The sequence below is a fragment of the Callithrix jacchus genome, chromosome 4, assembly GCF_049354715.1.
Source record: "Callithrix jacchus isolate 240 chromosome 4, calJac240_pri, whole genome shotgun sequence".
NCBI lineage: Eukaryota > Metazoa > Chordata > Mammalia > Primates > Cebidae > Callithrix > Callithrix jacchus.
The window spans coordinates 166,713,016-166,765,206 of NC_133505.1; the positions used below are offsets into that span (position 1 = coordinate 166,713,016).

Below are 52,191 nucleotides of genomic sequence, written 5' to 3' on the forward strand. Positions count from 1 at the left end.
CATTTCTCCAGGTCATCTTTCTCTTTAGCCCTGGCTGGCCTTTGTGGTTCGAGGTGGTCCACTGCCTTGCGTTATCATCAGTTCACATCCCGCTCTGGATTGGCGTGAAGATTTTCACTCGAGTGTGTCACCGAATGATGCCATTGGAAGCTTCTGCTGATAAGCGTGGGACCATCTGCTTGGCACTTCTCAAATATTTTCAGCAGTGGGAGAGCAGCTCTGATTCCTTCCGAGATGAGAGGCTGCAGCCATGCAGCCTTCGAGATGTTGGAACTGGAGACCCTGCAGGCTGGCTGGGCATTGATGCCCCAGACGCAAAGGGAAAGCCAGCCTGTGGCCACTTCTGACCCTTCCTGAGCAAATGACACCAGCGAGTCCGCGTCCCAGTTTTTCATTGTTCAGCTGTCCTTGACAACCAGAGTAAGATTTCCCCTCTTTAAAAAGCTATTTCCTGGGTAACTGTTTTCTGTGCTGGTTTTCTTTTTTGTTTGTTTGGTGTGTTAGATGTTTGCTGTTGGAATGTGTTGGCAAAATTTCTGTCTCCTCCTGCTTTTGTTTCAGAAAATTTACTTCTTTGCTGAGTTAACTGTTCCTAGGCATCGTTGTTCAACTTCAGGGTTGAAACTTGTGAGTAGCGTTTTCTTTTTTAAGTTGTTGCAGGGGAAAGAATCTTAGGATCAATTCACAGTTCGAATGGTGGACTTGGAGGTTTTCAAGGTTCTTAATGAAAACTGATGAATGATAAAGAAGTTGAGCTTTGAAAGAGTTGCTCCTGAATTCGATTCCTCTGGAGAAATTACTTGGCTCACAGCTGTTGGGCATCACTGGGGCAAGCTGCATTGATTTTTCTTCGTTTTTCCATAGTGGGCACTGGCATCAGTGTTAGCTTCTGTTGCTTATGAAGGTCACATGCAGCACTTTGGTGACAAGGTATCTATTAAAAGAAATCTGGGGCTCAGTCTTGATCTTTGGTACGAGAATTTTAGCAACACTTCCCCATCAGGATACTTAGAGGGAATTTGATGAGAGAATGTATAGGGTATTGTTAGATGGCTGTGGGTGCAGCAATAAAAAGGTGATCACGAGCTGGCCTCTGGCAGAGTGCTGTGGACTGGGCACCACTGGCTTCCTGGGCTGGGTAAGTCTTTGCCGCGTGGGCTGTCCTGTGTACTGTGGGATGTTTAGCAGCAGCTCTGGCCTCTACCTGCGAGATACCAGTAGCACACTCCTCTCCACTGTGACAACCAAAAATATCTCCAGTCGTGCCAAACATCCCTTAGGGGACAAAATCACCTTCTCCCCTTGTATACCAGGGCTCTAAATTGATCCTGTAGTATGTTTAGAAAGGGAGTAAGAAGTCTCTGCCTCTCCATGCAGATGGCCCTAGTGTTGGGAAGGTGGGAATGGTGCATTTAGTACCAGGACAGATGTTCCTGCCCTGTACATTCCCCTCAGAGCCCTTGCCTGCCATGGAAATTCCATCTCACAAATGGGTTTCTGTTTGTCCGGGTGACTGCACACATACACAGGGAAGAATTTGCCCTTTTCTCTGGATCTGCACACCTAGAAAGTCCAGCCTACAGTCAGGCTCTCTTTTAAGTTGCCTGGGAACAACAGGAAGTTTCAGATGGCCCACTCCTCAAACCTGAATTTTGTTGACTTTTTCTCTTTCCTTTATTCTCCCTGCCTTCCTCCCCAGCCCCCTCTTTCTTTCTTCTAAGAGTGATGTGCTAGGCTGGGAATCTGGGGCCATGGGAGGACTGTACTCAACTGAATGGGAATGTGGAAGGGGTTGTTTGCTTCTGAGGTCTCTAGAGAACACTTGAGCAAGCATAAATGTATGGCATTTAGAACTCTCTGCCGACTCTGAGTCTCCTTGTTTTTTCTGTCAGCTCCCCCATCCATCTGTTCCTCTCACTATCATTGAGAGGTAAATGCAGCCGGCAATCTCAGGTAGACCTGCCGGGACACGGGCTCTGCAAAGCCACATCCTTACACATCTATGGAAACCACCATGGTTGTTTTCCCTGCTTATTGATTCATTCTCTCAGTTTGGCATTTCCATGAGACTCATGGTGGCACTTGTATTTCATATACCCCAGCCTTTCACAAATACATTAAAATGCCAGTTCTGTGAAGCAGTTGAGGCCCAGTGGAGCTAAGCACTTTGACATAGGACTTGCCTGTAGTGGTCAGTTGGACTGAAAGTGCAGCTCCCAGGCTGAGCAGCCGTAGGCACAGGCAGAACAGACAGTGGCCTCTGTGTTGTTCTTTGATCAGTGTCAAACCTCTCTTCTCAAAAGTCTCTTCTGCATTCAGATGCGATACTGCCTACAATTCTTTGAGTTTTGCAGGTGGGTGGTGGGAATTAAGTCCTACTTTCTACCATGGTTAGCCTGGATTGTGGTGGCTTGTTTGAGGTGCTGGAGCCTGAACAGACATGGATCATCCCCATGGGGGCAGCCACGCTGGGGTGAGGGCAGTGGCAGTGGTGGCATGGAAGGGGATATCAGTGCTGGGCAGGGCAGGAGGATATCTGCATGGCGGGTGCAGGGAACTGGTACTGGGTGCTGGAGCTCCTGCTGGGTGAGATCTGTGTCTCAGGGTGGGGGGCAGGGGCAGCATCAGCCCAACAGGAAGTAAAAGGACTTTACAAATTGAGGAGGCTGTCTGTGCAGAGGCAGGGGAAGAGCAGTGGCAGACATAGGCAACTGTTCTTAGATGGGTTGATCAAATGAGTAAATGCAGAGACGACCATGGAAGCCAGGTTACTCAGAGAAGGGAGTTACAAATATGGAGAGGGAGAAAACGCGAATGAATTCATTGGTAGTGGGTCAAAACTTGAGATATTGGTGTCAATTCATGATTATATATATATATTTTATAAAGATATAAAAAGATACAGGAATGCAGCTGTAGGTGTGTGTATGTACAACTATACATAAATGTATCTATATACATATATTCCTTGGCCCTTCCCCTGAGAGGGCCTGGAAGCAGTGACAGCCTCCTAGCAATGAGCACATTTTGCACCCAGATCTTGGTTTCTAAATGTGATTATTAACTAAAAGGAACCAGGGCTCCTTGGAGAAATGGCTGATTCTAGGCACTGGTGCAGGTGGCATACAAGATTATGGTAAAATGTCCAGTTTTTTTTTGACTTGGAAGGCCAGGCATATTGGAAGAAGTGTGGCCCATCGGGGAAGGTTGGATTTCTGTTTTGGCTCACTGAGGCTGCTGCCACCATGAGAGGCCCAGTTGGGCCTCTCATACCTGGGGCTGTTGGTTATATGGCTCTGATATGCTGGGGAGATATGTGAGCTAAAGCTGTGCATTTGGATTTCATCAGCAAGTGGTGATGTTTTGAAATGGTGGGATTGGACAAGACCACCCAAAAAGAGTCTGTGGAGTAGGAAGGGAAGAGGGTCGACAATGGAGTCTGCTGCCTGGCCAACATGGCAGAACCCCATCTCTACTAAAAATACAAAAAAATTTGCTGGGCATGGTGATGGGCACCTGTAGTCCCAGCTACCTGGGAGGCTGAGGCAGGAGAATTGCTCAAAACCGGGAGGTGGAGGCTGCAGTGAGCAGAGATGGCACCACCGCACTCCAGCATGGGCAACAGAGTGAGACCATGTCTCAGAAAAAAAAAAAAAAGAATGGATCCTGGTGGAACTCTGAGACACAGGGCAGTGTGAGAAGAGATCCAGAGAGGGAGACAGAAGAACTGCAGGAAGGCAGGAGGAGAGCCAGAGGGAAGAAACTGTGAGGCTCTAGCATCATCTCAGAGACAGCAGCGGGGAGACAGGGAGTGAGGTTCCACTGTGAGGCTCTAGCATCATCTCAGAGACAGCAGCGGGGAGACAGGGAGTGAGGTTCCACTGTGAGGCTCTAGCATCATCTCAGAGACAGCAGCGGGGAGACAGGGAGTGAGGTTCCATAGCAACAGTCGTGCGCTGGGGAGGGGCTTGAGCCTGAGATCGTGTCTCACCCCCTTCTGGAGGACTTGGCTGAGAGCGCTGCACTGTTGAATGGACTGGCTCACTTCTCTTCTTTGTTCTGATGAAAGGACACGCCTGAATTTCTTCTCCCTCTGACATCAATGATCTTTACCCATAATGGCAAAGTGTGGTGTTCTTCATCTATAGAAGTGTTTATTGATCATGGTGATGGCCATGAGCCACTCTGTGTCACAGAAGAAAGTGAAAACAGAGACAGTATTTCTGAAAAGAACTCATTCCTGTGTGTTTGTGTTGTTTTGGTTCTGGGTTTGGTATTGGGTGGATGGTGCTTTAATAAATAAACATCCATTATTTGATAAATAAGATCCATCCTTTGATAAATAAAAAGAATCCATCTTTTAAGGTTGTTAATAAAGATAATTAGCGACAGTGCAGTTGATTGTGTGGTTGCTTCTGGCGACATAAAAGCCATTAATAAATGTTCCCAAGGTCCTAACAGCCTCACGAATGGGTGTGTGAACTTCACACATAGATAGACTGTTGACAATGAGCTGGTGCGTGTGTGTGTTGGGTGGGGCAGGGGAGGGCTAGATATAGCGCCAACTTGGACCTGGGCAATCCAGGCCCCGCTGCTGCCTTTGTTACTAAGTATGTAACCTTGGACTAGTCCTGAGTTAATTTCCTCACCTGGAAAAACAAGGGGGTGGTTTGCAGTGTCTGCATGATTTTTTCAAGCTCTAAATCTTAATGATTAGCAGAGGACGGTCGGACTTCATCAATAAGGAAGCGTTTTTAAGAAAATTCCAAGCAGCATCCTTTCATGTTTTTAATAAAATACTCCAGTTTCTGGGGAAAAATAATTTGTAACATATATGACCAAGTGTCATTTTTTTTTTTTTTTTTTTTTTGCCAATCAGTTTGAGCTAATGAGGTTGCTCAGGTTAGCCTTGAACTGATGACCTCGCCTTCGCGAGCGCCATGAGCTCCGGCGTGAGCCACTTTGGACTGTATTTTTTTTTTTTTTTTTTTGAGATGGAGTTTCACTCTTGTTACCCAAACTGGAGTGCAATGGCACAATCTCGGCTCACTGCAACCTCCACCTCCTGTGTTCAGGCAATTCTCCTGCCTCAGCCTCCTGAGTAGCTGGGATTACAGGCACGCGCCACCATGCCCAGCTAATTTTTTTGTATTTTTAGTAGAGACGGGGTTTCACCATGTTCACCAGGATGGTCTGGATCTCTTGACCTCGTGATCCACCCGCCTTGGCCTCCCAAAGTGCTGGGATTACAGGCTTGAGCCACCGCACCCGGCCTCCAAGTGTCATATTTACAATTATTTCTTGCAATTCAATAAAAGAAATAAATAAAGAATATTAAAAAATCCCTTGAAAAATACAAGTAACTGTTAACATGAAAGAATGTTCAACCTTATTAACAATCAAATTAAAACAAGGTGTCTTGTATTACCTATCACACTTGGGAATTTAAGAAACTGAAGATGTGTAAAAAAAGAGGCATATATATGCTGTGAAAAAAAATTATCTACTGTTGATGTTGGTATTAATATAATTGGCATGGTTATTTTGGATGACAGTTTGTTAATACACGTTTAAATCTTGAAGAATGTTTACACCCTTTGGTCTAGCAATTCCACTTTTAGAAATATGTCCTAGGGGAATAATTGGAGATGTGCACAAAATTTGCATCCATACAAATTCATTACTGTGCTTTGTTTTTAAAAATAGAGACAAAAAATCAGAAGCAAATGGTATGTCCAAGGCTGGGGGATTATTAAAAATAAATGAGGAAAGCTGGGCACAGTGGCTCACGCCTGTAATTCCAGCACTGTGGGAAGCCAAGGCAGGAGGATCACTTGAGTCCAAGAGTTCGAGACCATCCTGGGCAACATGACAAAACCCCATCTCTACACAAAATATAAAAAAGTAGCTGACATGGTGGCATGTGCCTCTAGTCCCAGCTATCTGGGAGGCTCACTTAAGCCCAGGAGACTCAGGCTGCAGTGAGCTGTGATCTCGCTGCTGTACTCCAGCCTGAGTGACAGGGTGAGAGACCCTGTCTCAAAGATATCAATCAATCAATCAATCATGATACCACCCCAGACTTTGAGTATATACTCAAAAGTCTGAAATGTGAGAAAAGTGAGAAAATGTTTACAATATGTTATTGCATGGAAAAAGGTAGAAAGTGAGGATACTAGAAGGTTATAAAATGCCATCTCAATTTTAAGAACGAGTGGAGTAAGACATGGAAAAAAAGACTAATGGACTATCCCAAATGTTGAATGGGGTTAATTTTTAGTAGTAGTTGTATGTGTAGATTTTCCGAATTTTCTTCAATGAACACATACTGTTTTAAAATTAGAAGAAAGGCGGTAACATTTAGAAGAAAATACCCCCGTTTTGTGTTAAGATGAAACAGGCTATAAAATGAGCCCTGTTGTGACTGTAACTGCCCAAAGGGTTCTCTTTGCCTGCTGCCCAGGCAGAGCCAATTTATCAAGACAGGGGAATTGCAATGGGGAAGGAGTTTAATTCATGGAGAGCCAGCTAAACGACAGACCAGAGTTTTAGGACTCAAATCAGTCTTCCTGAAAATTCAGAGAATGGGGTTTTATAAGGATAATTTGGGGTGTCGGGGACCAGGGAGTGAGTGGGGAGTGCTGACTGGTCAGGTCGGAGGATGAAGTCACAGGAAGGTGAAGGAGGCTGTTTTGCTTCTTCTGTTTCCGGGTGGGATCACAGAACTGGCTGAGCCAGATTACCTGTCTGGGTGGCACCAGCTGGTGCATCAGAACGCCCAGGGTCCGAAAAATATCTTGAGCACCAGTATTAGATTTTACAATAGTGATTTATCCTTAGGAGCAATTGGGGAGGTACAGAATCTTGTGGTCTCTAGCTGCATGACTCCTAAACCATAATTTTGAATCTTGTGCCTAGCTTGTTAGTCTCACAAAGGCATTCTGGGCCCAGCAAGAAGTGAGTTTGTTTTGGGAAAGGGCTGTTACTGTCTTTGTTCCAAAGTTAAACTATAAACTAAGTTCTCCCAATGTTAGTTCAGCCTATGCCCAGGAATGAACAAGGGGAGCTTAGAGTTTAGAAGCAAGATGGGATCAGTTAGGTGAGATTTCTCACGGTCATAATTTTCTTACTGTTATAATTTTTGCAAAGATGGTTTCAGGGTAACTTTTTGTTAAGGGCAGAGCTCTTGGAACAGGCAGGAGTGGTTTGATCAGTCCCTGTGGACTATTTCACTTGCAGAGAGCACACAGTGACAAAGTCACAATGAGAAATTAAACACGTCTTTTTTTTTTTTTCTTTTCTTTTCTTTTTTGAGACAGAGCCTCACTGTGTTGCCCAGGCCGGAGTGCAGTGGTGCGATCTCAGCTCACTGCATCCTCCTCCTCCCGGAGTGATTCTCCTGCCTCAGCCTCCGACTACTTGGGATTACAGGCACTGCCACCACACCTGGCTTATTTTTGTATTTTTAGTAGAGATGGGGTTTCACCATGTTGGCCAGGCTGGTCATGAACTCCTGAACTCGGGTGATCTGCCTGCCTCAACCTCCCAAAGTGCTGGGATCACAAGCGTGAGCCACCGCACCTAGCCCAAACAAGTCTTGAAAAATATTCCCAGCAATATGGTGATTTTAATTCCTTAAATAGGAAAGGTTAGAGGCAGACTGGATTGGAAAACTTAAGTGTAGAGAGGCTATAAAAAGTGATGTGATGTCTTAAAAATAGGATTAGGCCCCAGAGTGTAGTGGAGAGACCTCTGGGCTAAGATCAGGCGCGCTGGGCTCCAGGGCTTCTCAAACTGCTTGTGAAAGTTGGCCTGCCTCACAGGCTCTCCAGAAACCACTTACTAATCTGTACAGTTGAGGGGTTTGGCAGAACAGTGATTTCCAGACTACTCCTCCTCCCCCTTCTCCCTCTCCCCGCTCTTCCTCTTCTTCCTCCTCTTCCTCCTCCTTCCTCCCCCTTCCCCTCCTCCCTCTTCCTCCTCCTCCTTCCTCCTTCTCCTCCTCCTTCCTCCTCCTTCCTTTTCCTCCTCTTCCCTCTTTCTTCTTCTCCTCCTCCCTCTTCCTCCCTCCTCCTCTCTCTTCTTCTTCCTCCCTCCTCCTCTCCCCTCCTCCCTCTTCTTCCTCCTTCCTTTCTCCTCCTCCCTCTTCCTCCTCCTCCTTCTTCTTTCTCTCTCTTTCTTTGTCTCCCTCTTCCTTCTTCCTCCTCCTCCCTCCTCCCTCCTCCTCCCTCTTCTTCCTTCTCCCTCTTTCTTTGTCTCCCCCTTCCTTCTTCCTTCTCCTCTCTCCTCCTCCTCCTTCCTCCTCCTCCTTCCTCTTCTTCCTCTTTTTCTTCCTGTCTCAGCTTGTGGTCAGAAGTCAGGTGACCTGGATTTCTGCTTGGCCAGCACTGCGAATTAGGATCCACATAAGTTTCTGGGTACTACAGTCCTGCAGGACCCAGGGAGCACTGGACACACTGGAGCAAATGCAGATGGTGGACGCTTTCGGGCTGTGCATCACGGTGGCTCTGAGCCTGGCCTGGTTATTAATCCTTAGGTTTTTCCCTCTAAAAAAAGGGCAATGACATCATCCTTATCAGCCTCTCAAGCTGATTGCAAGGCTCCAAAGCTAGGCTGGAAGGAGAGGTGCTTTGGCCTCAAGCGCCCACACCAGGGTATTCTCAGTCTAACTTATTTCTCTCTCCCTAGACATCTCTTTCATGAGAAGGAAGAGAGGAAGACAGATGCTCTGTGATGCTGCCGGTAATGCTGACCAGTCATGGTGCCGTTACCTCCTTGGCCGTCTTTGCATTCTGTTCCCACTGAGGCTTCCGCTGCCGTGTAACTGAGCGCTCCAGGTACCACCGAGGGCTGTCAGGATGAGCTGTCCTTCCATCCCAGGCTGTCACTGCCAGGTAAACATGCATCCCTGCAAATGGAAGTGCTGTGTAAGAAAAATGATTGCCGGCCAGGTGTGGTGGCTGATGCCTGTAATCCCAGGACTTTAGGAGGCTGAGGCAGGAGGATCACTTGAGCCCAGGAGTTCAAGACCAGCCTGGACAACATGGCGAGACCCCATCTCTGTAAGAAATAAACAATGACAACAAAAATTAGCTGGGCATGGTGGTGAGCACCTGTAGTCCCAGCAACTCAGGAGGTTGAGATGGGAGGATCACTTGAGTCCAGGAAGTTGAGGCTGCAATGATCTATGATTGCACCACTGCACTCCAGTTTGGGCAATACAGCAAGACCCTGTTTCAAAAAAAAAAAAAAAGATAATGAAAAATGTTTGGCATGTCTGGGCAGAGAGCCTCTTGTCCTAGAATTGGGTTGACACAGAGAGAAGCTACCCTCTAATTTACCCTGCTATGCAAGTGCCTACCTCGTCTGCATGGCTTTCTGAGATATCAACTGTGTGGTCTTCTCTCTGCTGCTGGGGAAGGCTCACTGAGCCAACACTAAATTATTCTGAGCTAGACTGTTTTGTCAGCTAGCATCAATTACCCTTCTACTTTCCCTCCACTTCCCAACCTCAAATATCCCAGTCAGTCATCCACCGACAGAGATGAAGAATACACAAAATGACCAAGGAGCCGGGGGAGGAAAGGGTTGGGGTGGTGAGCACGTAGGGCTGGCTGTCATCAAGGCATTTCTTGCCATCTGCTATTTCACTTCAGAGACTGAAACTCAGTCAGTGGGGTAAGACTGGGAATAGGATTTTTAGCAATGTGTTCATTTAAATAGAGCCCCACTATAAAAACAATTTGGAGGATTATGACTCGTTTTTAAATGAGAACTAGTTTTGATGGAATTTTTTGATGAGCATTCCGATCATGACTAAAATCCACATCGTGATCAAAATCTGCCTGAATACTGTATGTGCTTCATGAGTTGCGCTCTAACCATTAGAAAACCACGGGTGTTAAGTGTGATGCCCTGCACTGAAAGTCGTCGTTTTCTCTCACGGAGAAGCAGAGTGTGTTCTTAGAACTGTTATAATGGGGGTTACTTCTTGAAACAGTTCAATAAGTGTTTATTAAATGCCTGCTGTGTACAAGTACTGGAGATCCAGATGCAAATAAGATAAAGTCCTATTTCCAAGGAGTTTGCAGTTTAGTGGGTATATCAGGCTGCTCCGGCTGCCGCAACAAAACACCATGGACTTGGTGACTTATGCAACAGAAATGGCATAAGTGACGGTTCGGCAGGCCAGAGTCCAATGTTGAGGCGCTGGCAGGGCTGGTGTGGTGAGGGCTCTCTTCCCGGTTTGCAGATGGCTGCCTTTTCTTTCTGTCCTTACCTGGCTTTTCCTCTGTGCCCCCACAGAGAGAAATCTCTTATGTCTCTTCCTCTTCTTACAAGGACACCACTTCTGTTGGATTAGGGCCTCACTCTTAGGAACTTATTTAGCCATAATTACCTCCCTAAAGGCCCTGTCACCAAATAGTCACATTGAGGATTAGGACTTCAATATATGCATTTTGGAAGGGAACACAATTCCATCCACAACAATCAAGAAGATATAATTTTAACTCTGAGGCTGGGCACAGTGGCTCTCACCTGTAATCCCAGCACTTTGGGGGGCCAAAGCAGATAGATCGCTTGAGGTCAGGCGTTTGAGATCAGACTGGGCAACACTACAAAAAATTAAAAACAAAATTAGCCAGGTGTGGTGGCACATGCCTGTTGTCTTGGCTACTCAGGAGGCTAAGAGGGGAGGATTGCTTGAGCCCAGGCGTTTGAAGCTGTAGTGAGCTATGGATGCACCATTGCACTCTAGCCTGGCCAACAGAGTGAGACTTTCTCTAAAAAATGTATTTTTTTAAATTAAAAATATTTTAACTCTGCTTTGTTACAAGGAGAGTATAGGGTTAGGGTTAGGGTTTGTTATATCTTGGCTATGAACATAGCGAGGCCCCATCTCTAAAAAAATAAAAAGAAAAGAAAAATTAGCCAGGTACGGTGGCATGTACCTGTAGGCCCAGTGATTGGGAGGCTGAGGCAGGAGTGTTATCTGAGCCCAGGAGTTCAACCTGCAGTGAGTTATGACCACATGACTGTACTCTAGCCTGGGCAACAGAGAAAGACCTCATCTCTAAAAAAATACAAAAAAATTCAAAAGAAGATACTATCTGAAACACCTTTCCCAGCTGACTTTTGTGAATTTACTTGGAAACTTTTGGGGAAAGGAAGAAAAGTTGAATACAGAAGTAGAAACTGGTATTGTAAAAGGAAAATGTAGGACAGGTCACTTGGGAGGATGGGTCAGTGGTGGAAAAGGAGCACGCTTTTAATCTAGGATGAGCGAGTTAGATGATGGAGAAGGGGAGGCGACCTGGGGTAACTGAGAGCTCTCTCCACACAGCACAAAGCTGCAGCTAAAGGATGTGATGAGAAATCCCAGGGCCTGGATAGGAGGCAGAAAGACGTCCTTGTCAATATTCTCAAAAACTCAGATTAGGTCCTGATTTTACATTTCTAGTCTTTGGTTTGGGTTTGTAATTAAAAGATGAAGGCACTTGGCTTCCTTGCATAAGCAACTTCGGTTTTGCCATAGCTGTCAACCCGTGTTGGCCAACACGGGAGCCCGAGTCACATGAGGCTCCTGAGCATAGAAAACTGGGCTCATCGGAAGCAAGGCGCCCTGCAAGAGCGAAATACCCGCTGCATCTGGGGGACTACTAAGTATACACCAGTGTAGAAAAGAATATATTTTTTGTGTTGAGGATCTGTTGAAATAATATTTTAAACACATTAGGCTAAATGAAGTACGTTATTCAAACGGATTTTGCTGGTTTCTTTTTACTTGCTTTAATGTGGCTCCTACTTCGCTTACACAGGTGGCCCACCTGTCATGTTTCTGTTGGACAGCGCGGTCCAGGCCCTTCTTACCCCGACTTTTGTGTACTCTGAGTTACTTTCCTTCCCCCTCTCCACACCAGCAGCAGCAGGAGCAACAGAACACCGGCTCTGAAGCGCGTGCTGGCCGCTGTACCGCTGTCCACCGTCCTTGCTGTGGCCACTTCAGACCCCTGGGCTGCTCTCTCAAATTCCCCGATGATTTGATTACAGCCATTTTTTCCATCGATATTTCTGGTCTCCAACACTATTTCTCAGCGATTTCAGCATCTGGGGATGATTCTTCCGGCCCTGCGTCTCCAGGTTCTGCTCTCAGCTCAAATGATCTTGTCCTCCACCCTCCCTCATCTCTTCTTTTCCACGGTCATGCTGGGCACTTAATACAGGTAACCCTAAAACTACACTGCCGCAAGCCCAGTTTCAAGCATCATGTTCCTCAGCCCCCACGTCCTACATCCCCTTCAGTGCCTTTAGTATGGGGACTTCAATGATTCCCTGACACTACTGGGACCTCTGATATGTCGCTATCTCCTGATCACGTCTGTTATCTCCCTCGTGCCCTCACTTTTCTCCTAATCCCGTTGGGCTCCACATCCCACCATTGTAGCCCTTGGCTTCCACACTTGATCTTAGCCAAAAGGCTGAGAAGCGATTACCCTTGGCTTCCACATGGTTCGCTTCCTTTGCCCCCAGCTCTGCTTCGTACCCGCCTGGTAACCCCCAGCCCTGGTAAAATCCAGCCCTCCCCTTTCTGCTTGCTGGCTCCTGGACAGCTGAACCGAGCTGGAGAGCAGCACAGGCAAGGCTGAATGGTCTCTCCCGGGTTCCCGAGCACCAGCCCAGGCGGGATCCAGGTTAGCCTGGCTGGAGATCCTGCACTTCCCACATGGCCCTAGCCCTTCCTGTCACTCACTTGTTTCACATCTTGCCCTCTTTCCTTAAACCCTTAACATCTCCTCACTCTTTGCTGCTGACTTTGCTCCTTACTTCGCTGATAAAGAGATACTGTGCATTCAGAAGACAACTTCTCACCTTGGGCACTCCCACAGCCACCTCTACCCACCTCACTGTATCTGCAGCCACACATGCTGCCCTCCCCTTCACCAGGTATAAATTATGCTCTGGCGAAGGCCGTGACTCCACCCAGCTCTAGACCCCTACTTCCCGACTCCTCAATTATTTGCTTTTCACTGGATAATTCTTTTGCTGTGCAGAAGCTGTGGAGTTTGATTAGGTCCCATTTGTCTATTTTGGCTTTTGTTGCCAGTGCTTTTGGTGTTTTGGTCATGAAGTCCTTGCCTACTCCTATGTCCTGAATGGTTTTGCCTAGATTTTCTTCTAGGGTTTTTATGTTGCCAGGTCTTATGTTTAAGTCCTTAATCCATCTGGAGTTAATTTTACTGTAAGGTGTCAGGAAGGGGTCCAGTTTCTGCTTTCTGCACATAGCTAGCCAGTTTTCCCAACACCATTTATTAAACAGGGAATCCTTTCCTCATTGCTTGTTTTTGTCAGGTTTGTCAAAGATCAGACAGTTGTAGAAACACTGTGTTGCCTCCAAGGCCTCTGTTCTGTTCCATTGGTCTATATCTCTGTTTTGGTACCAGTACCATGCTGTTTTGATTACTGTGGCCTTGTAGTATAGTTTGAAATCCAGTAGTGTGATACCTCCTGCTGTGTTCTTTTTGCTTAGAATTGACTTGGCTATGCGGGCTCTCTTTTGGTTCCATATAAAGTTTAAGGTGGTTTTTTCCTGTTCTGTGAAGAAGGTCATTGGTAGCTTGATGGGGATAGCATTCAATCTATAAATTACTTTGGGCAGTATGGCCATTTTCACGATATTGATTCTTCCTAACCATGAACATGGAATGTTTCTCCATCTGTTTGTGTCCTCTCTTATTTCGTTGAGCAGTGGTTTGTAGTTCTCCTTGAAGAGGTCCTTTACATTCCCTGTTAGTTGTATTCCTAGGTATTTTATTCTCTTTGTAGCAATTGTGAATGGCAGTTCATTTTTGATTTGGCTCTCTTTAAGTCTGTTATTGGTGTATAGGAATGCTTGTGATTTTTGCACATAGATTTTGTATCCTGAGACTTTGCTGAAGTTGCTTATGAGTTTCAGGAGATTTTGGGCTGAGATGATGGGGTCTTCTAGATATACTATCATGTCGTCTGCAAATAGAGACAATTTGGCTTCCTCCTTTCCTATTTGAATACCCTTTCTTTCTTTTTCTTGCCTGATTGCTCTGGCTAGAACTTCCAGTACTATATTGAATAGGAGTGGTGAAAGAGGGCATCCTTGTCTAGTACCAGATTTCAAAGGGAATGCTTCCAGTTTTTGCCCATTCAGTATGATATTGGCTGTTGGTTTGTCATAAATAGCTTTTATTATTTTGAGATACATTCCATCAATACTGAGTTTATTGAGGGTTTTTAGCATAAAGGGCTGTTGAATTTTGTCAAAGGCCTTCTCTGCATCAGTTGAGATAATCATGTGGTTTTTGTCTTTGGTCCTGTTTATGTGGTGAATTTCATTTATAGACTTGTGTATGTTGAACCAGCCTTGTATCCCTGGGATGAATCCTACTTGATCATGGTGGATAAGCTTTTTGATGTGCTGTTGCAATCGGCTTGCCAGTATTTTATTGAAGATTTTTGCGTCTATGTTCATCATGGATATTGGCCTGAAGTTTTCTTTTCTTGTTGAGTCTCTGCCGGGTTTTGGTATCAGGATGATGTTGGTCACATAAAATGATCTGGGAAGGATTCCCTCTTTTTGGATTATTTGGAAGAGTTTCAGAAGGAATGGTACCAGCTCCTCTTTGTGTGTCTGGTAGAATTCGGCTGTGAACCCATCTGGGCCTGGGCTTTTTTTGTGTGGTAGGCTCTTAATTGCTGCCTCAACTTCAGATCTTTTTATTGGTCTGTTCAGGGTTTCAGCTTCTTCCTGGTTTAGGCTTGGGAGGAGACAAGTATCCAGGAATTTATCCATTTCTTCCAGGTTTACTAGTTTATGTGCATAGCGTTGTTTGTAATAATCTCTGATGATGGTTTGAATTTCTTTGGAATCTGTGGTGATTTCCCCTTTATTGTTTTTTATTGCATCTATTTGGTTATTGTCTCTTTTCTTTTTTATTAATCTGGCTAGTGGTCTGTCTATTTTGTTGATCATTTCGAAAAACCAGCTCCTGGATTTATTTTTTTTTTTAAAAGGGTTTTTTGTGTCTCTATCTCCTTCAGTTCAGCTCTGATCTTAGTTATTTCTTGTCTTCTGCTAGGTTTTGAGTTTTTTGATCTTGCTCCTCTAGCTCTTTCAATTTTGACAATAGGGTGGATAATTCTTAACCATCTATCACCCCTCTCTTAACCCCACAGCCCCCAAGAGGGTTGTCTACACTCACTGTCTCCACCTACTCTCCTCCTATTCTCTCTAAACCGCTTGCATCAGGCATTCATTTTGTCTGGTCTACTGAAACTGCTCTGACCCCGGTCAGCAATGGCTCCACTCCCATGGTCAATATCAAGTTCCAGGTCTCAGCCCACTTGAACTTGTAGTAGAATTTAGCCCAGCTGATTACACTTCCTTCTCCTCAAGCTTGTTCTTACCTGGCCTCCTGGGTGCCCTTTCCCCCAGTCGTCCTCCTGTGTCTCTGTCAGGCCCTCCTCAGTTTTCTCACCTTCTTCTTCATCTCTTCAGCCTCTAATTTTGAAATGCTTGCAGCCCAGTCCTCGAGCCTCTTCTCCTTTTTAATTGCCTGTATTTCACAGACACTCATATCTTGGCTTGACCCATGGCTTCAAATTCTACCTGTTTGCATACAACACCCACATTCATATCCCCAGGCTACAACTGTCCCCGGCTCCTGACGCTCCTCTGGACATGGCCCTGGCCACCTTGCAGGCTTCTCAAACCCCATAGCCCCTGCTAACCTGCTGCACCCACACCTGTCCATTCAGCAAATGGCTAAACAGGTATTCTCTCTTTCTACCACAACACCTGTGTCTTCTGTCAGTGAATCAAATCAAAGACCTCGCACCAGATATGACTGCCTCTGCCACAACCTGGTCCATGCTAACATTCTCCCTGTGTCCAGAACAGTGCCTTTACCTCCCACCTGGCCTCCTCCTTCCTGCCATGGCCCCTAGAGTGTCACCTGAACATGGAGGCCACGCCAAGGCTGTTCACGCCTCAGTCCCCTCAAGTTAACCCCACTCCTCCTCTCAGACCTCTCAGGACCTCCTGTGGTTTACTGTCTCACTGGGAGTAAAAGCAACAGCCTGCAAAGCCCTTTGGCACCTGACCGCCAAAGACCCGTGCCCTCAGCACCTGACTGTTCTCGCCAGGCCGTCCTAGCCTTGCTGGCCTTCCTGCGGTTCTTCACTCCTGGCTGGCTCCTGCTTCTGGAACTTTGAACTTGTTGTTCCTTTTGCCTGGAATACTTTCCCCCCGAGAACCTGCAGGGCTATGTCACCTACTTCCTTCATGTCTTTGCCCAAGTGTGACCTCACTAGTGAGACTTTTCCCATCACTCTATGGACGAGGGAACCTCAGTCTCTGCCACTCCTTGCCTTTTTTTTTTTTTTTTTTTTTGAGACGGAGTTTCGCTCTTGTTACCCAGGCTGCAGTGCAATGGCGCGATCTTGGCTCACCGCAACCTCCGCCTCCTGGGATTAGGCAATTCTCCTGCCTCAGCTTCCCGAGTCGCTGGGATTACAGGCGCGTGCCACCATGCCCAGCTAATTTTTGTATTTTTAGTAGAGACGGTGTTTCACCTTGTTGACCAGGATGGTCTCGATCTCTTGACCTCGTGATCCACCTGCCTCGGCCTCCCAAAGTGCTGGGATTACAGGCCTGAGCCACCGTGCCCAGCCTCTCCTTTGCCTTTAATGCTGCTTTCCTTTCTTCCTTGCACTTTTTATTCTCTGACATCAGCTTGTTTGTTGTTGCTGTTATTGTTTTTGCTGGCTGACGCCTCCCCACCAGAATATAGACTCCACCAGCTCGGCACTTTATTCCTGCCGTGTCCCAGTGCCTAGAGCAGTGCCTGGCGTGGGGGTAAATGTGTGGAGGGAGAATTTGGGGAACATGGTGGTCTTACTTGCAAACGTCTCACAAGGCCTGGTCTCTACAGCAGGTCTTTGGTTAGCCATGACATGGCATGTGAGCTCTCATCCTGTGTGGGGACCCTGTCTTCTAACTATGGAGTAAAAGGAGGCTCTCCTCCAGTGAAGGCAATTTCCTGCATCGTACTAGAACAGCTGAGCGAAGTGTCAGTGGGAGAGGCGTGACTGGGACCATGGAAGCAGGGGCCTCCTGGGTGCCCGGATCACATTGCTGGAAGGAAACACCCATTTTGCCAACCCAAAGGCCACCTGCTGGCCCAAGATCCAGGCCCGGCTGTACTGAGATTAGTCCCAGGGTCCTGCATGTGCTGGGGCTCTGCTGACTCAGTTCTGGAAACATCTAATATCACCAGAGCCATTCACATGCCACAAAATAACACATTTATGTATTATTCTGCTTCAGGTGAGCTCATGAGGAAAAGGCAGATATCTACTCATTAAAAATATTCTTTTGATCGACTTCCTAAGGAAAAAATTCAGAAAGCAAAAAACAATGTTTTATTCATGCCTATGCACATGCACACACACCAACTAGGAAAAACATATTTTTTGAGACAGGGTCTGCTCTGTCACCCAGGCTGGAGTAGAGGCGTGATCATGGCTCACTGCAGCCTCAACTTCCCAGGCTCAAGAGATCCTCCAACCTCAGCCTCTCAGGCAGCTGGGACTACAGGCATACGCCACCATGCCTGGCTGATTTTTATATTTTTTGTGTAGGCGGGGTTTGCCATGTTGCCCAGGCTGGTTCTCAAACTCCTGGGCTCAGGCAATCCCCATGCCTTGGCTTTCCAAAGTGTTGGGACTGCAGGCATAAGCGACGGTGTCCAGCCTAAAAGTCACATTTCAAAACCAAAGGCAGGTTAGATTTGAAACAAGAGAAATGATCTCGTTGACAGCCTCCTTTTCCTTCCCGGTGGTGAGGTGTTTTGTTATAGCAACAGGGCAGAGCTGTGCATATATTGATTTTGTAATTGGTAAAGTGTGGGGGGATGTTTCTGAGAATCTTTACTTCGCTGCCTCAAATGCTGAGCATTTTTCCTGGTTGGGTGAGTGCTTTGCCTGGCATCTGGCAATGGTGTTTCCTGCACCATCTGGCCTGTGATCTGTGGGGATGAACATACATCTTGTTAGGGGTCTCCATCCACTCCACACAGCGTTGGCTTGCCTGGCTTACGTAGTCTGAGCAGGTGCCCAGCTTTGTCGCAGATACCGAAGCTGTGTGAAATAAATGCCTTTTTGTTGTTCACACTTTAAGCAATATTGGTACAGTGTTAAACCCATTGTCCCAGGCACTGCCTCTCCTTACCCACTGCTTATGGCGCTTCATGTATTAAAGAGTGGCAGCACTGCCCAAACGTGCATTTTGTCATCAAGTCTCGATGCAGTAAACCTGCTCCCTCTGGCACATAAATAGAGGCACAGAAGATGATTTTCAAAATGCCATTAGGAGAGCTTGAGCCAGAACTGGAAATGGATTCTCCCCAGGGGATTCCACCACTCTTGCCTGGCCACAAGCAGACAATAACACAGAATGAATGGCTATCACTGGAGATCAAAAAGGGTCATTCAATCAGTTCTCTCTCTTATCAGGTCTGTTATCTTTCTTATCAGGTCCTAAAGGTCTAATCTTATCATTGTGGTAAAGATAATTGTACATTCTGTTAAACTTTTTTATTTATAACATGAAGATGATGACTTATAGCTGAATTTCTCCCTTTTATTCCGATCCAACAATTTTCATGGCTGTTTGTGTTTGTTTTTGTTTTGGACGTATTTATAGAAAATTACCTGAAGAGGTCTAGCCTGAGGCCTCCTCATGGATGGGTCAAACGTGACATCATTTGTTGTTGAGGAACCTACGAACTTCTCCACCAGCGGGAATGCCTCAGCCGGGAATGCATATCGGCAAATCCCCATCGTGCATTGGGTCATCATGAGCATCTCCCCAGTGGGGTTTGTTGAGAATGGAATTCTCCTCTGGTTCCTGTGCTTCCGGATGAGAAGAAATCCCTTCACTGTCTACATCACCCACTTGTCTATTGCAGACATCTCACTGCTCTTCTGTATTTTCATCCTGTCTATTGACTATGCTTTAGATTATGAGCTTTCTTCTGGCCATTACTACACAATTGTCACATTATCGGTGACTTTTCTGTTTGGCTACAACACGGGCCTCTATCTGCTGACGGCCATTAGTGTGGAGAGGTGCCTGTCCGTCCTTTACCCCATCTGGTACCGATGCCATCGCCCCAAGTACCAGTCGGCGTTGGTCTGTGCCCTTCTGTGGGCTCTTTCTTGCTTGGTGACCACCATGGAGTATGTCATGTGCATCGACAGAGAGGAAGAGAGTCACTCTCGAAGTGACTGCCGGGCGGTCATCATCTTTATAGCCGTCCTGAGCTTCCTGGTCTTCACGCCCCTCATGCTGGTGTCCAGCACCATCTTGGTCATGAAGATCCGGAAGAACACCTGGGCTTCCCATTCCTCCAAGCTGTACATCGTCATCATGGTCACCATCATCATATTCCTCATCTTCGCCATGCCCATGAGACTCCTTTACCTGCTGTACTATGAGTATTGGTCCACCTTTGGGAATCTCCACCACATTTCCCTGCTCTTCTCCACCATCAACAGTAGCGCCAACCCTTTCATTTACTTCTTTGTGGGGAGCAGTAAGAAGAAGCGATTCAAGGAGTCCTTAAAAGTTGTTCTGACGAGGGCTTTCAAAGATGAAATGCAACCCAGGCGCCAGGAAGACAACTGTAATACTGTCACAGTCGAGACGATCGTCTAAGAACTGTGAGGGAAGTTGTGGATAAAAATGGTAGAACAGGTCATTTTCAGTTTGTGCTTGGACTGTAACTTAAGTATCTCCTAAATATGATACAGAAGAACATCTCATCCCATAGACATGAGATACTAATTAATGATGAAATTGAACTCTTGTACTGTATCTTCTGGAAATGACCCGTCATTTCTGTTCTTAACAAAGACTCTTTCTATTTCTTTCAGTTCTTTTGGCAGCATTTTACCATGAACCACAAAAATGACTTTAGCAGGAAGATTTACAGATCTGTACGGGAGGAGGTAACAAAACTGTTTGTTGGAACTTGAGGAGGCAGCTCCAAGTAGCAGGAAGTACAAAGGTTGCTTTCTGTGTGACCTCAGGCAAATTGTTAAACCTCTCAGAGCCTCCTTTCCTCACTCATAAAATGGTCACAGCAATAGTCTATACCTCCTAGATCTGCTGTGAGGATGAAATGAGAAGATAACGCTTGCAAAGCACCTGGCACATTGTGGATGTTCATTAAACATCAGTCTCTCCTCACTCCCTTCGATAGTAGACAAAATGTAAATTTTTGTTTTGTGAAGCGCATATGCAAACATACACACAGCTCTATCATGTACAGAAGTTATGTGTTTTTACATGTTGAATGTAAATTTACAGTGATCTTCTTTTTGCTTGTGGCATGAAAGCTTTTCATGATATAACATCTCTATTGAAAAACATCGCAGATGTTATGCTCTAACCAGCCATGTGCTAGAGCATCATTTCAGGTTGTGAAGAAATACATTTGGCCACCAGTTGAGGAGTTTCCCATGGCTTCCCTTCCCTCTGTGGGAATACTAGATGAAATGAAAGTCTGTGTTTTGAAATCCTTTGATTGCATATAAACTTTTACGAATGGAGTTGAATGTATGAGTTCCTGGGGGTGACTGTGGCCCTCCTCCCCCACAAAGCAATGGGTTGTTTATAGCCAGAATTCTCACCTGCAGCCAAGTGCGGGTCCCTGCACCTCTCTGCCTCCTCTCCTCCTGAGGCTTTTTTTTTTTTTGCAACATGCCTGGAAGGAGGCTCAGTGGCAAGGGTTAATGAGAATGTGGTCACATCCTGGAGGACTCTGACATTTTTGCTTATGACAGATCCTTGCACGACTTCCTCAGCATCTTTCCTCAGCACCCCAGGGTGGGCTCTGCCTCTTGCCTGCCATGAGTCGCCCGCCAGACATCGCATGTCCTGGGTTTTAGCTGTGAAGCCCGTCTCAGCCTATGACTGCATAGCTATGTTTATTTCCTTCTGTCCTTTCTAGGAGTTCCACAACAATGACAATGTGTCACGTGATTCTACAGGTTGTAAAATGTTCAAGCCCATAGAAACAAGCCTGTTAGTATTTGTTTTAACTGTTTGCTCTTTAAAAGGTCAGAGAGGCGGTGATGAAATTGAGTTCTCTGTTGCTGCTTGTCCTTCCCCATCCTCAAAAGAAACGACGGGGGCAGCTTTGCTGGGGAAGATGAGTCTCTCCCCTCAAGCCAGGACCCCGCTGCCAGCCAAGCTTGGATGCAGGAGGCTTTTCAGTGGGTGACGACATCTGATTCAGAAACAAGGCAGCTTGCTTTCAGAAGCCCAGATGGGGTGTGGAGCAATGACATTTAGAATGATCTTGTTTTTGGTTGAAAATGGAGTATCTTCCCTGGGAAGAACAGAATATGGAGATCAGAGTGACTCCCCTCTGTTTCCTGTCCTCTCCTGTGTGTGCTGCGTGCTGGGCTCTGGGATAGAGAAAGGGGACAACCCCGTCTCATCTCAAAGGGGATCTTAGTCTCAGAGAGGACCCTAAAGACTATCAGACACAAGGACTTTCTACTAAAGGAAAATATGGTGAACCAATAGGAAGCCCCTAGTGACTGTTTTTCTGCAGATAAAGTGGGGAAATCACATGTGATAATCAATACAAAAATTTTTCTAACTTTTAAAATGATGCTTTACCAAGAGATAGGGTTCAGAGTTTAGCAGGGTTATAAAGACTGATTTCTTTCTCTCTTCCCCTAAACCCATTCCCAAAGTGAACTGTAAAGTTAAAACTAAAACAAGATTTAAGTAAATTTGCAAATGTGTAGAGAATATGAAATAATTTGTACGCTTTAGGCATTCAGACAATTTGCCTAAGTCATTTTAGGTTACTAGGTGCCACTTCTGAGAATTCCCCGGGTCCAGGAGGAGACTGTTTTGATAATGCCTGTCCTAACTGCAGGGCAAGGGTTTGTAGTATTCCTGCTACAAATACTCATGGACAGCCTTCTCTGCAGAACACCCTAATGTGGGCATGGCCAAGACGGGGAAGTGGAAACCCCTGCCGTGTGTCATAGGAGGGAGATACCGCATAACTACAATGCCAGGCTGCACAGTTTGTTAGGCAAGTGTTAGGAAAAAAAATTGTGTGGCAGAGGTCACTGCAGGAGGGGCTCTTCCTGCCACCCCCACACTGCACACACCAGCTTCTGTCCCCTCCCCTGCCCACTGGGGTGGGGATATACTTGCACTCATCGTGCTATATATTGATTTGCTTATTTGCTCATCCTCTGTCTCTTCACACTAGACTATAAGCTCCTTGGGGGCAGGGACATAGCTTTGCTCACTGCTGTAGCCCCAGCTTATTTGCTGTGGTGGTCGAATCCACTGCACCCCCCTCTTGGCTGTTTCCTTTGCACATATAAATAGGCTCAATTGTTTCCGCCTGACCAGAAGCCTTTCTTTGCCCCATAGTCCTTTCCAGCTTTTATCTCCCCTCCCTCCCTTCCTTCCAAACCACCTTCTAGATAGGCTCTTCCACACTCACTGTCCTGCCTCTTGCCACAATTTACCCCTCAACATGCTGCCAGTTGTCTTGCAGCCTGAATGTCATAGAGAAATTGGTACAGCTAGGAAGGTGAGTAACTTCCACGGTGCTAAATCTGATGGGCTGTTTTCTACCTATGCCTTTTGTGACATTTAGTGCCCACAGTCTTCCTGAAACGATCTCTTTTCTTGGATTGTAGTTTGCTACTTTTTCTCTCCAGCTCTCTTTTTGAATCCTGTCTTCCCGATTGGAATCCTCTCACTTCTCTCCTCCCTCTTCTACTGCTCCTCCCATAAATGGCCACATTTTCCATGATTCAGTGGCTGGACCTCAGCTCTCCCCTTCCTGAGAACTCTCCCTGGATCTGGACTGATAACCACCTGCTTATTAATGAACCTCACATTGACATTTGCTGACCAGAATTCTTTGCTGGGCTCCAGTCCTGTGTATCTATTAGATATAGTGAACTCCAAGTTTCTCTTCAAAGAATCAGTATGTCAGTATGTTCAGCTCTCTAATTCAGTTCTCCATTTTAAAGTTTAACTTCCTGGTTCTCTGTGCCCCCTTGCCTCTAGTTTCAGTAAACAACTTTCCTGCTAATCAGTAGTTCACATCTCTTCTCCTGGTCACCTGCTCTGACTTGTTCCTAACTGTTTTTCCCACCAAACTACCCACCCTACCACTCTGGCTTGTACCCCTGCTCTCTTTAAAATAGCCAATCAGAATTAGTTTAGACTGTGTGGTCTAACCCTAGCCAATAGGGGAACGACACAGCAGTAGGGGCTACCTGTGTCAGGAATAAGAACCCCATTCCCCTCCCTTGTCCAGGTGTGCTCTCACCATTGCTCCATCTGTGAGACACACCCTTCTAGAGAAGTAAATTGCCTTGCTGAGAAAATTAATATTTGAGTGCTACTTTTTTTGAGGCCCTGAAAATTTACATATAACATGTCCAATCATCTAATGGACTTTTTGATCCAATGTCTTACAAGTGCTTGTAACCTATTCATTTCCCCACCATGCCCCATTCCTTTTTTTTAGACAGAGTCTTGCTCTGTCACCCAGGCTGGAGTACAGTGGTGTGTTCTCGGCTCATGCCTCCTGGGTTCAAGCAATTCTCCTACCTTAGTCTCCTCTTAGTAGCTGGGATTACATGTATGAGCCACTGTACCCAGCCCACCCCTATTCCTTTTTCAGTGAAGGACACCACTAGTCACCCTGTCCCCCTTGCTATGCTATTCCCTTTGCACAGATTGCTCCACCTTTTTAAAATCTAGCGAACTCCATTTATCCATCTGCATCCAGCTCAAGCATCAGAGACTCAGGAAATCCTCTGGAAGCTGAGTTCCTGGACAACTGTGCCATGCTTTTTCTTTCTCAAACTTTCCATATCTTTCCTGTCCTCACTCTTGGCAAATGATGGCTGGCTCCACTTTGCACAAAGGGAATAGAAGCAACTGGAAGAATGCTTCCAGACATCCCTGCCATCCCCTGCTGATCTAGCTACATCTCCTGCATACTGGCCTCTCTCCTGGGTACTCAGGGGGAACTTGGTATGTCCCTCCCTGGCTAAGGTGACACCCTGGCTAAGATGCTCCAGCCCCCTTTCCCTATTGCCTTCCTGATGGCATTTCTCCGGCAATTCTCCCCCTCTCTCCTGCACCATCAATTTCAGTCCAGGATAAGGGAGGGCAGAATTTTCAGGAAGCAGGATGGAGGAGGGTTGGCAAACAGACCACTGGTCTTGACTAGCCTGCTTCCCACCACACATGCTGCTTATTTTTCTGGAGACAGAATTGTATGAGCTGAGATGAGCAACTGGAGAGCCACCAACAGCCATCCCTCCCTTTGTGCCTCACAACCCCAGTGACTGATGGAGATGGAGATGGAGATGGGATTACTGGTTGCCTTCATGGAGTTGTGTAAGGAGCACTGAGAAGACGCTTTATGGATGTCCCTACAATTTCACCATCAGAAGAGTAACTCCGTTAGGTTGAAATTTGTCTTTTTTTCAACCTCTTATAAAATTACAAATCATCCCTGGAAAGGATAACACTTTAAGCCAGGCATACTTTTTCCTGTGCTGTTTCTCATGGAGAGGAGCAGCGCAAGACAAGACAGCCAGGTGTTCAGGCTGCTGAATGAGGAGGTGAGGAGCGGGTGGTAGGAGTGAAGAAAGGAGGAGGTGGGAGCAATCGCGTACTCGCTTGTTTGATTCCACAAACAGGAACCTTTTTTACTCTTTACCTAAAATTTGACTATTTAACTTTGCAAGGTTATGTGGGAAGCAAAAATCCTCAATATGAAAACATTAGCCAATGTATCACTTATAAAATTGATCCCATCAGGCCTCTCCCTGCTTACACCACAGTCTCTTCCCTGCCTCACCTACATTTTTGTGGGTCAGTCTGGTGATGCCTAAGAGCCAATGTAAACACTATGCAAATTGTCCTCGAGCTTAAACTGATGATCTAGGCGAACATTCAGGATTCTCTAAAGTTGGCAAGGGAGGTATCACAGAACTGCTAAAGTAACACTTCAACTCTTGATAAAAGATGTGAAGCAGAGTCAGACCTGTTACCAGTTGGATCAGAGGAAAATAAACAAGGATGATGGTGAGATGGGAGCTTCTAAAAAGACGGGTTTGAATATCAAATGTTGAAGAGAGGCTCTTGGGAAAACTGCTGAAGCCTTCAGATAGTTTTGCAAATAGTGCCCACTTTCTGATATTCAGTGAAAGTAACCATTAAGTAAAGACAGAAATATTGGCTGGGCATGGTGGCTTATGCCTGTAATCCCAGCACTTTGGGAGGTTGAGGCGGGTGGATCACCTCAGGTCAGGCTTTCGAGACCAGCCTGGTCAACATGGTGAAAACCTTGTCTCTACTAAAAATACAAAAATTAGCTCAGTATGGTGGTTAGTGCCTGTAATCCCAGCTACACAGAAGGCTGAGGCAGGAGAATCACTTGAACCCAGGAGGCAAAGGTTGTGGTGAGCAGAAATCTCACCACTGCACTCCTGCCTAGGCGACAGAGTGAGACCAGTTGCTGCAATCAGTGCTTGACTTTTTGTCCCAAGTTCACCCCCGGTCATTCAGCTATCCTGGCATTCCTGGTGGTTCCTGTGGGACGGGGTCAGAGTGGGTGTTACATGAAGATTACCAGATCAGTGGGGAGATAGAATGTTCCCCTCTAATTCCTCCCTGTCACCGAGTGGCATTATGACAGCAGAGGGTGGTGGCATGGTCTGAAATTACTGTTTCTCTTACCAGTTGTGGCTTCTTTCAATTCTGTGGACCCCGGGGTTTCTCAGCTTCTCCCACAAGTTCTGGTGAATTCAGGGTGGTATTCTTGTCTTTGAATAGTTTGAATATATTTCTGTGGGGGGAATGAGTCCAGAGAATCTTCTATTCTGCCACCTTGTTGAGCTCCCCCAAAATGTCTCCTCCTACATTGGCACACACTTTATTTCACATTGACTGATGAATTTTGAGGAATGTATGTAAAGACACATTGTCCTCACAGGAAACCGGTGGAGTTTGGGGTTGCCTCCAGTTTGCATTTTGGTCATTACACAGGGAGAATATACTTACACGCTATCTGCCCCCCTTCTCCAGCCTTCCCTGCCCCCAAAATCTATAAATCCCACATTTATTTGTGATAAACAATCTTGACAGGTTAGGGATATCCTGCTGGAAATAAGACTGGTTCACGGAGCATAACGTTTCTACAGAGCAGTCTAAGGGCTTCAGCATCTTTGCCAGGTGCCCTGGTCGAGGTGGTTGTTCCTGTAGGTGTTCCTGTGGGAATGAGTGATTTGCAGACTTGATGCTAACGCTCCCTGTATGGTGCCTTTTGGCCAACACCAGCCTTTCAATGGCTGAAGCAGAGACCTCAGGAATGAGATAACAGGACTAGAAGCCTGACTGTCTACTTAGTAGCTGGGCGAAAGTCAACAAGTGAATCTCTGTGACTGGTGACTGAGTAGGAGTTCCACCCAAAGCAGATCCTGAGACAAGGATTTAGTGCAAGTAATTTATGTAGGTGTCATCCCTAAGAGCATGGGAGGAAGTGGAGAATTTGGACAGAGAAAGGAGGAAGTCAACAATGCATGAGTGAAGGTGAACAAGGGCCCAGGACAGTGAGGCCCCACCTCAGAACTATCCTCCTGGAGGGGCAAAGGTGCCGTGGTGCTGACTCCCACCTCCTTCCCCTCGATAGGGAAAGTCACCCCCATGTCAACTCCCAGCTCGTCCTGGCCTGCCCTGTGCTTAGGCTGAGCATGATGCATAGCAGGGAATATGTCCAGGCACAGCAGCGCAGGGAGCCATGGGCAGGTACAGGCTCTACCTGCAAGTGACCACAGGAGTGGCTTCAGGGCTGACCAACAGCATCTGCTATCATGGAATCAAAGTAGCCGACCCCACAAAGGAGCTGTGCCAAGTAAGTGAAATAACGCATAAGGACATTCTGAGATTCTGTGTAAAATTTCAAGCATCAAGCAAATGTTAATTATTTCTTGAGGACCTTATGCAAAGTGAAATAAGCCAGTCCCAGAAGGACAAAGACTGTATGATTCCACACATAGGAGGGACTTAGAGTTGCCAGCTTCATAGAGACGGAAAGTAGAATGGTGGTGGCCAGGGGCTGGAGGGAGGAGAGAGTGGGGAGTTAGTAGTGTTTAATAGGGACTGAATTTCAGTTTGGGAAGATGAAAAAGTTGTGGAGATCGGTTGCACAACAATGGGCATGGAGCTAACCCCACTGTACTGTATTCTTAAAAATGGTTCAGATGGTAAATTTTAGGTTATGTATATTTTACCACAATCAACAAGTTAGTTATTGTACTTTCAAGGCACTCGATGTGTTTCTCAGGATGCTGGGCAGCACGTGGCCCTGAGGCGGGCACCAAGCCAATGCTTGGGTGATGAAGGATGAAGACAAACCTGTTCTTTTTCACTCCAGTGAATGGAACACTGGCATTGTCTCCAGCTGGGGGCAAAGACACGAGGCCAATTAAACAACCCATTACAAACCTGTATTGCCAAGTGAGTGCGGACTCCCCTGATTCCAATGAAGCCGCTGTTGAGGGCCGGACAGCAGCCGCTCTTGGCTTTGTGGACTGTGCAGCCTGTGCTGCGATGACAGCTCCGTGGGTGTGTGAAAGCAGACAGTGCTTAGAGGAACGAGGATGGCTGCACACCAACAAATTCATTACGAACACCAAAAATTGAATTTCATGTAATTTTCATGTCATAAAAATTCTTTTTTTCCCCCTTCAATCATTTAAAAATGTAAAAAGCTATTCTTAGCTTGCAGGTTTTACAAAAACAGGTGGCAGCCGGATTTGGTAGTGGCTGAACTTTGCCACCTCCAGCGAAGAGTGTTTTGGGAATTTCCCCTTCTGAAATTTTCTCCAGTGTGGCTGCAGCACATCTGTTTGACAATCCTGACCTCAGGGGTGACAAATCTTCCTTGTTTCCTGGTGGATTTAACTTTGCAGAAGGATCAGCAGACATCCTGATCCAAACCTGATAGATGAGATTGGTGTTAAGTTGAGAAATTCTGTTTTGGGTCAATCACAAGGTGATTTAAAAAATGAGAGATTTTTCTGTAGTAGGTACATTAGCTGTAATAGAATTCCAATTCTATATCCTCAGGGACCATTTTGTTCACTTGTATCACACTATATTCTCTGGATTCAGAGGGAGTTATTGAAACTTTTTAGAGATCAGGAATAAAATGTTCATGCACAAGAATTTTGTGTTGGGTTTTTAGAAAGATAAGGACCTCACATATGGCTTCTGGGTACAGCATGAATAAAATGTAGTTGCTAACAAATTAAAAACCAGAACATTCCTCATACTGGGTTGATTAGCACTTGTAGGTTCTGTACCATCACTATCTTCAACAAGGAACATAAGCCTTGTCCCAAGTTGCAGGATAAATATTTCAGGAACTCAGCTGCAAGGGTCATGATCACATTGATTTATTGATGTATGCCTTTAATCAAAGTGTACCCTTTAGAATTAGTTGCTCTTAGGCAAATGTCAAAAGCTCAAAACATTCCTTAAAACACTTAAAATAATGACACCATAAAACATCATTAGAAATCCTTCAGGCTCGTTAGCTCTAGTTGAGGATGTTTGAATATTTAGGAGAATTGAACTGAGCCACTGAGCCCTTCCTGTCCTTCTTCTTCCAAGAAGAGAGAAAATAAATGAAAGCGGAGGGGCAGTTTTCCTTTTGCATCTGACTAAGCTAGGAGCTTGCTTGCCCAGTGAGTGAATGACAATGCTGACTGTGTATTTGGAGGGTTGAGCATCCCCAGATCTTTCCTTTCATTTCTACAGACTAAGAAAAATGGTATTTCCCAGTTGAATTTTAGCTGTAGACATATGGAAAAGAATCATCTATATTACCTCTATATGGATAAAGCGTGTCTATCAGCCTGGTGGCCTTAGTCCTCCATGTCCAGCCATTTTCTCCTCCAGGACAGTGGCTTAGCACCCTCTCCCAAAGTGCTTCGAGCACTATCATTCTAGACTATTTCTGCGTGCTTTGACTTCTCCTTGCAGACTTTCTGCCCAACTGGTATGTCCGGAAAGCTTCTGTAGTCCCAGATTCATATGTCGAAATCCTAACCCTTCATGTGATGACATTTGGAGGTAGAGTTCTTGGGAGGTAAATGGGTCCTGAAGGCAGGGCCCTCATGAATGAGATTAGTGCCCTTACAAAAGAGGCCCCATTAGCTCCCTCACCCCTTCCACCATCTGAGGACACCATGAGAACATGTTGTCCATGAACCAGGAAGCAGCCCTCACCAGACACTGAACCTGCCAGTGCCTTGACCTTAGACTTTCCAGCCTCCAAAAGTGTGAGAAACAATTTCTGTTGTTTGTGAGCCACCCAGTTTATGGGATTTTGTTATAGCAGCCTGAACAGACTAAGACACTAACTTCTGATGATTTTCCTTATTTTTCATAAAGTTGGTATACCAAAGTGAGGGAAGACAATGCCAGTAACATCAGAACATTGCTGAGGGCTACAGAAATATGACAGCCCCTGGGCCCTGCCCTTCCCCTCCCTGTGCAGACAACAGCACAGTGAAGAACAGAAGGAAGTTATAATGCTTGGGAAGTGGACTGTGAAGCCTGATGAGCCCATGCCCTCTCTCTCACATGGTAAGAGGTGACCCCAAGTGACCAGAGGGGCTCATCAGAGCTGATCCGAGTTCAGTAAAAGGGCTGATGTGGAAGATGAGGCAGAAAGTGGATCTTAGATCTCAGAAGTATCTGTTGAATGGTGGAGATCTTCACAGGGAAAACGTTCTCAGGAAGCATTCCCAGCAGAGGTCTCAGCCCCTGGCTAATTCACAGCCTGAGATTAGAACAGATTGAGTCAAAGGAGATTCTACCTCTCCACACATTTCCACTGTCCTGAAACTAGTCAGTGTTAGAACCAGAATTCAAACTATGATGGCCTGCGCCCACAGCTTTGCTCTTCTTCTAACTCAGTATTAGATTCATTGCCATACTGACCAAAGATCCGCTTTCACTGTTTATCCTGAAGAGGAAGTTGAGAAATTGACATGTCATATAGATGCCATGAGGAATCACTGGGGAAAGATTAAGACATTCCTTCAAGCTTCAGATCTTTCAGAGAGATAAGTGGTGCGGAGCTGCGCTGTTGAGAAACGAGTCTTGGTGTTCTGGCTCTTCACGTGTTCGCCTGCCTTCCTCCTCCAGCCCAGCTGCTGCAGTGGGGTTGTTACGCTTGCACTTTGTGGAGGAAATGGAACTGGGGCTGCTCCAGTGTTCTGTTTTCAGGTTTTAATGGAAGCTTCTGCATTCAGCTGCATCAACACTGCTTGCAAACAAGAGAAGAACCCAGATAGAGGAGAACTTTGTGTGGGGACTTGAGTACTGATTCCGAGGAGTATCTGGAATTCCCACCTTGCAAGTCCATCTCACCTGGTGGTTGTTCCTGCTAAAAACGGATCCCATGGTCCTGTGCCCTGAGGGCCACAAACAGCATAAATGCTCTGGAGCAGAGCCTGGAAGTGGGAGGGTACAGAGGGAAGGTATAAGCAGATGGGGGTGGAAGCCTGCAGGGCAGTGCTAAAGCGTCTTGGAGAGAATAGAAGATAAATTAGATGACAATGCACAAGGCCAAGAGCATGGCAAAACAAGGAACTAAGAAGAATGAAACTGGTTTGATAAAGAGATTAACAGTACACACAGTTATGAATGAAAGATACATTATGTAATCATTAGCAGGTATCCATGGGTTGGTGCAAAAGTTATTGCAGTTTTTGCCATGGAAAGTAAAGGCAAAAACTGTGATTACTTTTGTACCAACCTAAGACATCTGCTTTCACCAAGGAGCTTAAATGTTTTAAAACAAAATATTTTTATGCACCCTACCTCCCCCCTGCAGTTTGGAGCCTTTCCTTTCCCAGAATGATCCAGCCCAGGTCCCCCCGCCCTTTGTCTTTAGCAACAAGTCTCCGGAGAGGCCTCACCTTTAGCAGTTTTCATGTCTCAATAAAGGTTGAATGAATGGACGAAGAGAGCTTTCAGATATATATACATGTACTATTAACAAATGATTGATTTCCCTTTTGCCTTCCTGTGTATCACACTCAGATTTTGCTTTTGAAAATTCCATCAAGGCAGATATGATGCCCATGTTTAACGTGCTTATGCCTGCATTGACCGCTACCCTAAATTTTTTCTCTGTATCACTCTCTTGCAATTAACATTTTATCGTATCTGTGTGCTACATAATATATAGTTTATTTTGTGTGTTTTTAAAGTCTCTAAAAATCACATCATATTCTATGTGGTTTTCTTTTTTCCACTCAGCATCAATGCAGAGTGATTCAATGTCTTTGTGTGTAGTGTACTTCATTTATTTTGAATGCTAAAATATATTCCAGTGGGTAAATATATAAAATGTTATTTATCCTCTTGTCAGTGGACTATTTCCAGGTTTTTTTTTTGAAATGTGGAAACATTGCTGCTTAAAAACTTTTCTATATATGTCTCCTTGTACACGTCTGCAAGAATTTCTCTTGGGTGTATACCTAGGAGTAAGAGTCCTAGGTCAGGTTTATAAAACAATTCCAAAGTGCTTTCAAGTTCAGCCAGTCAGATCAAGTGAACCAATTTACACTCCCATCCGTGATATATGAATTTACTTGATCCACGTTCTTTTCATACTTCTCGTTGTTTGCCAATCTGCAGGGTGTAAATGGTATAATGTGTGGACTTAATTTACATTTACCAGATCATAAAAGTGGTTTAGCATCTTTTTATGACTCTTAGCCATATGCTCTACTGAGTTGAATAGTGTCCCTGCCTCCCCCCAAATTCATGTCCACCTGGACCTCAAAATGGGACCTGGTTTGTAAATAGGTTATTATAGCTGTAATTATTTAAATTATATTGATGTTATGCTGGGTTAGGGTCGACACTAAAGACAATGACAGATGTCCTTATAAGAGAACCATGTGAAGACAGAAGTGATATGGTTTGGCTGTGTCCCCACCCAAATATCATCTTGAATTGTAACTCCCATAATTTCCACATATCATGGGAGGAACCTGGTGGGAGGTGATTTGATTATGTGGGTGAATCTTTCCTGCACTGTTCTCATGATAGTGAATGAGTCTCACAAGATCTGATGGTTTTAAAAATGAAAGTTTCCCTGCACAAGCTCTCTTCTCTTGTCTGCCGCTGTGCGAGATGTGCCTTCCACCTTCTGCCATGATTGTGTGTCCTCCCCAGCCACTTGGAACTGTAAGTCTAATAAACCTCTTTCTTTAGTAAATTGCTCCGTCTCAGGTATGTCTTTATCAGCAGTGTGAAAACATTAAATTGGTACCAGTAGAATGGGGAAAATTGGTAATGCAGTAAATTGTAGCAGCAGAATGGGGCATTGCTGAAAAGATACCCCAAAATGTGGAAGCAACTTTGGAACTGGGTAACAGGCAGAGACTGGAACAGTTTGGAGGGCTCAGAAGAAGACAGGAGGATGTGGGAAAGTTTGGAACTTCCTAGAGACTTGTTGAATGGTTTTGACCAAAATGCTGATGATAATATGAAGAACAGATGGACTCAGATAAAGATGAGGAACTTGTTGGGAACTGGAGTAAAGTTGACCCTTGTTATGTTTTAGCAAAGAGACTAGCAGCATTTTGCCCCTGCCCTAGAGATTTGTGGAACTTTGAACTTGAGAAAAATGATTTAGGTTATCTGGTGGAAGAAATTTCTAAGCAGCAAAGCATTAAAGAGGTGACTTGGGGGCTGTTAAAGGCATTCAGTTTTAAAAGGGAAATAGAGCATAAAAGCTTGGAAAATTTGTGCAGTCTGACAATGTGGTAGAAAATAAAAGCCTATTTTCTGAGGTGAAATTCAAGTTGGCTGCAGAAATTTGCATAAGTAATGAGGAGCCAAATGTTAATCCCCAAGGCAATAGGGAAAATGTCTCCAGAGCACGTCAGAGGTCTTCATAGCAGCCCCTCCCATCACAGGCCTGGAGGCTTAGGAGGAAAAAGTGGTTTTGTGGGCTGGGCCCAGGGTCCCCATGCTATGTGCAGCCTAGAGACTTTGTGCCCTGTGTCCCAACCGCTCCAGGTGTGGCTTTAAAAAGCCAGTGTAGAGCTCAGGCCATGGTGTCAGAGGGTGCAAGGCCCAAGCCGTGGCCACTTTTATGTGGTGTTGCACCTGCAAGTGCACAGGAGTCAAGAACTGGGGGTTTGGGAACCTCCGCCTAAATTTCAGATGTATGGAAACACCTGGATGCCCAGGCAGAAGTTTGCTGCAGGGGTGGGGCTCTCATGGAGAACCTCTGCTAGGGCAGTGTGGATGGGAAATGTGGGGTCAGAGCCCCCACACAGAGTCCCTACTGGGGCACCGCCTAGCGGAGCTGTGAGAAGAAGGCCACTGTCCTCCAGACCCCAGAATGATAGATCCGCTGACAGCTTGCACTATGTGCCTGGAAAAGGTGCAGACACTAAACACCAGCCTGTGAAAGCAGCCAGGAGGGAGGCTGTACCCTGCAGAACCACAAGGCAGAGCTTCCCAAGACCATGGGAACCCACCTTTTGCATTGGCATGACCCAGATGTGAGACATGTTGTCAAAGAAGATCATTTTGGAGCTTTAAGATTTAACTGCCCTGCTGGATTTGGGACTTGCATGGGGTATGTAGCCCCTTGGTTTTGGCCGATTTTTCCCATTTGGAATAGCTACATGTACCCAATGCTTCTACCCCAATTGTATCTAGGAAGTAACTAGCTTGATTTGTTTTTTTACAGGCTCATAGGCAGAAAGGACTTGCCTTTTCTCAGATGAGATGTTGGACTGTGGACTTCTGAGTTAACAATGAAATAAGTTAAGAATTTGGGGGACTGTTGGGAAGGCATGATTTATTTTGAAATGTGAGGAGATGAGATTTGACAGAGGCCAGGGGTGGTGTGATATGGTTTGGCTGTGTTCCCACCCAAATAACGTCTTGAATTGTAACTTAACACGATTCCCACATGTCATGGAAGGAACCCTGGAGAGGTGATTTAGTTATGGGGCAGGTCTTTCCTGCAGTACTCTCTTGATAGTGCGTGAGTCTCATTAGATCTGATGGTTTTTAAAAGGGGAGTTTCCCTGCACAAGCTCTCTTCTCTTATCTCCCGCCATGTATGATGTGTCTTTCACCTTTGCCATGATTGTGAGGCCTCCCCAGGTTTATTGAAACCATAAGTCCAATAAACTTCTCTTTTGTACCTTGCCTAGTCTTGTGAAAACAGACTAATACAAGAAGGATAAGTTGGAGTGAGGCATCTACAAGCCAAGAAACACCAAAGATTGCCAGCAACCTCCAGGAGCTGGGAATAGGCAAGGAAGTGTTCTTCTCTAGTGCTTTCAGAATGAGCATGGCTCTGCCAGCACTCTGAATTTTCCCCTGGTCAATGCTAAAAAATTTCTCTGGCAAGTCCACAATGCTGTAATTGCCATAGCCTCATATAAGTCTTGATGTCTGGAGGGCAATTCCCTCTGCTGTTCATTTTGTTAGGGATGATAGAGCGACTGCTGCCAGGGCTCTCCCCAGATCCTTTTGGATTCATTTGCATTCTCTGTTGCACTGTTTTTTTCTGGGAGTACTTCCTAATAAATCACTTTCACATGTATCCTTGCAGAACTAACCTATTTTATTTTATTTATTTATTTTTAGACACAATCTTGCTCTTTCGCCAGGCTGGAGAGCAGTGGCACAAACTCGGCTCACTGCAAACTCTGTCTCCCGGATTTGAATGATTCCCCTGCCTCAGCCTCCGAGTAGCTGGGACTACAGGTGCTTGCCCCCCACCCGGCTAATTTGTGTGTGTGTGTATTTTATTAGAGACAGGGTTTCACCATGGCCAGGATGGTCTGGATATCCTGACCTTATGATCTGCCCGCCTCGGCCTCCCAAAGTACTGGGATTACAGGCATGAGCCACCGCGCCCGGCCCAGAACTAACCTATTTTAAATCTTTGACATCTCACATACATTTTGGAATATTTTTTCAGGTTAAATGAAAATCCTGTTGAGATTTTATTTGGAATTGTATAGAATGTATAGATAAGTTTTGGAGGACAATTGTGCCTTTATAATATTAAGAATTTTTTACACATGAATATAAAATATTTTCCATTTATAGTTCTTTTAAAATAAATTTCAAAAGTTTTAATAATTTTCTGAGCAATGGTCTTGCACATATTTTCTTAGATTTATTTCTAGGCACCCTACAATTTTTGCTGCTATTGTAGGTGGCAGGGGGCTGTTATACTTAGGTTTCCTGTTGCTAGTATATAGAAATGAAACTGATTTTTATTCTTGGTTCTATTTTGTCTGTGTGTTCCTGGAAACTTTTGGTTGAATTCTGGACATTGTATATAAGAAATGTGTCTCAGGAATCCTTTTTCAATCTGGAGAAGTTTAAGACCTTCTTGAAGAATATTTTTAAATGCAGAAAATGAAATCTATGCGATTACAAAAAACCAATTATATGAAAGTATAACCAATTATGTGAAAACCGTCCGTTTTCATGCTGCTGGTAAAGACATACCCAAGCCTGAGCAATTTACAAAAGAAAGAGGTTTAACTGGACTTAAAATTCCATGTGGCTGGGGGAGCCTCACAATCGTGGCAGAAGACAAGGAGAAGCGAGTGGCAGCAGGCAAGTGAGCTTGAGCAGAGAAACTCGAATTTCTAAAACCATTGGATCTCATGAGACCCATTCACTATCAAGAGAACAGCATGGGAAAGACCCACCCCCATGATTCAATCATCTCCCACTGGGTCCCTCCCTCAACAAGTGGGAATTATGGGAGCTCAGGATGACATTTGGGTGGGGAAGCAGAGCCAAATCATACCAGGAATGCTAGCCACAGACTCTTTTTGAGTAAATAGACCCCCAGTTAAGAATGCTGCAGTTAAGGATGATATTTTTATTATCTTTTTCCAGAGGTGTGTGCTGCAAACTTTGGTTAGGAAGACAGAGTGAGTTCGATCATCTTAATCTAATTATGAACTGAGCTAACTTGAGGCTGATCTGAAGTTTTGGAAGATGTTGTCTCTCTCTGGTTTGCACTCCCTTGCTGGGGTACATCTCTCCAGGAGTTGAAAATATGTGCTCATTTTAATATTAGATAACTTTTAACCAAGAGAAAATCCCAACCACCCAGTGTTTTAGGGAATAATAATACATTTGGCAGAAGCAAATACATTTCCACAGATAATAGCCTCAGACAGATTGTAGATACCAAGATAGTTAATCACAGGGTTCTGACATTTAAGAACTTGGGAGTTTGGAGTTTTGTTGGCTTCCAGATAGGGATAGGCAGAGCTTAATAAGCCAAATCAATTATTCTTTAGTTTTCTGCTGAAAAGGCTATAAATAGGATTTTACAAGTTCTGTCTGTCGTATTTTTTATGAGGAACATTAACAATTTCCAATATTTTTGTGATGGAAAGAACATTTCTAAATATTAATTACCAAATAACAAGGCAAACGAAAGATCAGAGGTCAGTTGCCTTCCACTCTTTCTTTCCATGATTCAAACAAATGTCTAAGATATTTTTAAAGGTACAGTTTTAACCTTTTGGTTAATTTACATTGTCTTTTGGCAACAGAAAGAGTTACATAACAGTGTAGCCTCCATCTACCAAAAAGAGATCTGAGGCGGAAAAAAACCTCACTATTTAAATTTAGAAATCTTGAATGTTTGGATAAGAAGGAACTGTTTTCCCTTTTGATATTTTTACAGCTTTTATTGAAACTGGAGCTTTATATTCTTTTTAAAAAAGAAACAACAATAAATATAGTACAATACTTTCCATGTCACATTATTTTAGTGGCTTAAGGAGAGCTGGAAGCAAAATACAGTTCTCCACAGTATGTGGCTTTAAAGTGGTCATTATAATTTTCTATTTTATTTTCCAAATGAGTGCAAACATTTATTAAGCACCTTCTGCATGCCATGCACCATGATAAGCACAAATGTGATCCTGGTTCAGAGATTTTTGATTTCTCATCATATTTGAGTATAAGCCATATAGGATTGCCTTGTACTAAGCATGCCAGAAAGTCACAGGCTCAAAAACAAAGCAGAATAAGAAAAATTTAAATAAAACATTCATTTTCAATAAACTCAGTTAGCACTTTGCATCCAGAAGGATCTAGAAATTATTTTTGCTTTCAGCATACATATAAGTTTTGAGTTTTATGGCTTAGCATTGGTCTTATTTGAAGTTCATAGTGGGTGTCATAATCTTTTCAGTACTTGGGAACCACTAAAGGTCTCAAAGTAGTTTGCGTTTTAAGCTCTGACTTTGCCAAGTTGATTGAAAGAAGCTTCAGTGGAAGACAGGATATTAATTCACCCTGCCTGCTTCTCCTTTCCCAATGCATGCTCTACCCAGAATTCTTGAGCTAGGGATAAGAAATTCAAGGAACTTGGAGACACATTTTTTTTTTTTTTTTGAGACAGGGTCTCTCTCTATTCCCCAGGCTGGAGTGCAGTGGTGTGATCTTGGCTCACTGCAACCTCCACCTCCTGGATTCAAGCTATTCTCATGCCTCAGGCTCCCAAGTAGCTGGGACTACAGGTGCCCACCACCGTGCCTGGCTAATTTTAGTATTTTTAGTAGAGATGAGGTTTTGCCATGTTGGCCAGGCTGGTCTCGAACTCCTGACCTGAAGTGATCCGCCCACCTCAGCCTTTCAAAGTGTTGGGATTACAGGCGTGAGCCACTGGGCCCAGCCCCTTGGAGACAGATTTGATGCAGAGGACACGTTGATTTGAAAGTGATCTTTTTTTCTCCCAACAGTTTGGACATGGACAGAAAGGGTCAAAAGAAAGTTCTTTTATGATATAATGAGGACTGCTGTGGTCAGCTTGGGTGTTTCAAGGAGAATCAGGAAGAGGCAATTGCACAATAAGCTTTACTGGGTGATGCTTGAGCAGGGCTGCTTGCAAAGAAGGGGCTTCCTCATAGCAGAAGACTCTCTCAGAAGGAGAAGAGGGTAAGGGAACTCCAGGGCCAAAGGGGAGTCAAAGAGGGGGCTTATGTGTCTAGGTGACATCACTCAGCAACAAAGTGGGGAGTCTCTGGGTCAGAGACTTCCAAAGGGCCAAAGCAGTTTGAGATCTGTGATAGTTAATATTACATCAGCTTCACTAGGTCTTGAGATGCCCAGAAATGTGGTTAAATGTTATTCTGCTGTATCTGTGAAGGCATTTATGGATGTGATCAATATTTGAATTGTGAGACCAAGTCAAGCAAACTGCCTTCCCCAGCATAGAGGGACCTCATCCAATCTGCTGGAGGCCTGAGTAGAATAAAAAAGGCTAAGGAGGAATTCACTAGCTTGGCCTGAACTTTTTTTTTTTTTTTTTTTTTTGAGACGGAGTTTCGCTCTTGTTACCCAGGCTGAAGGGCAATGGCGCGATCTCGGCTCACCTCAACCTCCGCCTCCCGGGTTCAGACAATTCTCCTGCCTCAGCCTCCTGAGTAGCTGGGATTACAGGCACGCGCCACTGTGCCCAGCTAATTTTTTTTTGTATTTTTAGTGGAGATGGGGTTTCACCATGTTGACCAGGATGGTCTCGATCTCTTGACCTCCTGATCCACCCGCCTCGGCCTCCCAAAGTGCTGGGATTACAGGCTTGAGCCACCGCGCCCAGTGGCACAATTGGTTAGCGCGCGGTACTTATATGAACATCTTTTCGCCAGGACAAAGGTCTTCTCTTGCCTTAGGACCTGGACTGAAACTTATACCATGGCCTCTCCTGGATCTCCAGCTTGCCAGCTACAAGTCCTAGGACCTCTCAGCCTCTGTAATTGCATGAGGTGGTTCCTTATAAATCTCTCCCCTCTGTGTGTGTGTATGTACATACAGGGATAATATATTTGCAGGGGGCGGTGGCTCATGCCTGTAATCCCAAGACTTTGGGAGGCTAAGGTGGGTGGATCATTTGAGGTCAGAAGTCTGAGATCAGCCTAGCCAACATGGTGAAACCCTGTCTCTACTAAAAATACAAAAATTAGCCAGGCATGGTGGCAGGCGCCTGTAGTCCCAGCTACTCAGGAGGCTGAGGCAGGAGAATTGCTTGAACCCAAGAGGTGGAGGTTGCAGTGAGCCAAGATCACACCAACTCTAGCACTCTAGCCTTGGTGACAGAGTGAGAGTCTGTCTCAAAAAAAAAATTTTATATATATATATAAAGTATAATATATAATATATATAAATAGTATGTCATATATAATATGTATGTGTACACAGACAAAATGTAGATAGCGTGTGTATATAGGTATAGCTACCTGTGTTTCTATTAGAATGTGTGCAGTCATCCACTGCATAATGATGTTTTGGACCACGATGGACCTCATACATGATGGTGATTCCATGAGATTATAATGGCGCTGAAGAACCCCTATTGCCTGGTGACATCATAGCATCTGTGATGTTGTAGTGCAAGACTTAACTCATGTGTTTGTCATGCTGCTGCTGGGCACAGCGTACTGAGCTGCAGTCATAGAACAGTACAGCGCATATAGTTATGTATAGTTCATGATACCTGATAATCATAATAAGCAACTATGTTACTGTCTTATGTATTTACCATACTATACTTTTTATTGTTATTTTAGAGTGTATGACTATTTATTAAAAAATGAACGGTCACAGACTCAGGCAGGTCCTTCAGGAGGCATCCAGAAGAAGGCATGGTGACCATAGGAGATGACAGCTCCATGAATACTATTGCCCCTGAGCACTTCCCCGTGGGACAAGATGTGGAGTTGGAAGATAGTGATAGGGAATGGTCCTGACCCTATGCAGGCCGAGGCTTATGTGTGTGTCTGTGTCTCAGTCTTCAACAAAAAAGAGTAAACAAAAAAAATTTTATTATTTTTTTGAGACGGAATTTCACTTTTGTTACCCAGACTGGAGTGCAATGGCACGATCTTGGCTCACCGCAACCTCCGCCTTCTGGGTTCAAGCAATTCTCCTGCCTCAGCCTCCCGAGTAGCTGGGACTACAGGCGCGCACCACCAGGCCCCGCTAATTTTCGTATTTTTAGTAGAGACGGGGTTTCACCTTGTTGACCAGGATGGTCTTGATCTCTTGACCTTGTGATCCATCCACCTCGGCCTCCCAGAGTGCTGGGATTATAGGCGTGAGCCACCGCGCCCGGCCAACAAAATTTTTAATAGAAAAAACTTATAGAATAGGGATATAAAGAAAGTGTTTTGTACAGCTGTACAATGTTTGTGTTTTAAGCTAAATATTATTACAAAACAGCCAAAAAGTTACAAAAAATTAAAAAGTTTATAAAGTGAATAAGTTACAGTAAACTAAGGTTAATTTATTATTGAAGAAATAAACGTTTAAAAATAAATGTAGTGTTCCCTAAGTGTACAGTGCTTATAAAGTCTATCGTAGTGTACGGTAACGTCCTGTGCCTTCACGTCCACCCACCACTCACTCGCTGTCATCCAGAGCAACTTCTAGTCCTACAGCCTTCATTCGTGGTAAGTGCCCTACACAGGTGTACCATTTAAACAATTTTTAAAATGCCCTTTGCTCTGATGTTGGCCTAACGACAAAATTGCCTAATGACATATCCCCGTAGTTAACTGACACATGACTGTATATTCATTCTCTAATGTGTGTACACACACTACATTATATTAATATACAGACTGATTCAGCGTAGTTTATAGCAACAGTGTTTGTCTTACCTGTGGCTTAGCAGATGTTGGCCACAGTTTTGTGGGCTGTGTAAAGTAGATAGGCTCTAAATCACCAAAAATGTATTTCTCTGGACCATATTTAAAGCAATCAATGTGGAAGAATTTGAGTTTGGGGCCGGCGGGCTTTGAGCTAATGGTCCTAGCCTGCTGTGAAGGTCTACACAACACGTAACCATCGTAGGCCAACACACAAGGCCACCTCTGGCTCACTTATATAATAACTATGGAGGAAAAAGAGAGGGGCTTTCATCAGTAAACATCTCAGTAGCTAATGGTGCTTTCCCTAATTCCAGGGCTCTTTCCTTTCTTTCTCTCTTTCTTTCTTTCTTTCTTTCTTTCTTTCTTTCTTTCTTTCTTTCTTTCTTTCTTTCTTTCTTTCTTTTTTTTCTTTCTTTCTTTCTCTTTTTTTTTTTCTGAGACAGAGTCTCACTCTGTTGCCCAGGCTGGAGTGCAGTGGCACCATCTCGGCCAACTGCAACTTCTGCCTCCTGGGCTCAAGTGATTCTCCTGCCTCAGCCTGCAGAGCAGCTGGGATTACAGGCATGTGCCACTATGCCCAAGTAATTTTTGTATTTTTAGTAGAGTCGGGGTTTCACCATGTTGGTCAGGCTGGTCTTGATCTCCTGACCTCGTGATCAGCCCGCCTCAGCCTCTCAAAGTGCTAGGATTACAGGTGTGAGCCACCGTGCCCGACCACCAGGGTTCTTTCTATTACGAGATGGCAATGAGCTGCGGTTGTATGTTTCCTATAAACTCTTTGTCACCCTTACTTGTCCACGCCACACCAGGCTGGAGAGGGAAGCGAGGGCTCAGGTAACAATGGCAGCAGTTATAGAAATAGCTGAATCCTCTCGGCTACTACCATCCCCGTTCTGGTTTTTCCCTGGCAGAGTTCCAGGCGGTTCCATGTGCTGTCCCTGGCTGGCAGCCAGTTTAGTGAACCCACTACAGCCACTGGTGTGTTTGCTTAATAATGTTTTCCTTTTTTCTGATTAAAATATGTTAAATGCTTATTATAAAGCAGCTGGGAAGTAGGAAAATAGAGATTTAAAAGTGACCTGTACCATAGATAAGTCCTAACACTTTGATGTACTTTTTCTGTCTTTTAGAAAGCATTTTTGTAATATTTAACATCATTAGTGTTTTGTATTTAGTTTTTGATGGCTTCTGGGTGTCATTAAATATGTTTTTGAGGCATAATGCTAGCATGAAATGACACTCAATGGTCATAGCGTGTTTGTCCAGTTATTGGATATTCAGGTTGGTGCCCAGCTGGCTCGCTGGTAGCCAGTGCTGCAGTTGCTGCTGGGGCCCAGGCCACCCCGTTGCTGTGCCTCCAGATGAGATTGGAGAGGTCTCCTGCCCCATCAGTGCTCACACTACTAGGCATCAAAGAAGATGAAAGTTCTTTTGTTTTCTCGCAGCCAAGGCAGTAAGTAGGTGAAAGTTCTTTCTTGGTTTCTTTCTGCATCTCTGATTTTATAACATTTCATTGAACTCATTCTATCAAGAGACTCCAAACCTTCTCTCTGAAAAGTGTTGAAACTTCCAAAAGCCAATAAAAACAAACTGGTTTGGAAAAGGAGAGAAGGCCTGGGCTGACTGAAGGTCTGCAAGGGTGACAACTGAGCCACTGTCTCAATGAGGACACTGAACATGCTGAATTTATGTCATAGCCCACAGTGGGCCACTTCACACCTGTGGCTGCCAAAAGAAGAAAAATAACAAGTGTTGGCATGGATATGGAGAAATTGGAACTCTCATAGATACCAGTTGCTGGAGGGAATGTAAAATGGTGTGATTGCTGCGAACACATGGAGTGGTTTCTCAAGAAGTTAAACACAGAATCACCATGTGAACAAGCAGTTTTACTCACAGGCATATACCCAAACGAGCTGAAAGCAGGGACTTGTACAGATACGTCAGTGTTCATAGCGGCATTATTCACAGCAGCCAAAAGGTGCAGACAAACCAAACACGCGTCAGACAGTGAATGGATCAGCAAAATGTGAAATACACCAACAATGGAATATTATCGAGCCTTAGAAAGGAAGTTCTGCCGCATGCTATGACATGGGTGAACCTTGAGGACAATATGCAAAGTGAAACATACCAGTCATAACAGGACAAATGCTGTCTGCCTCCAATTATATGGAGTAGTCAAATTCGTAGAGTATAGAATGGTGGTTGCCAGGGGCTGGAGGAAGGAAGGGGTGGGGAATTAGTGGGTTGTTTTTTGTTGGTTGTTTATTTTTGTTTTGTTTTTTGAGATGGAGTTTTGCTCTTGTTGCCCAGGCTGGAGTCCAGTGGTGCGATCTCGGCTCAGTGCAACCTCTGCCTCCCAGGTCCAAGTGATTCTCCTGCCTCAGCCTCGATAGTTGGGATTATAGGTGTCCACCACCACGCCCAGCTATTTTTGTATTTTTAGTAGAGACGGGGTTTCACTATGTTGGTCAGGCTGGTCTCGAACTCCTGACCTCAGTTGATCCTCCCACCCCAGCCTCCCAAAGTGCTGGGATTACAGGTGTGAGCCACTGCACCCAGTCTTCTTCTTTTTTTTTTTGAGATGGAGTTTTGCTCTTGTTGCCCAGACTGGAGTGCAATGGCACAATTTCAGCTCACCACAACCTCTGCCTCCTGGGTTCAAGCGATTCTCCTGCCTCTGCCTCCCAAGTAGCTGGGATAACAGGCATGCACCATCATGCCCGGCTAATTTTGTATTTTTAGTGGAGGTGGGGTTTCTCTATGTTGGTCAGGCTGGTCTTGAACTCTCGACCTCAGGTGATCCACCTCCCTTGGCCTCCCAAACGGCTGGGATTACAGGTGTGAGCCACTGCACCCAGGCCAGATTTTCAAGATGAAAAAGAGTTCTGGAGATAGATGATGAAGACAGTTCCACAGCAATGTAAATGTACTTAATGCCACTGAATGGTACATTAAAAAATAATTAATATGGTAAATTTTATGTTGTGTATACTTTATACTATGTATATTTTATGGGTAATCAAAAGACAACAACAATGCACTACAATGGGGTGCACCGCAGCAGGGGTAGAGCCAGAGGCTGGAATCTATTAGAAGAGTGAAAGACTGAAAAAAAAGCCAAGCTTGACTGAAGTCCCAGGGCAGGGATGATGTCCGTCTTGTTAATATCATGTCCTCCACTCTAGAATAGCACTGGACATCTAGCAGGTGCTCAAGGTTTATTGAATGAATGAACTAAGTTGGGGAAGATGAGCACAAGCACAGAGGGCAAAGTAAGCCCACTGTGCCAGTTCTTACGTTGTCCATCAATAACCAGCTGTCTCTGCTCAGCTATGTGGTGCTCGAGCTAATGCTCTGCAAACATGTCTGCTTTGCCACTGGCTCTCTCTTAGGTTTTGCTAACTGGGGGCTCAAGAGAGAAGGCTGGAGAAGAAGGAAAGGGAACATACTCCTTCCTGCTTGCTCCCTGCGGGTTCCATGTCTGCTTGTGATCCTATGATTCTCACCTTGACGATCTTCCTCCAGACGTGCTTCTTCACCCCGGCAGCTGCAAGTTCTTCTGTAGCAGCAGCTGAGTCCACTTTGCAGCTGTTCCAGCACATGCCGCACCAGCGTCATCAGACCTCACTTCAAAGTTCCCGGCACTTGCTTGCTGCCAGGAAGGTGCCCCTTCCTCAGAAGCCCGGATCTCAGGGCCATGGTGTCTCCTCTAGATTTACAAGTTTTAATAATGCAAATCTTCCCCTTTGTGCCCTCGGTCCTAGAATATCTGTTCCTGTGGTGCTACCTTGGGGTGCTTTCGTTTTCTTCTTGGCCTTTCAATTTAGTTAACAAAATATATGAATGCATAAATAAAATTACTCAGGCTCAACAATTGTCACCATTCCACAGTTCCTTTTTATTTAACTCCACTCCTGTCTTGTTATTTGCAGTTATAGATGCTGAAGAATTTTAAAGCCAATCCCAGACGTTGTGTCTCCCATAAATACCTTTGTATGTGTCTTTGGAGGTTATTCTTGAGCTAAGAAGATATTTTCTCTGACTGAGAAGGTTATGCCCTTAAATCAAGTGAATATCTTTGCAGATAAAGATGTTCCAAAGGACATGCAGGAGAAAGGGATGCTCCCGGGCCTGCCACATCAGAAGCCAATCAGAACTACTCAGTGGAGTGGCAGCTCTTGTGGCCAGACGGCCCAGGCAGCCAAGTTTGGCGTTCAAGAACCCGAGCCTCCCCATCACTTGATGGAGGGTGAGTGATTCTTTTACTGGCTAGGGCAGATCACATATATATTTTTTGCCCCATTTCATCAGATACAACCCAGTGTTTCACTGGTTAGAAATGACAAAATGACAAAAGTTTGGCCAGCCAACAAAGACTAGTCCTGTGCAATATCGGCAGGTTGGACATTGGTAGTTACTGCCACTGTAACATCACATATGACCGGGCGCGGTGGCTCATGCCTGTAATCCCAGCACTTTGGGAGGCCGAGGCGGGTGGATCACGAGGTCAAGAGATCGAGACCATCCTGGTCAACAAGGTGCAACCCCGTCTCTACTAAAAATACAAAAAATTAGCCGGGCATGGTGGCGCGTGTCTGTAGTCCCAGCTACTCGGGAGGCTGAGGCAGGAGAATTGCTTGAACCCAGGAGGCAGAGGTTGCAGTGAGCCAAGATTGCACCATTGCACTCCAGCCTGGGTAACAAGAGCGAAACTCCGTCTCAAAAAAAAAAAAAAAAAATCACATATGAGCTCCCAAGCACCACTAGGAATAGAGGGACTGTCATTTGTCAAATATATTGACTGGCAATCCAAAAATATACTAAACCCTTCTGAGATTGAAACCTGAAGAAAAAGAGATTGTCATGAACTCAAAAGACCTTTTTGATAAAATGAAAAGTGTTATCCTAACTTTGACTTGGAGGAAGAGCATTGTGGTTCTATGAAGCAGCCCACAGCTTGGCCTGATGCCCAAGATCTTTGTTTAGCAGATGCTAGAGAGGAGATACACAATTCCCCAGCTTCCCCTCCACTACGATCTTTTCAGAACCTTTAAAAAATCTGTGTCGCAGCAGATGGGAACTCAAGGGTGATCTCTTTTCCTGGTGCTGTCTCTTTGCTCTCCTGGAGCTTACCTGAATGGGAACTCACCACCAGAGTTTCTAATCTGATAACTTCCACTAGATGGTTGACTAGCATCATTACTACCTTAGCGTGGTCAGGTGCTTGCTGTCTCATTATTCAATATTGGTTTCAAAGGTTCAACTAAGCAGCCTTCTTTGGCAAATGACCAACAACTGCAATTTTCCTGACTCCACAGCTAGACAAGTCCTAGACCCGATGGAACCCCCAGCCCCCAGGCTGCAGAACAAGAGCTAAGGGTGATTGGGAAAAAGCCACAGGTGCTTAAGAGAAGTCAAAGAGGTCAATTCAATTGAGGCAGCAATGCTCAGGGACCAGGGAGGAGTCAGATTCCAGAAACCTGGAGCAGGATAGAGGCGTTACAGACCAGAGGTGGGTTTGGAAGGCTGGGGGCAGCTGATGGGGAATGGAAGAGAGGAGGAGGGAGATGAGGAGATGGACGGTTTCCTGGGCTGTTTGGTTCGTTTCTTAGGTGATACTGCATCTATCTGCAAGCCAGGCATAGAATGTGTTGATGAAGAACACAGACAGTGGAGCCCCACTGCCAGAGCCTATAATTCTGGCTGTACCAGAACACTAGCTGTTTACTTCAAACAAGTATGTGAACTTTCTGTAACTCAGTTTCCTATATATAGGGGGGATAATTATAATAATGTTTCTCTCAGAGGCAGTTGTGAAGATTAACTGAGTTGCCATGTGGAAAGTGCCTCGAATGGCATGTAGCATACAGTAAGCACTGCATCGGTGTCAGTTACGATTAATTCTAAGCTCTCAGGGCCTCAGTCATGGGTGAGAAGTGGTTATGGAAACAGAATTGGCTCAAACTGGCACCCACAATGCTTGTTAAACACCCTGCAGGCAGCTTTCATGTGCCCAATCTGCCGAGGTTGCAGGACAGCCGTTATTATCTTTATTCTACACAAAAGAGGCTGAGACTCAGAGAGGTTACTTGTTCTGACTCACAGCAAGTTGGTGGCAGAATTCCTGAGATGTACCGCTATCCTTACTTTCTGTGCTGCTTCCATCCTCCCTCCTCCTCTGCCCCCTTAGCCCCCATGGAACTGTGGCCATCCCTAAGAGCCTGCCTGGTGAAAGTGGCATCAATTTAATAAAAAGTAGAATGTGACGCAAGAGGCAAATGCCAGACTAGCTTCCGAGGGGCTGAGCAGTGGTATGCTACTTATGGGACCTTGCTGCATGCTGCAGCTGCTCTGTGGTTTCAGGGGCCCTGTGGGGTCCGGAGCAGCTGTGATCCAAGCTCAGGAGCTGCTGCTACTCTTGGAAGCTTTGGTGCTCCTGGGCCACAGAAGTGCTGGGCAGAAATCACAAGGTCAGGGAAGGAAACCCAAGCTCAGAGTCACCTCCACTGTGCCCAGCCCGAAACTGGCCCCTCTAGCCTCTCATTTATTAACATGTAAAGGGGGGACGTTTGAGAATATAATCTCAATGCAAGAGCCTGCATTTCTCTTTATACAAAAAGACCCTTGAGAGTTTATATGTGAAAGGAGAAAAAAAGAGGAGGTGGGGGAAATAGAAACCAAAGACTTAATTCTTTTCTTTTCTTTTCCTTCTTTAACAGGTTCATATTTGCTGTTCTGTTGTTCTTGGTTGTGGGAGTAACTCAAAGTCTCAAGTATGCAAAAACCAGTTGGAAATGTTTTAAAAGGGCAGCCAAGTAGGCATTTCTCTTCCAAATAACAAGCTTGATTCCACTGTTGGATTTTTAAAAACTTTTATTTATCTTCATTAATTATTTAACTTTGATTTTCATGCTTTCTCACTGAATAAATATTCCTAAATAGGTTAAAATAACAGGGAAATGAAATCACCCAAAGACGTTAGTCACACAGTGTGCTTGGCTGGTGATAAGACTCTGGGACTGCACGAGGAAACAGCGTTTGCTTCTGGCCCTGCCATGAGGTTGTTGTGTGACCCTGGAAGCCGTTCACCATCTCTGGACCGGTTGCTTCCCCCGTCAAACTAAAGGGGGAGGGCTCTCAGGTGGGTAATTCCTATTCTTTTGATGTTCACTTTGTCTCCTTTTTCTTTTGGTAATGAGACCCTGTATTTCCTTTGGGGAACCACCCCTCTCCTACAGTCATTTATCTCAGTGGGGTCACCACCATGAGTCTGAGATGTGGGATCCCCTCTGTGGCAGTGGGAGTTGGAAAGGACGCTTCTCATAGCATGAAAGGATGATTAGAAACATTTTTATGAAAGTAAAAATGATAGCAAGTCAAACAATTTCTTTTCTTTTCCTTTTTTTTTTGAAATGGAGTCTCACTCTGTAGCCCAGGCTGGAGTGCAGTGTCCCAATCTTGGCTCAATGCAACCTCCGCCTCCTGGGTCCCAGGTCAAGCAATTCTCCTACCTCAGCCTCCCAAGTAGCTGGGATTACAGGCACAAGCCACTATGCCCAGCTAATTTTTGTATTTTTTTAGTAGAGACAGGATTTCACCATGTTGGCCAGTCTAGTCTTGAACTCCTGACCTCGTGATCTGCCCACCTCAGCCTCCCAAAGTGTTGGGATTAGAGGCGTGAGCCACGGTGCCCAGCCAAGTCAAACTATTTCTTATCTTCTATGTTAGTCAGCTACTGCTGCATAACAAATTACTATGAACTTAGCAGTCAGAACAGCACACACTTATTATCTCAGTGTTTCTGTGGATGAGAAGCCTGGGCATGGCTCATGTGGGTTCTCAGTTTCAGCATCTCACCAGGCTGCAGTGTCATCACAGGCTCAGTCAGGGAAGAATTCACTCCCAAACTCCCTCAGCTTATTGGCGGAATTCATTTCCTTCTTTCTGCAGGGTAGAGGCTTTGGATTCTTGCTGAAACTGCTCTCAGCAATGACAGGTTGCCTGCAGTTCCTTGCCATATGGGCTTCTCCAACATGGCCACTTGCTTAATGGTAGATTCTTCAAGGCCAGTAGGGGACAGTACAGCATGTCTGCTCCTAAGAGGGTCTTTTTTTTTTTTTAATTGCATTTTAGGTTTTGGGGTACATGTGCAGAACATGCAAGACAGTTGCATACGTACACACATGGCAGTGTGTTTTGCTGCCTTCCTCCCCTTCACCCACATTTGGCATTTCTCCCAAGAGGGTCTTATATACATGGTAACTTAATCATAAAGGGACATCCCATTATGTCTGCCATATCCTGTTAGTTACAAGTAAGTCCCATGTCCTGCCGACACTCAAGGGGAGGAGAGTACACACAGGCATGATCCCAGAAGGTGGGTGTCTTTGGAGGTCACTTTGGGTATTTCCACGACATTCTACATTGGACCTTCTATGTGGAAAGACTGATTTGACTTGCCAATTCCATTTAGTAAGTGTCTCCAAGTCTTGGACTGATGCTGCCCTTATTGTACATACTGTGCAATGGTATTATCTTGAGTTCCTTGTGATTTTATTGCAGTGGAAAGCCGTTTATGGAATTCCACTCCATAGTATGCATTGTTGTGTTCAAGTTCCAATGTACTTGCTTTCATTTCAACAGTAGTGTTTACTGGATGGACTTTCTCCTGGGCAAAGCTGTCACCCAGGAAACACAGCAACCTGGTCGGTGCTGGTGTGTGACCAAGCCCTGTGTCTTTGTGTTTTTCCATCTGTGAGATTATCCCATTAGTGGGACACTCCTCAGTAGAAGGCCTTTCTCTGCAGGGAGCTCTGATTCCCAGGTCACGGAATGGCTGTTTTCCTATCCTCCATTTTTATGATGCCAGAACAGTGGCCACAGGTGATAAGAGCCTGAAACCTTCTTTCACTTCCCATGCTTTCATGCCTTCCAGTAGCACTGAGATTTTTAGATTCTCCTTTGAAAAGACTTTCAATATATGTTTTTCTTATCTCTGATTAAACCAGAAAAAATGACATGACCACGGTAGAGGAGAAGAAGGAACAGATAGAAGGGTGTTTGAATCAGGAAGGACTGGGGGAGACACTAAAACATGTTCACTTCTGCTGCATGGAGCCATCTATGGCCATTTCACAGCTCGAAGAAATGCACACCCAATTAAATAGAAGTGTCCGGAAGACTGAAGATTTGCGGTCATTTTTCAGTTGGGAAGACAATAAAAAAGAGAATGGTTACTTTTGATAATGGCAGCTTTAGTAAACCTTTCCTTTCCCTAGCTTTTCTTCTAAACAGTTACTTGGACCTTTAACGAAAAGCAACTTTTTATTTTAGAATAGTTTTAGATTTACGGGCAAATCGTACAGATCATACAGAAGGTTCCATGTTCCCTGCTCCCCTAACTTTCTGTCCATCCCTGCCCATTGCCCAGTGCCAGGCTCATGCAGGTCGTATATCCCATGCTCCTAGGGTGAGAGGGCTAGAGACAGCCTCTTTTCCTGCTTCCTTCTTAGCATGTAACTGTCTCACAATTTCTGAAGCTGAGGGATTGAAATGAATTGGAAGAGGGAAATGAGGGATGGGAAGAAGGTACGATGAATTTTTTAATGTTCCCAAATCTTATTTTCACGTCTCATTTTAGCCCCCGTGTCTGCGAATCTTTACAGAAACTGCTAGCAAGTGTCCAGTTGGGTGGCCCAGAGCTAGGAACACCGGTAGTCCTTGTTCCTATAGGAGAGGGCACTCCCCCTTGCCAGTGGGAGTGGCTACGTGAGGCCTTCGGTTTGCTGTCAGCTTGGCTCCGAGGCTGGTCTGGGGAGCCAATGATGGGTGAATCTTCTGCAGTGCTTCTTGCTGTCCACAAAGGCCCAGAACATTCTCTGTTGCAACCTGTTGGGAGCAGTTCTAAGACACTTTGAGAAGATGGGCCATGCTGACCTCTGAGAAGAGGTTGTAGGCTTTCCCCCTTGGAAAGGAAAAAGGAATTCTAAATCCCCAGGACAGAATAGACCTCAGGGCCATTTTTAAACTTCTCATCATTCTCAAATTCCTCTACTACAGTCAAAATAGCATGTCATTGGCATACAGATAGACAAATAGATCAATGGAACAGAGTCCAGAAATATACACATATATTGGCAACTGATTTTTGACAAAAGATGCTGGAACAGCTGCAAAAGAGAAGAAAAAGAAGAAGAAACTTAGCTTCCTGGATCCATAATTTAAACTGTGTTCAAAAACTAACAAATGCTGGGTGCAGTTGCTCATGCCTATAATCTTAGCACTTTTGGAGGTTGAAGCAGGTGGATCACTTGGGGCCCAGGAGTTTGAGACCAGCCTGGGCAACATGGGGAGACCCATCTCTACTAAAAGAAATACAAAAGATTACCCAGTTGTGGTGACATGCACCTGTAGTCCCTGCTACTTGAGAGGCTGAGGTGAAAGAATCACCCGAGCTCGAGAAGTTGAGGCTACAGTGAGCTGAGATCATGTCACTGCATTTGAGCCTATAATGGGAGTGAGACCATATTTTAAAACAAAAACAAAAACAAAAAGCTAACAAATGAAATTATAGACTTAAATGTAAAATCTAAAACTGTCATATTTCTATAAGCAATTATAGGAGAAAAACTTGGTTACCTTGGGTTAGGCAAAAGTTTCTTACATATGTTGTCAAAAGCACCATCTGTAAAGTAGCAAAGTGATAAAGTGTACTTTATGAGAATTAAAAACTTGGCCATTCAAAAGGCTCTGTTAAGACAGTGAAAAGACAAGCAATAAATGGGCAGAGACTTTTTGCCAAGCATGGATGTGAAAGTGACTGTATCTGAAATATGTAAAAAACTATCAGAACTCAACAATGAAAAAACATACAAGCCCGTTTAAAAATGGGTAAAAACTTTGAACAGACACTTCACCAAGAAGATATTTGGATGGTAAATAAGCACATGAAAAGCTGTTCTACATCATTAGACATTATTAATAAAACTACAATGAGATATTACTACATACCCATTAAGATGGCTAAAATTTAAAAGTCTGATGATACAAAGTGTTGGCAAGGATATGGAAAAACTGGAACTCTCAGACACTACTGATGGGAATATAAAATGGTACAACCATCTTTGCAAGTAATAGACCAACCATACGTTCCACCCATTCCACGCCTAGATATTTACCCACAAAAAGGATGAATGGATACACTGGTATACCCATACAGTGGAATATTATCCAGCAGTAAAAATGAGTGAAATATTGATACACACAAGATAAATATAAAAATTATGCTGAGCAAAAGAATCCACTAAAAAGGAGTGCATACTATATGGTTCC

At 44.8% G+C, this 52,191-nt stretch overlaps 1 protein-coding gene across 1 annotated transcript; it reads left to right on the forward strand.

The window, feature by feature from the left end:
• Window positions 1–221: 221 nt before the first annotated feature.
• On the forward strand, window positions 222–28,333 carry MAS1 (MAS1 proto-oncogene, G protein-coupled receptor). Its single transcript, XM_002747164.6, has 3 exons — window positions 222–420; window positions 8,689–8,894; window positions 18,737–28,333. Exon 3 carries the CDS (start codon window positions 18,773–18,775, stop codon window positions 19,748–19,750), a length of 978 nt encoding a protein of 325 aa, XP_002747210.1. The 5' UTR covers window positions 222–420; window positions 8,689–8,894; window positions 18,737–18,772; the 3' UTR covers window positions 19,751–28,333.
• The last annotated feature ends 23,858 nt before the right edge of the window (window positions 28,334–52,191 follow it).

Bases quoted from the DNA above. Each gene is read 5' to 3' on its own strand.
- MAS1 (XM_002747164.6), top strand. From the start codon at position 18,773: ATGGATGGGTCAAACGTGACATCATTTGTTGTTGAGGAACCTACGAAC.